The sequence below is a fragment of the Ornithodoros turicata genome, chromosome 3 (genome assembly GCF_037126465.1).
Source record: "Ornithodoros turicata isolate Travis chromosome 3, ASM3712646v1, whole genome shotgun sequence".
NCBI lineage: Eukaryota > Metazoa > Arthropoda > Arachnida > Ixodida > Argasidae > Ornithodoros > Ornithodoros turicata.
The window spans coordinates 21,455,276-21,527,364 of NC_088203.1; the positions used below are offsets into that span (position 1 = coordinate 21,455,276).

Sequence of the window (72,089 nt, forward strand, 5' to 3'; positions counted from 1 at the left end):
GCAAGCCGATAAGGTAGTATCGACCTGGAGGCATTGAAATAATAATGTTTTGCGACGAGTCTGTATCAATGTCCGAACATCACTCGGGAGCCCTGCGTGGCATTCGTGTGTCCTCGATATTTTCAAAAGTGAGCTCACAGGACCGTGTGTTACGTTGTGCTTATTGCCCACCTTTTTATAACCTTGCGGTGCAGGAAAGTTCGCATCGTCACCACTTCCAAGAGCGTACGTCATCACCAAATGCGGTGAATTTGTAAACACTTGACAACAGATCGGCCTCAGAAATGTCGCGATCAGACAGACCTAGCGAAAACGCATTGTTCGAACACCTAGCGGTTATTCTCATCGCTTGGTACTGGCCTCCAACTCATACGTCACGGATTGGAAATGTTATTGCTATATTTAGGGCCGGAGCGCACATGCCGCCTCCGTGGGAGAAAGTGGGAAATTTGCCTCCCACTTCTGCATTCTTGCTACCTGAAGTGTGTCTTTTTGGCTCCCTTTAAACAAACTCTAGCGAGGGGACGATTGCTCTCCCTCCCCTCCGCCCCGTACACTCGGGACCTGGCTTGTCTGATTGATTTCTTCTTAGTCAGATACGGGAGGCGCAGCCTTAGCCAAAGCAGCGTCTGTTCGTCCTAATGCTTGAATATACGACGCTTTTTTGCGTCTTGTTTTCGCTTTATCCATGACCTTAGTGTATTGCGAAATGTCTTTCAAAGTGTGCGTGCCGAACGAACGAACGAACGAACGAACGCACGCACGACCGACCGACCGACCGACCGACCTGTCGACCGCATCCACAGCGTGAAGATTGTGGCGGTGTACGTTTATCTATGCTGCTATTTGCTAACTATAGAAAATCCAGAAACCCTATACCACAGAGTGGCCTATACCTACTGACCTAACCTGTATGCAAGGGTATTTCAAATTGTTCAGCACTTTTTTCTCACTCCTTTCAAGTATACACTATAGTGAATATTGTATCATGCACCAACTTTTATTTCCCTTGTCGCTTTCACACTGCGTATTCGGGCAGCAATAATTGAACCTCTGTATGCAATAAGGGGATAAGTCGACTTATCCCATTTTTACTACTTACTTCTTTGCATTAAACATATTCCCCCCCCCCATTTTTACTATTTTTGCTGCAATGATATCTACATACCAGTATGTACCTGTCAAAGAAAATTTAGGACCGTATTGCAATTTATAGGCCCGCTACAGGTGGGTAAGAAACGGGAAATGCATATGTGTCAATGAGACGGACGATCAGATCAGGCCCCGTTTCTCGGTTTGGAATTTTTCCACATATACCCTTATTGCATACAGAGGTTCAACTGGTAATAGGGCTTTTCGAAATAAAGCAAAATGAAACAATTATCGTGTTCCTAATCTCTTTATCAAGGTTCGGAACCACATGTGGCCCATCGTTCATCGAACATATGCACAAGGAAGGGATGCATTCAGTCGAACACCGCCAAAAAAGTCGCGCCATACAAATAAAGCTCGCGCCACAAACAAGTTTTGATAACCAGTAACTCACTTGTACAATTCCGGGTGTGATTTTTTGCATTAACTCGTGAGTCCACTAACTGACCATAACTATCATCGCGTGATGATATCGTCATTGCGACAGTGCGATAAGCCATAATCATTCGTGCGAAGCCTGTCTGGTGGCGTGCTCATCTGAGATCGCCAACTTTTAAGTGGTAACCGCATATGACGAATTCTCGACGGAAAAGCGGCCACCGTCACCGTTTTTCCGGTGAGCCGACGCGATCAATGGGAACTTCACCGATTTCTCGACGACAGCGGTGGACAGAAAAATTCGGCGAAGAGCGGAAGCGGCCGCTCGACGGCAGCCAAAGGACCGCTCCACGCGCTGTCGTTCCACGGACGGGGATGCCAGACCAGTGTCGGGCATTTCGGATGCCCGTATAGCTAACCTGGGAAGTGGGAAGGATGCTGTCGTCCGCTCGTTGCTGTCTGAGGGCGCTTTTGTAGCGCTTGCTTCGCGAATATGCTTTGACCGCAAGAACATCTTCTGAGTGCCACTATAACTTTTCTATGTGTAGCAAAATATTTATCAGTTAATTGGAAGTCAAAATTTAACACGGAGTAACGAAACGCCCGCTATGACGCCACTGTCCTCCGCACTGGAAACGTGTGCATGCCACTGATCTCTATGTATAAAGGCTGGATCGCGCATGGGAGAGGGGCTCGTGGGGGAGAGACGTGCCTTCGGGCCGCCATGTTGGTGGGCCCTAAAGTGCTGTGTGCGCCCATAGAAAACAATGGGAGGCAACAGAGATTGTGAGTATTTATTGCGCTGCAAGCGTTTGTCGTTGTTTGTCATCACACAATTTTGTAAGGAGCCAGTATACTGATGTGTCCTAACAGTGTTTCACAGGCGTTCTGCCGTTCGATTCTTAATTACGTTATGTTTTGCATTCCGAAACTAGACCGTCACTGCAGTGCAGCGCTGGGGATTGTACTACAGCACGTTTCCCAGCCAATATTTCAATAAGAAACGACTTGAGGTTAACAACAGCCATGTATATAATATCCCGTACTGCGTTCTGGACAAAAATTGTTCCATAAAGAACGGTCAGGGAGGTCGCAAAAGACTATATTTATTGTTTTGTGACTTTGCTACAATGGCAATATATATTTTAGGAATGACAATGGTCAGGTACGCTCTCTCAATTTTATGTTGGAATGAGCAATGAATAGCAACTCCCCTCCTGATATTTTCTCATATATGCTAAATTTTAAATTTAATGTGATCGAATATGTGATAATATAATAATAATATATAAGAATATAATATGTGATAAATGAATGTGATCAACAGTAGATGTAAACAACATGAGTAGCCAGAGAAGTGCATTCTCAATAAATAATTTTCTTCTTATAGCACATATGTGCATGCCTATTAACTGAAACAATTATCACAGTTCCCTGACAAGTTTTAATTTTTGAGAGTGTACTGTAGCGGCTGCCTAGATCTACAACAGTTCATACAAGGTATTATATACTGTGAATGCCTTTAAAAATCATATGTGACACATATGCCTTTACTTTCTGGAGGTGCTGCGGTAGTCAAAGTTTGTGGGCATTACGCAGGGTCTGCACCCATTTCTTGAGTATCTCGAGGCAGCTGTGAAGTAACCTGCATTGATGATGATTATTCCAATTTTTATGGTGCATCGACAACAAAGGAAATAATACATCAGAACATTGGTTTGGGTGCAACCAGTTAAAAATGAATATGTTGTTTAATAAATGCACTGGACCAATGTTAAAACATCAGTTTAAAACGTGGTTTACAATCCCTGTATCTTCTAAAAATTAAAGATTAAAAACTATTCTAAAAAGAATATGGGGAACTCTTCTAAAAAGAATTATAATCTCTAATTATTATATTGCTGGGTGAAGGAGCCTAAAGTCTAAGGTGTGTTTTTGATGTGAACATGTAAGAAAATATACAAAACAGTGAGGCTAACCACAGTGCATGATCTGAGGTTGTTCCTGTAAAGTAGAAACCAGTGGATGAGGAACGTGATACTTACCTGTACACCCAGCCGTATCACACTGCACAGATTATTCACTGGGTAGCCCTCATGACGAAACCTGTATTGAGAGACCACTTTTGCCTTAAAAATTGCTACAAATAGCGCGACACGCTACAAATTACTATCGTACCAAGCTGACGATACAGCTCAGACACAAAGGCGTTATTCAAGTCGCGCCACACCACCGTTACGTAGGATTCTTTGTCACAAATCAAACCAAGGCACAAAACAATACCAATACATGAAAAAAGGTGACAATCGTGGTCTCGTTATGACGTAATACCAAACTTGTGCGCGAAGGTAATGCAAAGAAATGAATGTGGCACTCGCTTCCGCAGAGAACACCGTGTACCATGCTAGCAATGCATGCAAAAAAGCGCTCGAGTGCTCGCACATATATTGATGACAGCACTACCTGTGTAGTGTAACATGTTCTTTCAAGCATATTATGCAGTCAAACTGTATTTGCCGCCGGGTAAAATGCAAGTGTGCTCGATTGAACGTCGAAAGAGCGATCAAGCAACCTGTATCCAGTGCTCGTTTTGGGCAAAAAAAAAATTCATAATGGTCAACTAAATATACAGAATGGACGCCTATTTATTCCTCGATGAAGAGTGACTCACCTGTATAAATTTAGGCCCGGTATCCTTGCCAGTACGGTTGGTACGACCGTAATTGCAAGAAGTTGCCATGATCGCTGCGGCGACTGTTGTGGGTACAGTAAGATGGCGGCCGGTTTCTTCGCGCTCGCGCTCCCTATCCGCGATCCAGCCTTTTACAATCGAGATCAGTGGTGCATGCGGTTCATCTTGCCGTTTTTCCGTCGAGTCGTCATGCTGGTGGGGAAGTTGGCCGTTTTTCCGTCGAGAAATCGTCATATGTGGTTACCGCTTACCGCTCCACACACTATCGTTCCACGAGCGGACGTGGCAGGCATTTCGGATGCCCGTATGACAAATCTGGGAACTGGGAAGCATGCTGTCTGAGGGCGCTTTTGTAGCGCTTGCTTCGCGAATATGCTTTGACCGCAATAACTTCTTGTGTGTGCAACTATAACTTTTCTGTGTGTACCAAAATATTTATCAGTTAAGTTCAAATCAAAGTTTAACACAGACTAACGAAACGCCCGCTAGGGCGCTACCGTCCGCCGCAGTGGAAATCTATGCATGCGGTTTATCCCGCCGTTTCTTCGTCGAGTTGTCGTGTCGGTGGGAAAGTTGGCCGTTTCTCCGTCGAGAAATCGTCGTATGCGGTTACTGCTTTATCGCGTCGAGCCGTTTGAATGTGTTGCTGAAAATATTGCGATCACAATATTGCGATACAGGACGCGATATCGGCCTTCGCATGAATTCATAGTGAGTGTGAGGTTGATGCGCCGTTATCAGATGGTTGTGATCGTGAGTGATCGCGGGCCAAAATGCCGACCTCTGCAGCATGGACGCACCACACGAAGCAGCAACGGAACAGCAGCTTTTTCAATGAAGACTGCCGGCACTGGTTTCAGTCCATTGTGTGACTCACACGGATGTCCCCATACGACATCCTTTGTCCGTCCGGCGACCGTAGTTCATTCTATAAGTTAGGGACATTAGATATTTTTAAAGGGTAACGTGCCCGCATCTATAGGACATCGATTCAGACTGTTTTATTCTGGAGCAATAACCGGACATCCGTAGGACAGGTGTGGTTGACTGGGTCTAACGTATTGAAAGAGTATCTGAAAACTTTTACCGCTTCCGCTCTTCTTTTTTTTTTTTTTGTTCTTCTAGAGTATACAGGACATGATACAGCCGCTGGCTCTAAACCGAAATGCACCGCCTTCAAAATATTATCGCCACCGGCGCAGCTAATCTCAAGACCTCTAATTGGCTGCGTGATATATGAGTAAATATTTGGACGCGCATTGGTCTCCGAGAACTGACGTCAGTTTTACTTCGCGCTGTTTCGACGAGAGTCATTTCATTGAAGCGCGAGGATCTGAACGGTCGGTCAGACGGAGGAGAAAGAGAAACCACGGAGGAGACATCATGTCTGTCCGGCCACGCGTGTTCTCTCGGACTACAGCCGTTGTGCTTGCTAGTTTCGATGGAGTTTTGAATGCTTCAGATTTCGCTTGTGCCGAACAGCTAGTGTGAAAACGGAATGGCAAATCCAGCTGATCATCACAACAGCGGAAAAACGAACATGGCAGGGAATCCCTGCACCTCCAAAGGACGCAGAAATCGTTCGTGCGACGTGAGGAAGTCTGAAGTCCTTCCGATGTCCCGCAGGTCAACGGTAAGACAAGTTTGGTTACTTCTTGTTACCGAAGGAAGTAATGCAGGCTTGTCGTGTGAAGTGTATTACGTACAACATTTACGAGTCACTCTGTACATTACGTTAAAGGCGTTTCATAGTGCAGTGCGTTGCCGTAACTTGTGCGTTTCGGATATGATGCTAATTAAATTATATGAATGGGTATGGTATAGTTCCTCCTCATGCTTGTCGATCGCAGCCATTCAGTCTCTGTGATCTGCGACCGTGTGTGACAAGTGTGCTTTGGTGTTCAAATACGAAATCAACATCGATTGCCTATTCGTAACAGTGATCTTCGTTCAGAATTACGCGTCATCAATAAATTGTTGTTATTTCTTTTTCAGTTCTCGGCATCGGCAACAACGACACACATGGCCCAGCTGTTTTCGGAAGTTGTACACCAGTACAGATTGGGTGTGCGAACTGCGGTTGGCTTTTGAACTGCTCTTTGGTGTCCAAGCACCTAGAGCTCCAGTGAAGCCTGTTACAAGACGTGAAAAGATAAGTACTGTAACTTTTTCTAAACCGTTCGCGAGGACAAATAAACTTGCTTTATCAACCGCCATCGCTTTTTGTTTCTCTGCTTTGGAACAACACATGCGTTACTCTCAGCAAGAGCAAAAGAAAAACAGACGAAGCTGAGAATGGGGGAGAGGGGAGAAGAAGAATATGGCGGCCTATAAGAAGAAGCAGACGAAAAACCCGAGGAGACAAGGGAAACGAGGTTGAGAAAGGAGGTCGGTCTGCGCATGCGCACTTCACCCCTGCTTTTTTGCCGCGCAGCTGATCTAGACCGCTGTGAGTGGCTCCCGGAGATCACGTGCTTTGGGCGCGCGCCATTTTACCTCGACCATTGCATCTATGGGAGCTTCCGGCGGACGATGATACTGAGAGCGCCCATAAGGAGGAAGAGGATGAGGAACAAGAAGAAAGCAGCGCGAGCTTATACAACCTAAGGGCCATTTCCTTTGTGGGAGAAGAAGAAGAAGAAGAACCTGCCATGCGCGCATATGCAGCAATTGCGTTCAGTAATGAATGACCCTCATCGGATGTGTTCTCTCACTGGAGGCTGTACATTCTGGAAGGCGAGTTTTATGTTAAGAACTTTGTGTTCACTGTGTTATATCTGTGGGGCACACATATTTCATGCACGGTTTAAAATACAGTACAGACACAGTAGTACAGTATACACACACAGAGACACAGTTTCAGTTTCGCAAATGTGAACCACTCCCAAGCACAAGCAGAGGCGTGCTTTATGCCTTAATGTTATTTTCCTCGAACCATGAGTAAACTTGAGCAGCATGTTATGGCAGGCGTATCATTGAGGCAGGCGTAATAACTGACACTTCCGGTGTACTGCTTTAACTCCAGCACCCGCAAACACTTGTGGCACAACATTTGCGTAATACTTCGGCAGTGTGCGCCGTGAATGATGCATTTTATGGTATGCGATTATAATCTCAATATACTTTCAATTACAGTACTCCCAGTATTTCGTAGGCTACGTCTGCAGGGGTCTCATCAATATGGATAGCAATGCAGGACGCAGACCACTCGAAGCTGTACAGGTGGAGCTGTATACCAGATCATACCGAAAATAAAGTAGCTTGTCTGCGCGGTCTGGACATTGTTCACTGCCCCGTCAGCGTGCGTTTGCGAATGTCAGACACTCGCGTCACCTCGCGGGATTCTCGCACCACTGGGTTTTGAGATCACGTTATCAGTGCTGTTTTCATGCAGTGTCCGGAGACTTTATGCTCCGGAATTGAAGTGCTAACGGAATTCAAGTGAAGCGACTGTGTCGTGTCTACTAATTTTGCTATTCTCAGGACAAGGTACAGGAAATGACCCCGCAGAAGAGGAAACACCAGCCATTCAGAAATATATCTCTGATAATAGTGCGACGGCGACGAGTACGATCATGGTGCCAAGTAATGCAACCAACACCGCGACCACTACGACTGCTGCGACCACTACGACTACTAGCACCTTGAAACCGCGTAAGTGATCTATGTTGTGAATCCTCCATATTGATTGATGATTGATTGATGATGCGGCAGCGCTTGTTGTACGTTGTGAACTCTGTTCACTGCTTCACTTGCTAAACCAATGTCTTCTCTTGCGCAGCCTTGCCTGGAAAGTTTCTTGCATGCGTCAGTTCACTCGATCAGGCAATATTTCAGGAGATAGATGGGTTGTGCTACTTCATGTTCTACACCGTCCAGGACATCAACCAACTGAAGAACAAGAATCTCGGTCTTTCGAAAAGCAAAATCGGTGTCGACATACCGAGCTCGTAAGTGGAATAGGAATGGAATAAGAACATGCATCGAGTGAACCGTTAGTGTGGTGAGATGTAGGTACCCTGGTGCTTTCATTCTTGGACATGCATTCTGTTTCAGGAGGGTTCAGGCTAATCAGGCAAAACTTGCAAATTCCATCGCAACGTATTGGCCAACGATCCGAGAGTTCGCTGTCCTGGATCTGGAACTCCGCCCAGGTGTTTCAACTTATGTCGATGACGTCATAACATTTCTAAAAGTAAGCCTTGTGCTTCGTCTTGGGCGTTTCTCGCGGAAAATCATGTAAGGTACAGAAAAGCTGGCGTTGGGGCAGCGGAAGAGACTTAAGATCGCCGACATAGGTGTCGCCGTCAAGAGCGGCAGCTTGTAGTAGAGCTATGAACGGGCTGACTTCTCCTGGTTCTACCCGGTCCGGGCGCATCGAAAAATGACCCGATCCGGGTCTTCCTGTTTTTATGCGGCCCGACCCGACCGGAGACGCAACGAGAAAGGCCCGGCATTGCATCTGGAGCTGTGATTTACGACTTTCTAGCGCTAACCAAACGTTATCGTTGCACTACAAGCTTTTGTGGAGGTAGAGGATAATAATGGTGTGTTTTATTTTTGAAAGAACATGCAGCGCCACTGCCTTGTGTGCGTTAAGTAGCTGCTCCCTTCCTTTTTCTGGCAGTACCAGGCAGTAAATAGCTGGTGTAGCTATTAAACGGCGCCTTGGCTTTTTCACTTCTGAGGGCAAACTGACGTCTGAACAGGCTCGCTGTTCCTCCCTTTCTCTCGCCGCACTACGTCATGCGGGGCCTGCGTTCCCTTTCTTCGCTTTCTGAAAGAGGAGGGGTCACGTGACGAAGCACGGTACCCCAATTCCGTGCACCCTCCAACAGCGGAAGCGTGAAAAGCGCGCTCGCGTACGGAACCCAGAGTACGTGCGTAACAACTTAACGGTAGGAATGCCAAACACTTGCGCTCCGGTGGAACCACTTGACTCGCCCATTGCTTTTCCTGTCGTCTTCGATCGTTGTCGTCGTCGTATTTCGGGTGTATCGCCGTCGCTGTCGTTTTCAACCCAATTTCCCGGCACCCGCTGCGACGGCGCGTGCTGCTCCCTGTAACTTTTTCAAATGGCCTATTGCGAGTAGATTGGGAGTAATTGGAGGTAGAGGATGTTGTGCACAGACTCCTGTGTCCCATCTCTTACCAATCTTTGCAAGCGTGATTGTGAAACATGTGACGGGTGAGTCACGAGCAATGCGAAGTGGCCTTGAGAAGGTTCTAGAGGTTCACACCATACGTATAATGCAGCGTCATTATTTGTATTTGCAAATATATGGACACGGATGACGGAAGCACGTGTACCGTATAGTCATGCATTGTACGGAATGACCTCCGTGGCTCACAGAGACGGGAACACGTTTGTCGGGCCGAGCCCGGGCAGGACATTAACATAGCGCAAAGAAGATGCCGGACCTGGCCCGCAGGCCGGGTTTTGCCCGTACAGGGTCCTGAGCCCGTGCAGTGTTTTACCTAGCAGTACCAATGTCTGTTCCTTGCTTCTCCTCGCCAGGGTTGCGGAATGCGGTCACCTATTCCTTTCCGAGGAATGCAATGGAATGGAGATTTGTGATAATTTCATCCCCTTCGACTCCTCCGAATGGAAATATATTTCCCACTTCTGGAATGGCCTGGCAACCCCATTCCATTCTTTGTGTGATGACTGTGATGACAAAAAAATAAAAGAAAAGAAACAAAGAAAGCGGGGAAAACCAATCTACCAAGACTGACGCGCCTACACCAATCCATTCCAATTCCATTCCTGCGAAAACAATGCCTAATTCAATTCCCATTCCATTCCTAGGACAGCGTCCCACGTTCCCTTCAAATTTTATTCCGGGCTCTGATAAATCTGGTATGATTCCAGAATCTTTTCAGCTTCTGAGTGACGACTCCGCAGCCCTGATCATCACCGTGACAACGTTGTATCCATATAATATAAGACAGCAAAGAGTGCGTCATCGCGATAGTCGCCTCGCGAAGAAAAGCTGTTTCCGAAACGCATAAACGAAAGACATATCAAGTGAAGCATTTACTAAACATATTTTGTGAACGGTTGGCAGCGTACAGACCCTATAATATCATCATATTTGAGATATCAGGAGCCATCAAAGGAGAGAAGCTCCCACTAGTATCCGGTAACATTTTTATTATCTTGAGGAAAAAATAAATGTTATTCTTAATAAAACAAAAAAGCAAAACAAGCCTGGTCGCAGGTCTCTGTGATATTTTATTCTCGCTCTGCGAGGCTCCAAATAAACGAGCGCGAATGGAGAAGTTCCAGCTTTTCCAAATTTAGCATTCTGAACCCTCCGAACGGGTTCTGAAAGCATTGTTTTTTCACTGGCAGAAGGGTGGTGAAGATTTACTTATGACAATCAAATTCGGTGGCAAACCTCGAAAAAACGCAAAAAGAAATCGCGAAAACGCCTCCGAGGACGTTTGTAGCAGAACTTTGCCAATTTCTTACGTGGTCCCACGATTCCTGAATGTGACAAAAGTTACATGAGATAAAATAGCTTTTTTACTCCTTCGTATAGCGCGTATAGCGCGTGACCATATCTTCAGGAATCTGTCCACAGTGACGCCGTAATCTCGAAGCGGTGTCAGAAAATCGCTGTTTTCGGGGCCATTTTTCTGAAGGTCATCTTCAATTTTGTGGAGACATGCCATGGACACCGCCCTTTGATATTACAAAGTAAAATTTCTGCTTATTTTATTTTTTCGGTGCGCGCGAATTCTTTTCCCACGCCCTGTCGCTTTGAGATCCTATGGGTCAGAGAATCACGTTTTTACCCGTTTACCTTCTGCAGAAGGCTACGTCATTAGAGGCTATAAGAAGCTCTTTCATCTCATGTAACTTTAGTCATATTCGCAAATCGTGGGACCACGTAAGAAATTGGCAAAGTTGCGCTACGTACGTCCACGGAGGCGTTTTCGCGATTTCTTTTCGAACTTTTTTAGGGCTTTGCCACCGAATTTAATTGTCTTAAGCCAATTTTCAAAAAAAAAATGCTTTCAGAAGAGAGCAGCCGTTCGGATTATCCAGCGTGCCTAATTTGGAAAAGCTGGAACTGCCCAAATCGCGCTCATTTATTTGGGGCCTCGCACACGGAGAAAGTGCGACCAGGCTTGTTTTGGTTCTTCTTTTGTATTAGGAATAACGTTTATTTTTTTCCTGAAGAAAATAAAATTGTCACCGGCGCCCCTCGGTGGATTATAGATGAAACTGTCGCGGACCCCTAAAGCGCATATCACAGAAACCTCATTACACTAACCCCATTTTTACTCAAACCTCAATTGGTCAAACACCGACGCAGGTCTGCGGGTCCCGAGTGCGTATTTATATTTGCTAGCCAGTACAGAAACCAAAGGGAACTCGGAGGAGAAATGCCCTGCTTGGTCGAGGGGAAGGAGGTTTACTACACGGAGCGGCTGTATGCCACGCTCTCCGTCGCAAGGCAGCTGTGTACGCCGCCGTCGGGCCATTCGCGTCCCTGTAGGAGTACACACTGTGGCCTGCGTCATGCAGGGTGCAGGGCAGTGTCATGTCTGTATAATCGCAAGCGAAAATAAATGACGCTCATTTGAGACCGCCTGTTGGGACATCATCGATGTGGTTAAAAGCGCTAAAAGTGGTTCGTCTTTACCTCTTTTAGCGCTTAAAACACCATCGAAAACGAATGATCAGAAAGAAAGAGGTGATGTCGTCCCTCAATCATTGAGGGACTATGGAGGCGTGGGGGAGAGGGCCTGGATAAATCAACGCGCGTACGTCTCGTCCGTCGTCAGTGATTTATCGAGAACCCTCCCCCCCCCCCCCCCAAATGGATTTCTCCGCTCTCGCCACACAGCGTGTCTGTGCCTGGGGGGAAGGGGGCTCGTTCTTGAGTCACTTTCAGTATGTCTAGCTATTACCAACACGCCCAAAGATGTGTTTTAAGTAGTTAATGAAGCTCTCACGACTTTAAGGTAGCTGAGCATTCCTTGATTTCTGGCAACACCCTCGTGCTTGGGGCCAACAGTTAGCAACCTCGTTCTCGCGGATTCCCCTGTGTGAGTTGCACATTCCGCGCCATTAGCTTCATCTTTAAGGGAAAGAAAAAGACAAAAATCACCAGCGCCAGAACCTTTTCTTTTAACCACACTTGACGCTGCCCGAGCATCATTTTTATCCTATGCTATGACACTTCACGTTGATGTGTACATAGTTACGGGCGTGCAAGCGAGGACGGTGCGCGCGCCGCACTCTTCTGGAAATAATAAAATATCCGCTCTGCGGAAAAACCAACCAAGCTGCAGTGCTCTGTGCTGTCGAAACTGTGGATTTTCCTCGAGCAGATGAAAAAAAAAAAGGCACCTCGAGTCTGGACACACACACTGAGATGTACAGAAAAGGAAGGACGCAAGATGCACATATACAAAACGCTACCAGCTGCGTAGGCTGCCTAATGTCACATTCCCATACGCAGCGTCCGCACATGTGTCGTTTTACAGCCATTTCCCTAGCTCAACCCTCCTTTTCCCTCTTTTTTTATTGCACGAACTTCCCGTTTGTTACAATGATCCTTGGATCCGTCTGTTTCAAGTTCATGCGCTGTAACAATCTCTCGTGTTCCAGTCCGAGCTTGAGTCTCATTTTTTTTTTCCGGCAAACGAAAGTTGTAATTTTTGCGATCCCAAACGTGTATTATTCCCGATCACACCGCGTCAATCAGTGCTTCTAGCGGCCCTCTTCCCCAGATGGTTTCTCTGGGCAACACTTTCACTTGCGTTAAGGATATCCAGTCGTCAACAACGGAACTAGAAGTTTTCCGCGCCACCCTCGCGAGTGTCGATGACGCCACAGAATGGTTGTGGCAATACAAGGCCAAGGCAAGCACTTCGTGGATTATTGACAAGACTATGATGACATGTGAAAGGTAAAACATACACTGCTTGATTTATTTAAATTTTATTTATTTTCAAGAGTTTTAGAAGATTTATTTAACATTCAAGAGTAAGAAACGATCAATTATGTTTTGCCTGTTCTCGAGAGTCAGTTACTCTGAACGTGCTTTAAACAATTCTGGTCGAATTACAGTTTCCAGTGTTTCCTACAGAGCAAAACATTTTTTTCACTGAGAATACGTTTCGGTATTCTTTTGGTAGGCGTTGCCCACCAAATTGAGCTGTGTAGACTTGCCGTAGTGTATCCTTGTCTACTTGTGCAACTGGTCTTACACCTGTTCATTGTCCATTAAATAAATAGTGTACTTGAGCAAGGTTTTATCTTCTCCTTTTAACCAACATAATACGTGGCAACTTTGAACAGACGCCGCATGAAGTATCTGGCGGAGTAACTGATCTTGTAACTGCATCTGTGATTAAAATATATTTTGACTTCTGTAACTTTTCTTGCAACTTAGTTCCTTTCTGAGCCATGCAACTGTAAGTTAATTAGGTTCTGCGAGTAATTATTCCACACTGGACTTGCTACAAAATTGTGTTTTCTCGTTTGCTGTTGAATCTTGTCTAGCTTAATGATGTTTAAATGACGCTCTTGCTCGTGATAGAAACATTAGTCTGAAGCACAGTTGTCTTGGTGCTGATTCCTGTCCTGCGTAGTGTACACACCATGCCATCAGTGCCTGTCCCAGAAACCAAGTTCTCTACTTTGTCAACAAGATGGTGTTCCATACTGTCCGGAGGTGCCGTCACCACAGTCTGAACAACGCCAACGTCTTGCTACAAACTGCAACGCAAATATTGGTATTAAAATCAAGAAGGTTATCAAGAAGGTTAACAAGAACACGAAGAAGAATGATTCATTTCTTCGTGTAGAGCGTCCCCTGCCTGGGGTGATCAAAGTCATAGCACGGAATGCGCTGATGCCCTCAGGCTCCTTCGTTGTGAACCAGCCTGCCGTACCTGTAAGCTGGTAATGGAAGGTGGGGTCGTGAACCTGGCAAACTGTGCTCTGAACCCTGTGCCATTTACTGTGTACCACTGGCACAGTATATGGCGCCTGGACAACTTCGACTGCAGTGGAGCCCATATCGAAGCTACAGGAGAAGATCCCACTGTACAAAGAGCAAGGTATGCAGGGTATAGCTTTGTTCTAGTTAGACATTCTTGCAGCTAGTCACTTAAGTAAGTCAGCTCGTGAATAGTGCTTCCTCCTTCCTATTCTTACCGAACCTGAACAAATGACGATATACTCTTTTCGACATGCCCACCCGACACAATGTGCAGTGTTGGATTTAAGTTATTTATAAACAAATGCTTTATCTTTCGAAATACTTTTCCCACACCGTTGCAACGAAATCTGCTAGTGCCACGGCATTGAAGACCTTGGTCCGGCAGAGGATTATGTCCTTCAATACACGGATAGACGCTTCTACGAAATTATTTGTTGGGTGGCCCCGTGAGATTATGCCTTCCCGGAAGAGCCTCACCCATTCTTCCTTCTTTTTCAGAATTGTCTCCACTCTTGCACTGTACTGGCTATTGGAAAGTCTTTCAGGCGAGTAGTTGCTGCCACTAACTCTGCTTCAGAGTCAGCATACAGGACCTGCAGCGGTAATTTAATACTGTCAGTCAGAGCTCGGTATGCAATTGTTATTGTTATTATTGTACTTCGTATCTCTATAATCACTATCTACTTCCACACGTAACAAAATTTCATCAGGCTAAATCTACCATGTTTCACCATGTACCATGTGTACCACAAATGTACCATGTTACCAATTTCACCATGTACCAGCTGGCCTGCACCCTTACCCTTTTGCCATTCATCAGGCTATTATGAAAAAGCTTCTCACTTTTAAACAGAAAAAGTTTGCAGTAACACGTGATCGTGTGATACTGTGACATACTAACCTGCTTGAAAGCAGACATAAGCCATTGCTACTCCATCCTTAGCAGATGTAAGCGACCGCCACTCCGCGTGTAAGATGTGAAAGTGGCAAAGCAGCTGGGTAGCCTGGGGCCACGCCTTGGATAGAGCCTCCTCCTGCTTGTGGTACCAAATGGAACGTCACTTTCTTTAGCTGCTGAAGCCTCTCACTATTGCTGCTATCTAAGTTGTTACATGTCCAGTTACATCAAGAACATTATTCTGCCTGTCTGAAAATAGTAGTTGACAATAAAACCTGTTGGGTAACACATGTCCTCAAGAACACCTGTCCAGGTAACACCTGTCCACACGAAATATTTAGAGTTACATAAGCAGCATATCCCCGAGTTCGGAGACAAGAGAAGGAGACGAACAAAAGTGCATTTGTTTGCGTGTCTCCTTCTCAGATTCCAAAACTTGAGAACGTAGTGAGTAGTCAGAAAAACTAGCGTATCTCGCAGTGCCTATCTAGCAAAACAATTGCTAGATACGCTAGCTAGCGTATTTAGCATCAACAAACAAGACCGCCCCCGTCCCCGCCCCATCCCGCTCTTGCGAATGTTAATTAGGGCTAAACCACGTGAGCGCCAGCCCACAGATACCGACCTCACTGTATCATCTGAGGAATTAACCACGTGGGCACCAGCCCACTTTCACGACTCTATCTGGTAAGCCATCCCTGCAACATGCCTTTCTTAATATTATAATTAGGTGCACGCCCTACTGTGTTGGAGTAAACCACGTCAGAGTGATACCGACCTCACTGTGTCATCTGAGGAATTAACCACGTGGGCACCAGCCCCCATATCGTAAGCCAGCCTCCAGCAAGTCCCTCGCACGCGCAACACGCGCTTCTTATTATAATTAGGTTGCATGCACACCTACTATGTAAATAACAAAGTCTGGGCACGCGCCTCAGTCTTATAAAAACGGTACATGCAAACGGAGATTAGTCAGAACAATAAAAAATGGCAGACCAGTTCTACATCAATTTACTCTCAAACGCGGTTGAACCAGCCCACGAAGCTGTCGTTATACTTCTTAATAAGTTTACCTCCACCCTCTCGCAGATTTTAAACCTGACCAGTTGTGGCTGACCACGTGGGGGCACCAACCCCTTTGCTTGCCTGTAGGATGCACTCACTGAATGTCATCTTAATTGTGTAGTTCCATCAGAATGATATACCTCTTGTTTTAAACAAACTACGTTAACAATGAATAATTAGCTTAGTTATGAAATCAGAAATGTGCCATAACCGTTCATCCATCTAAGGATCTTAGTAATTATTTTTTAATTCTTTATGGATAGTTGCACAATTCTTACTCGATCCTGCAAAAGCGTATACGAAGAGGGGAGTCAAGTCCTGTAGATCTCATAAACAAAATACAGAGGAAGCGTGGACCTCCACGTGAAAGCTTGTACAAATTAAACTTAAACAAAAATCTTCAGTGTCGGCTTCTGTGTTTTGTTTATTGGATCCCTGCAAGGATAAAACGATAGCTCGATTCATACATGGCACAACATTGTTCAAATAATTTTTTTCTTATTACGTTTTAAAGTCGACAAGTAGGACACCTCGCTATCGTCTGCCTAATGGAAATGGTTGATCAGCCAATCGACTCCTTCCGAAGTGCGAAGAGACAGTATATACTTAAACTTCAGAGCGCTAAGAGCGTAACCGAAAAAAAAAAAAAGAAGGCCTACAGCTCTGATCTTCGACAACCGATCGAAAAAAGAAAAAAAATGCACCGGCCGCCGCCACAACATCGTTGCGAATTGCAAGGATATGGCGTAGCTAGTATTGAGATGTGATTATGGACAGGGTGCTAAGGGTGTGTAACCGACAAAAGGCTTACCGCTTCGAAATTCGACATCCGACGCATCATGGGGGAACATCATGATATTCATTGTAGAGATTTCATTAAACATGCTTGGACTTGTAGTCGACCAGGCTACCTCTCCCCATTAATCCGTTTTGTGTACGACACGGATTAACTCTCGAGAAATGATAAGATCACTTTTTCCGTATTCCATTAAGATGTTGTTGCGTTAGCGACGCTTTGCATATTAGACGACGGGATGGCTGAAGGTCACGCTGTTTCCACTCAGACTGTGATATCTCTTCTGCTGATTTGCATGAGCACGCGAGCAAGTAATCGAGCGAATAAACGCTCGAAGATACACGATGTTATTGCAATAGCAAGCATTTGCATATAAGACAACTCGTTGGATAAAGGTCGTACCTTTTTACTCTAGCCGGTGTCGCCTTTGCAACTCGAAGACAGGAAAAATAATTACTATGCGATACATGTTGCGCCGCAGGAAAAAGAAGAAGAAAAAAAGACGCAGTATACTAATGACAGCCACCTCCATGCTGACTGCTTTGATTTCTGAACAGAGCGAGCCAGCCCGGGTAAAGCCGTAATTACCTCTCAAGGATAAACGATAATATCACTTTCCTCATCACGTCTTTGGGGCGAGACGGTCGACGCTGCACTCTCATAGGCAAACGAAGCGACTTCTATATAAGACGGTTCGTCCGCAACGCTTTCCGGACTGAGCTGGAATGTCAAGTGAATGCCACTTGATTGTTTTCAGGTGGATTCACTTGACATTCCAGCTCAGGTTTTTCCGTGCGGGTGTTTGACTGGAAAAGCAGACTAAGGTGAGTACATGCTTTTTCTCTTCTCTTGTTATAAGTTCTTCCCCTGTGAGCGTGCAAGGTCACAGCCATTTATGGAATGCATGTAGGTGAAAGAAAAAAAGAAAAGAGGTTCATTCCTTCCCACTGCCGACATGCAATATTTGTGATTTTAAAGTGCACCTTCTTAGATCATCGCAGTAGATGAAGTGAAAAATAAACGATTGCAAACAGTACAACATTATTTTTTTATTTAGGACATTGCATTGCGTTGTATGTTTTGGAGGACATTGCTAATTTACAAGTCGGCTTCACCTAACTTCTACGTGCGTTGCGGGAAGTCAACGTTAGGAAATGCTCAGTCTTGCTGGATTGCTTGTTTCTTTGCATTTCAATTCAGCGGAACGGTGTTTTTTTTAATTGTTTGACTTTGGTTCTTCATAAAACATATTTTCCAGTTCATCGTCTTTGTTGTAACTACTCCGACGAGGTTGAAGGGTCATCTCACATTTTGGGCTTGTAAGATCGACTTCTTCTAAGCATTTTTTTAGCTTCTCTTTTTCATTTCATGTTCGGGTAACAACAGAACACTTCACCTGCACGTCAATGGCAAACAGGTCAGAAAGAAAGGAATGTGTCTACCTTCATTTGTGAGATGTAGCTAGTCTTCACCCAACTCCTACGTGCATTGGGGGAAAGCCTACTTTAGGAAATGTTCAGTCTTGCTACTGCATGTTTCTTTGCATTTAAAATTAGCGAAACGGTGTTTTTTTTTTAATCGTTTGATTTTGGTTTGACATAAAACATATTTTCCAGTTCATCTTCCTTCTTTTGCTGTAACTACTCCGAGGAGGTTGAAGGGAAGAGTTTGAGATCTTCCTTGACAACAAGGCAAAAATGTGTGCTATACAATGGAGAAGAGGTGGAAAACTTTTTTTTTTTCAAGTTAATCCACTCGGGATTCCAGATGAAGATTTTTTTCTCTGTGAGAGTGTTTGACTGGAAAGACAGACTGTGGTAAGTACATGGATTTGCCCTCCTCTTTTGCAATACATATATATATATATATATAACGCTTTTCTATGAACATGCAAGTCATTTATGGAAATGCAAATATGAGGAACGACAAGGTTTCATGCCTCCCGCTTTCAGTGGCGACATGCAGGTCTTTGTGATTTAAGGAATGCTTTCCTAGTCCATCACAGGAAGTGAAAACGTTTGCAAACAGTTACTTTTTTTTTTTATTTAGATACAAGGACAGTGAGATCACAGCCCTTTTAGATAGTGAGATTCCATAGCCAGAGTGATGTCGACCAATTGTTCTGCCAAGAGAGTAAATGTTGCCTGGGCAGCGGCGAAGTTTTAACTCACGTTCTAAGCACAAACAGCATACATCTGAGCATTCGTTATCGTAATAGGTCCTTGTAAGATTGGCTGTCTCTAAGCATTTTTGCAGCTGGCGTGTTTCGTTTCGTGTTAGGGTAACACCAGAACGCTTCGGTTTACCGTTTTCACTCCAAATGCGTACCACAAGCAAGTCAGAAGGGCACGAATGTACATAAACATATTTTTCCAGTTCAGCTTCTTTGCTGCAATTGCCCTGATGAAGCTGAAGGGAAGAGGATGGAAGCTTTGTTAGCTCGATGATCACCACAACAAGCAAAAACGTGTGCCACACAACGGAGAAGAGAACACACAAACATCTATCCATGTCTGTTCACTCACAATGAAATGAGAGGGCGTAGTACAAATGTACATTTTTATTTCCCTGATACACGAGCGGTGATTATTTTTTTATGCTCCATTGTGCACCAGTCGATGTTTGAAGAGGTCAAGTGTTAGCTTGCTGATGTAGCCTGTTAAGTAGTGCCAACCTTCAGACTCGGCTTGTTCCATGAAACATAGACTCTCGGCAGCAAGATGCATAGCGTCAACCTCGTCAGCATATGTCAAAATTTCGTCCACGTGACGTGACCATTCAGCAAGTAAGGCGAAAGGTGATTCCGAGGCAAACGTACAGGCGGTGTGAACTCTGGCATACATTGTTTTTGCAGTTTTCCAAGTAACCCTGTCAGGAGGTTGATCTGGCAGCGCTTGAAACAACACCATATCCGTCACAATTTTAAAAGCTTCCACGAGCGAAGTTTTGCCTACTTGTGTTAACCCACATTCCAATATCTCCTTGTAGGAGACGTGTTTGAGACGACACACAGGCTGCATCCGAAATTCGTGTGTGTAACCTCTTCTCCATCTGCCACACACATCTCTACCTAGCACAGGCTGCTCTTCATCTGCGTCTGATGATGACAACCATGCGCCATCAAGCCGAGGATCAACCTCAGGCCATGTTGTGTCATCGGCGGCTGACTTGTCTTGACTGGTCATTACAAACCAAGGTAATTTTCTGCGATCCACTTCTTGTCCAGACTGCCAGTGAACTGAACCAAGTACTGAAGCTTCCCATTTCTAACTCGTCGTTTTATGATCTTCTCTACTTTTGGAACCTCTCTCACTCGTACAATTTCACTCTCATAAAACCCACCAATGATGTCTTCATTTTTAAGATCACGTAATAGGTACGTGTTAGGATACCCTAACTTGATCGCTCTCACCACGAAGAGTTCTGACGTAAATGACCCTAAATAACGTTTTATTAGCTGATGTCTGTATTTTGCAATTCTCACTACGTCTCCAACGCTGTAGCGCGGCTTTTTTGGTGGTCCAACCGGGCTGGGGTACAGTCTCTCTCGGAAAATGTGCTCGTTTTCTTTCTTTACGTCCACTGGTCTGGCAGAAAGCGATCTGTGTACGCGATTGTTGTAAGCTTTCACTACTTGAGGTAAAATGTTCACATATCGCTTGTGACCCTGGAATGTGAAGATACGGTACAGTGTGCTCACAATTGTTCGCTGAGATCGCTCGCGATACTGGCCTTCATAGGTGAATTTGTATGGATGAGCCGGATCCCCCTTGCTTTCAGAAACTGTTGTACCACCTTGTTTGTAAATTCTGTTCCACGATCTGTGTGCAAAAGCTTGGGTGTCCCAATTCTTTTAAAGGCAAGTTTAAAAGCTCGAATAACCTCGGGAGATCGTTTATTACGAATAGGTACAATGGCAAGAAGCCGAGAGAAAGCATCTATACAAAAGAGCAAATAGCGAAAACCATCGTTCTGGTTCTTTAGACTTTGCAAATCCTTTAGGTCAGCCTGGAATAGTTCACGAAGTCCAAGTGCAATGGTTTTTCGAAACTTCGTGGGTCGCTTGTATTCCTTATGCAAACTGTACACATCACTTGTCTCCAGAAATTTAGTGACTTTGTCCTTCTTTTCGCCAATGGCTCGAGCAAGTCTCTGCACTCCACCAAAGCTGCCGACATGTTGCGGGTCATAGTAGGCTGCCATTAGTACTTCTTCCTACTGCAAACTCTAAGAGCATCGAGTGATAGATAAGCGTTGATTGTAGCTGAAACGTCTCCTCTCATCCAGGGAGGTTGCCTGTTGTGAAGTTCGTACTTCAAAAGCTCAACAATAGATGAGTGTGGCACCACCTTTCCGTGACAGATAACTCTTCCGTACTCGTCGTAAGCCAGAACCGTTGTCATCAGCTGAAGCATAGCTAATACCTTTTTATGATGTCTTGGAGGAAGTGTGACAGTATTTTTTCTTCTTCGAAGTAGCCTCTCTCCTCGGAGTTCAGTACGGTGTCCATGTGAGCTGTCGTGCGCGCTTCGCGGCTCGTGTGAGCGGTGGTGACGCACGTCGAGGTGTGGAAGCTTCACTTACGGAATGAGGTGAAGGAGTGGCCAGAGTTTTCTCTGCTGTATGTTTTTGAAGACGAGATGGGTGCACAATAAGTGCTGGTAAGTTTAGCTTGACCAATAGCGGCAAAATCCGATCAAAATAGGGTGGTCTTTGAACATTTCTTGCTTTCGTCACGAGATAGTATACGAGGTCAATTATATTAGTATTGTCTACTCGCTCACCGTCGACAATTATCTGAAATGTTTTCCTATCCCATGAGATCGTTGGTTCCAGAAGACGTAATAGGTTTTCTGATCTGATTTTATAGCCACTGCTCATGAAATCAACGACAGTATTACTTTTTTCCTCGGTCTGTGTTTCCTCTTCTCTCGCTGTTGTTGAACCCAGTGTAGGTGTGCTCTCACTCACAGTGGGATGTAGCAAGGAGTGAAGATATTGGATTATCTCTTTTGCTTTGATATCGTCTGGTTCATCTTTCTTCAATATCTGTGGGATGGGGGTTTCCCGGTAAGGCACAAGCTCGTATTTCTGCATCGACTACACTCCGATTGCTTTTGCTATCGCCCTTCCACCTAAAGTCGAGAGGAGACCCAGCAAAGGTGGCAAAAGGAACTGTAGAAAACCACCAGATTGTTGCAATACCTTTCGAACTTTCTTCACTCCTGTAGTGTCTCGTTTTGCCAAAAAGCGGATAGGTGTTGCATAAGGTTGCAACTGATTTCTCACTCTTGGAGCTACCTTAATGTTTCCTTTACAAAGATTCATACAAATCTCTCGAATAGCAGTTAGTTGCTCTCTCGTAGCATGTTCCAGGAGAAAATAACGTTGCTCCGGCAACTTTGCATCAGCAAGCAACTGAAGGAAATGAATATTCTTCTTGACACGTTTCATGTTTTATATACTATTTGTCGCTGGTCGTCTGGAAATATATTAGTCCACACCCTAAATTGGTCTGAACAGTTTTGGGATAGGTCAATTACAAGGTATGAATATGGTTTCTTGCAAGCATCTTTATATATACTTGGCAGTAGTTCACTTTTCTTTCGACCAAACAGTTGTCGTGAAAGTATTTGCATTTGGTCCGCAGTGCGGGCGGAACGACATAAAATTAAGGCACTGCTGTTAAACTGAATGCATCTATACAGAGGATCATTAATAAATAAATATTGTGTTATGAAAATAGCTGAACAGTTGAGGTGGTGACAGCCAGCTACATAAAAATTGCAGATTTCTTTGAGCCTTTGTTTGTCGGCTAAGCAATCATCAAATATAATTAAAGAATTTCTTACAGTATCAAGATTAGTAGGAATATCCTGACTGAAGGTTACCTCTGGAAAATTATCAAAGATTGGTTGTTTGTACAAGTATATGTACAATATATGATCAAATGGTTTGTCGAAGACAGCAGCTCTATGTTTAATTAGACGTGTAACAAGTGTCGTCTTTCCACTCTGGCTTTGACCTGATATGGTCATTGAGACCGGAGTGGTAAACCTATAAGGTCCAACCTCAGCCATCTTTTGCAAACGAATGAAGCATGCTATGAAATCACAACATTACATAAAGGAAGGTTACAGCAAAGACGAGCCTGTACATCACTCTCAGATTGGCTAAACTGAAATACAGACCTTCAAGGTTGTAGACATTCAAGGTTGCGCACAGCCGTGTTAGTTATCAGACCAGGAGCATTCCATAATGGAAGGTTACAACAAAAAGCAAAGACAAGTCTGTGCTCTAAGCTTGCCCAAAGTCGAAGTACACACGTTCAAGGTTGTAGACATTCAAGGTTGTGCACGCAGGTATGTTAGTTACCAGACCAATGAAGTTAGATAGGACACGCTGAAACATGTCTTCACGTATAACGTTGCAAGGATGTAGACGTTCAAGGCTGTGCACACATGTTAGAGAGCTGCATGCAATCGCTATATAAGAGCGGACATAGAGAGTGGTTCTTCATTCAGAACGTCAGACTGAGGAGGTGTGTTACATATTCCTGTGGAAGATGTAAGAGTTTACAAATCTATTCTTCTCTTTCAGTTCATTCTATACAGCAAGAGGAGAAAGCAAATTGTCATCATAACAGCGAAGCCTCCATAACACAAGTAAGCTATGTCATCCGTCATGGAAAAGTTGGATAAACTGAAAAAATGTGGTGACGGTGAAATTCAGAAAATGAGCAACATACCCAAAAACGAAAAGTTCGAAGTGCTGGACATTCAGAAAATTGACACTATGTATGGCGAGGCCGTATACGTGGAGCTCCGCATGGAAAACGACAAGCCAGTGAAAGTGTATCTACCTGGACGCTTCAAAAAATTGTCGGAGGAAGAGCTAGAGGAAATGCGACTGCTTCCAAATCTCAAAATGGAGAAGAAAGAACGGTTTACCAAAGATGGTAAAAAAGTCATTTCGCCAGATATTATCTTCACCAATTCGAAGAGAAAGTGATGAGATATGGTGACGTGTCACTTATGCTCCCAGCACGAACGGCAGTATTATGCAACAGCATTAGGTCTTCAGATTCACTTGGCAAATGTTCACAATCTTCAAGCCCCCTGCATTCCTTTTTGTGAGACTTTGTGCACACTGCGAAACTATACTAATCGGTTCGAGCTACATTTACACGACAGGGACGTTAGCGGACATGATGTTACAACCTTTTTTCACGAGTACAGACAGTACATTGCTGATGTCTTACGACACTTTGGTTTCCCACTGCGCTATTTTGTATTGCTTAAAGTGGAACTTGGTCGTCACACGCCAGACGATGAGTTACAGCTCGAAATTAGTTTCGTGCCTTCCAAAGTAGTGACAGTATGGTCAGAGGCAGATGTAGAACCTTCTATCACTCAAGTGACTGCTGAAATAGCACAAAATTTGGAAAACCTCGAAGTAGAAGGTTCAGGTTTTTTTCTCTTTCGCATTCATGCCTGTATCATGAACATTGGACGTTTGATGCCTCAACTGATTGGATGTGCCCAGTTTGAGTTACCGCAAGAATTGAAGCATAAGTTTCGTTCTCTGTTGTGTGTGGACTTTGGTTTGCATGAAGATGAGCAGAACATGTGTTTTGCCTTCTCTGTAATAGCTGCACTGCATCCTGCTACTGGTTATCGCAGGCGTAGGGCATCTTCGTACAGACCATATATTTCTGAGTATGTTTTTCCGAAAACATTCCCGGTAGCTTTCCCAAAAGAGGTTGAAGCATTCGAAAAAAATAATGGTATCAGTATCAATGTGTACGCCTACGAAAGGGAAGACAAATCTCTGTACCCCATCAAGGTTGTCGATGACGAGCGTGAGAAACATGTGGATCTGTTGCTAATCGACTCTCATTTTCTGCTTATCACAAATTTTAATGGATTATTTCAACCTAGCGGACGGTTTCATTGCAAGAGGTGTATGATGGGCTTCTCATCAGACAGAATCCTCAGTGATCATTTAAAGATGTGTTTGCATCAGAAGGTTGCTAAGACAATTTACCCTAAGAAGGGAGAGACGGTAGCATTTGCCGGGGAACATCTCATGTCGGAAGTCCCTTTCTACTGTGTATATGATTTTGAAAGTGTTTTGTCACCTTGTTTGGAGGAAACAAACGTGTATGAGGATCACTGTCCTTCCTCATTTTGCCTTTTGGTTATACGTGCATCCGACTCACACGTGTTGCAAAAGCATCTTTTCCGTGGTCCTAATTGTGTCACAGTATTTATGGAGCTGCTGCGGAAATTGCATGACGAAATTTTAGGATGGATACATGCTTTTGCACCTCTAGAAATGACTGAAGAGAATGAGCGTCAACATACAGCAGCCACTCATTGTAATATCTGCAAAGAATCCTTTGCTAAAAGACAAAAAGTTCGAGACCATGACCATGTAAGCGGAGAATTTCGACAAACACTATGTCAGACGTGTAACCTGAAACTGAGAGTGCCACCCAAGATTCCAATCATTGCACATAATGCTAACTATGACATGAGTTTTCTCCTGTCTCATTTACATCTGCTTAAGAAGTCAGACATCAACGTGATTGCCACCAGCTGTCAAAAATTTAAAGCAATTGACATCGGCTCTTATCGATTCTTGGACAGTTTGAGTTTTCTGAACGCAAGCCTTGAAACACTGGTGAAAAATCTACGTGATAAAGGTGAATCCAACTTTCAATGCCTTCGCCAGTTTTTTCCAAATGAGGAACACTTTCAGCTGGTTGTTCGTAAGGGGGTCTTCTGTTATAACTTTGTCACCAGTTTTGAAGCCTATGATGAGCCTTCGCTACCACCTCGAGATAAGTTCTTTAACATTTTGAATGGAACCGAAGTAAGTGAACAAGACTACAACCACGCGCAGAATGTGTATGAAAAATTTCGGCTCAAGAGTCTTGGAGAGTATTCGGACTTATACCTTCTGACAGACACACTGCTTTTAGCAGATGTGTTTCAGAACTTTCGAAAGTGGACACTCGATGTGCACAAGATTGAACCGTTTCATTTTGTATCCCTTCCAGGATTAAGCATGTCTTGTGCACTAAAAATGAGTCAGGTAGAACTAGAACTAATTAACGACCCCAACGCGTACCTGCTCATCGAGAATGGCTTACGAGGAGGTGTCACACAGTGCTCCCTGAGAAAAGCAACTGCGAATGTGCCAGGAACAGAACAGTTTGATCCCGAAAAAGAAAAAAAAATAATTAACTACATTGATGTAAATGGCCTGTATGGAGCAGTCATGAGAGAACCATTGCCTTACGGAGGATTTGAGTGGCTCACTGAGGAGGAAATTGTTAACTTGGATATAGCTCAGATACGAGATGATAGCCCTGTGGGTTACTTTCTTGAGGTAGACCTAGTGTATGACCGAGCAACTCATGAACGCCACAGAGATCTTCCCGTTGCCCCTGAAAAAATGTCCGTTCGTTATGAGCTATTGTCAGACTATCAGAAGGCGCTCATGAAGAAGTTCAATCTTCCACAGAAAGCTACCGAAGCAAAACTGTTGCTAACATTATTTGATAAAGAGAGGTACTTTCTCCACTATCGCAATTTGCAACTGTATCTGCAATTGGGGTTGCGTCTCACTAAAGTTCACAGGGTTCTCAAGTTCAATCAAAAGCCCTTTCTGCGATCCTATGTCGACTTCAATCACGAACTTCGGAAGCGAGCTACAAACGCATTTGAGAAACAGCAATCAAAGCTAATGATTAATAGTGTATATGGCAGGACATGTATGCAAGTCAGGAAATTCGTAAATTGTCGCCTCACAGTAACAGATGAGCAAGTGTTGAAGCTTCTACGTAAACCAAACTTGAAACAGTTCCGCCCTCTGAGCTCTCACGTCATCTTGTTCCAATTTAGTCAGTCTGTTCTTCGCATGAAGCAACCGCTGTACCTGGGCTTCACAATATTGGAATTGTCTAAGCTGAAGATGTTTGATTTTTATCATAACCATCTTCTCCGTGTAGCCCCTGATACACGACTGCTATACATGGACACTGATTCTTACATTGTGATGCTGAGTGACGATAAAGTACTCCACGAACTAGCTGACGAGCATCTAGACAACTCTGGATATGACCCTGATCACCCACTCTATTCGACAAAAAACAGGATGGTACTAGGAAAGTTTAAAAATGAGCTTCCTCGTGATCACATTCTTGGCTTCTGTTGTCTGAAGCCAAAGCTGTACGCCCTCGATCTGTGCAGCAAAAAGCAGTACAATCGCGCTAAGGGTGTTAAACAATGTGAAGCACAAAAACTCCACTTCTCTATGTACACGAATGCTCTCGAGCAGGGCACAATGCATAAAGTTAAACAGAACCTCATTGTGCACAAGGACAATGTCAACAAAAGTGTGTCAGTGACAAAAATAGCCCTCAATCCACTGGATACGAAACGCTTCATTTGTGATGATGGAATTGACACGCTACCTTTTGGCTATGGTTGAATTTTTTTAATGTGTACGGATTGGTCTCTCTAATGAAGCGATGGTGTTGGGGTGTGCACCGTCACGAGGTTTCATTACAGAGTTGGCATACGGGAGTAGGAGGGAACTCATCTGTTATCACCCCCGCAACAGATGTTGCCCTTCTATTCCTGGTCCCACAGAAAAAAATTGTAATAAAGATGTTACATCCATATAGCTATGGTTTGTCATATATTAGAACAATGTCATGTTAGAACCATGAACTAAAGCTATTGCATTATTCCACATCTATGGTTGTCAGTGTGGGATTACTTACAACTGTGAGTTAGGAGCTAGAGGATATTTGTTAGCCACGAGTGATGACTAAGCTGAGACCTGGTTTGATGAATTTCATGTCTTCCTGAAGTAATGTGTAGCTCTTGATGTGAGTGAAAGAGAGACAGTTTGCTTTCCCATATTGCTGCATGCATTTGCGATGGAAATAACAACTGACTTTGTCTGCAAGTCACTGTTTGTAAATGGACCGTCTCAGACGAATTTGATTATATGTGCGTGAAATAACCTGTTTTCTAAGAATTTGATTATAAGAGTATGTGATAACCAGTTTCTAATAGCATGTATGTAATCTATAACAACGTCTTTGTTTGCAAGTCAGTGTTTGCAAATAGCCTGTCTCAGATGAGAGTCACTGTTTGTAAATGATCCGTGTCAGAAAATTTTTGATTATACAGTCAAACTTCTTTACAACGAAACTCAGGGGACAGCAAAAAAAATTCGCAGTAAAGGTATTTTCGTTAAAAAGGATGTCCATTATTGGACCTATAGGGCTCCAGCAGGACCGCAAAAAAATTGCTGTAGTGGTATTTTCGTTAAAAAGGTGTTCGCTATAAAGGAGTTTGACTGTATGTGTATGAAATAACCAGTTTCTAATAGCATGTATGTAATCATCAACAATGTCTTTGTTTGCAAGTCACTGTTTGTAAATAGCCTATCTCAGATGAGATTTTTTTTATTACCAATGATTCATTATATAGTGTGCAAATTAAGTTGACAAATAAAGCTCTTTTCAGGCAAACTGAAATTTTATTGAATGCTCATAGTACACTACAGCATGACATATCCTCTGTTTTTCTTGGGAAATTTTTTCGAACAAGTGTTTCTATCAATCTGTCATTGTGTCTGAAGTTGGTTGGTGAAAACTTCTGAGTGCACTCTTGAAGAGAGAAACCACAGGCTAGAAGACTACCTACATACAAGCAGTACAGTCCACATGTAGCAGATCCATATCCCTGAAGTCGTTTTGCATTGTAGTGAAAGGAAGATGTTGGGTGAATAAACTGGTAAATTTCTTTGCAAACTGGTCGTATGCCGTAGCTGTCGAAATAAGAAATGCTGTTGTTCTTAGAGATGTAACATAAGGTCCAGTGTTCTCCAGGAGAGGATCTAGGAGCTGTGTTTACAACATACAGCCCTGGTTCAGCTTTTTGACTTGCAATTTCATTGCATGCAAATGTTCCACGAAACAGTGGCCTTGTGCAGTGATTTCGAGCAAAGGCTGCATAAAATTCCCATTCCTCCATTTTTTTTTCTATACGAATTTGACTCGTCTGTCTTTGTTGATTTCTAGCACACGAGGTGTTTCTGAAACAAAGAGAACTGTAACAGCCTCTGTAAGATTTCCACCAAATGTTAGGGTGAGACGAACATTGGCTTGTACCACTGGACTCAGCGACTGCACTTCCACATCTGGAGTGAGATGGTAGTAGAGCATAAACGTTTCTTTCTCATATGCAGCCGGAGCTAGAGGTATGTCTTTCCGCTTCAGCTTGTGAAGCAAATTCATATATCCTTTAGAGTAGATCGATCGTTGAAAGTCAAAGTCATCTGTGTACTGTTGTCCACCAACATCAAGCACAGCTCTCTTAAGCTTGAAATTTTCAAGTTTAAATGGATTCCTTTGTCTGTTACCCTGGTAGGCTTCACTTCTAACCATCAATACTGTCAGCTTTGAGGGAACTCGTTCACTGTAAAGGTCATCGAAAATCACTTGAGATTGATTTGGAGCAATTGTCCTGTACTTAATCTCTAATCCTCGAAGGAGGTATGATGCTGGAGTTGTCTGAAGTCTTCGTTCGATGCCGACGAGTACACTTGGAGAAACCTGCACACGTCGCAGGTACAACACAATTCGTGAAAACTCTATAGTGTGTTTTTCAGTCTCGCTGGCAGGTGCAAGAAGTCGAAAATCATCTGTGTTCTGACGAAGGACAACTCTTATGTCGACTCCATTGAGAAGAAACTTTTCCTGTTGACATATATCACTGAAGATAGGGGAATAAAGATCGCAGAGTGTCGAACCTTTGGTCCGTTTGTAGCGTGCAAAAATTCCTTTTGCCTCAACAGGAGCGGCAAAATTTTCAGATTCTCCCACTGGATCTGGTTCGTAGAGCATTGCAGAGAGGGTGTGAGTTTGAGTAACATTATTAGCATTTGTTATTATGTCCAAGTATGAACGATATGCATAATTTTCGAAGTTAGAAACCAGTGTCGAATTAAGGTAGACGTGGACATGATGAAAGAGCGAGGATGCAAATGCTTGCACAGGTATCACACTATCTGGTGTCACTGTACTGCCAACTGTACTTGATGCTGTATCTCCATTTTTCCGTACAATTTTGCATTGAATGTGTAGAAAACTAGACTGCAAGTCAAAGAATCCACCTCCGAGACCTGGAACATTATATTCGATTACACCACTTGCTGTAGGGGCAGAAACTGGAAAAAACTCCACATATTCTGACTTCTCCAAGGAAAAGTTTGTTGGAGGAAGAGAAAACAGTTCCAATTGGTTTGTGGTGCAGAGGCAGGAATTCTTATGTACTATTGCGATGCTAGACATTTTCTGTAGTAAAAAAATCGACCTTTCTTCGCTTCTTCAGGGATTTTACTGACCGACCCACCCTCTTACGTTTGCTTTTATTGTTGACAGATTGTTTTCTTTTCCTTCCTTTTCCTCTGAGCCTCTGAAGCAACTCGTCACGTGTTGAATGGATTGTACGACCAACTCCTTTCCTTAGAGCTTCTCTAAACGTTGATCCCTGCTTAACTTCTTCTGCTATGTGTCGTCCAGTGTCGAGGAGCTTTCGACCCACGTAGGGAGCTACCTTCTTCGTTAGTATAGGTATAAACTGCTGCACTAAATCAGAGAAATAACCAGATCCGACTTGATAAAGAGGAGCTGAATAATGTGGCAGTGGTTGATCACGTTTGCCCGTACCATAATGTGCTATGCAACAGGGTGCCTGTGTTATATACATTTTCGAAAATGCAGTGTCACTCCAACACGTCCTGAGCCGGCAATGAATGGAATGAAATCACCTATCTCGTTTGCCAGTTCGATTTGAATGGTGGTCAGTTCTTTTGCTATCACATATTTATAGTAAAGATTAGTGAAAGAATATGAAATCACTTCATTCCGACTCTGCACTCTGAAAGGGAGTAAACGGAGAAGAGGTGCCGTGATATCACCGACAGCTTCATTCTCGATGATGTCACTGTAAATAAAGATATAATTTTGTGCTGGAAAAAGACAGACATCCCGCTGGGCTACAGCAAAACTTGAGAAGGTTGTCCTTTTTCCGAATCCAAGCATCAGAGCCAAATATGGATGAAATGTGACATAACCCTCGCTACGACCTTCCAGCTGACAAACTCCATTGTATGGATTATAAAACAAAACACGTGCACTTTCTGGTAGCCCTAGCTTTGTTCGGTATGCATGATTTATTGCATCAACTAGGTCCTTTCCCGACTCGTAATACCCTTCTGGAATTTCATATTTTGTTGTACGTGAGCGGTACGTGATTAAAGTAATTTTTTCTTCTGTATCCTCTTGATACTTCAATACTTTTACTGGTTGACCTTCATCCACTTCCGAACATCCAATAATCTTTTCAGGAAAACCAAGCTTGGCAGAGAGAGCTAGGCTCAACTCAAGTCCGGTATTGAGTGGCAGTTGTAGCTCATAATGTCCAGTGACACGTAGAATCCTTGCTTGGCTTTTTAAATGTTTCGTTAGGAATTGTCGAATTGGTAAGATAATGTTTTCTCCTGCGCGAAACTTAATTTGCTCTGTTGTGAGTGTAGGAGCAAAGAGACTAGTTTCAGATATAGCGTTATCAGTGTCCGTGACGTTCTTAATTGCAAACGGGACATTCACCTCTGTCAGGGCAACTTCCCACTTCCCATCTAAGTGCACGGGATGAGCAAGTTTAACTCTGAACTTACTCATCGTGTTATTAGGAAATACATCGGTGGAAGCGTTTGAGAGTAAATTGATGTAGAACTGGTCTGCCATTTTTTATTGTTCTGACTAATCTCCGTTTGCATGCACCGTTTTTATAAGACTGAGGCGCGTGCCCAGTCTTTGTTATTTACATAGTAGGTGTGCATGCAACCTAATTATAATAAGAAGCGCGTGTTGCGCGTGCGAGGGACTTGCTGGAGGCTGGCTTACGATATGGGGGCTGGTGCCCACGTGGTTAATTCCTCAGATGACACAGTGAGGTCGGTATCACTCTGACGTGGTTTACTCCAACACAGTAGGGCGTGCACCTAATTATAATATTAAGAAAGGCATGCTGCAGGGATGGCTTACCAGATAGAGTCGTGAAAGTGGGCTGGTGCCCACGTGGTTAATTCCTCAGATGATACAGTGAGGTCGGTATCTGTGGGCTGGCGCTCACGTGGTTTAGCCCTAATTAACATTCGCAAGAGCGGGATGGGGCGGGGACGGGGGCGGTCTTGTTTGTTGATGCTAAATACGCTAGCTAGCGTATCTAGCAATTGTTTTGCTAGATAGGCACTGCGAGATACGCTAGTTTTTCTGACTACTGTAGTGCCAACGTCAAGTTTGTCTCCTAGTGTGCATACTCTTCTTTGAATGGCAGAAAGTATGACAAGATTTCAACAATGGCAGTTGAAGAAAAGGTACCATTATTCAACTGAACTGCAACTGGGCATTTTGCTTTATCATCTATTCATTTACTATTTCATTTATCGTGTTTTGTACCAATTGAGCTAAGCTAACACGCCTTCGCAGCTCTGCTAAGGCGTGTTAGCTTAGCTCAATTGGTAGAGCCCTGGGCCGGTAATCCAGAAGATGTGGGTTCGAGTCCTACAGCTGGCTAACCTTCAGTGACTTTCATCTTTCATCGTAATTTCTTAGGCAACTTGAGGCTTTGTATGTATTTGTCCCTTCTACGTTGTTCCAGCCTCAGTTCACTCATGAAATGTTTGATTTCTGAAGTACATATGTGTTTCCTTAACAATTCTTCGGGGTCTCACATGACGCATGGCCATGTTCTCATTAACCCTTATGCCTTTTAAGATCACAGCTTGCGTGGAATTGGCTAGACCCCTAGACAACTAAAGGCAGGCAATTTTCAGGTGACCCATGCTAACAAAGTTTTTGCTAAAGGCCTTTACGCCTGAAAATAAAATCATAAAATGAGGCTCTAGCGCATCCATAACAAAGTAAGTGCACTTTGCAGGAGGCAAAGAAACCCCAGGCTTTCTCTGGACTTGTCTATTATCCACGGTTGCATGGGTGATATAATAAAGTCGATTTAGTCTTTACAAGCACCTTCATTTTCAAATGAAGAAAGTTTCACCTCTTCAACAGAAATTACAGAAGAATACGCCAGCCAGTGGAAAATGTACTTTTTTGTTCTGTAATGTTATTCATCTAAATTTCTGTGTGCCCCAATTAGACTTGTGGATTAGGTTTACCTCCTGTCCACCAAAGCAATGTGGATGTGTCATTTTGAGCAGGCCGAATGCTGTCTCATATCCTTCTGTCGTTTGTGAATTGTGCAGCAGAACAGCGACAGGGACAGCCCCAGCAATTGTAGCAGACAGCAGCAGCGTAGCAGTGGTATGCATCCCGTCACATGAGGAAGTAGAGTCAACGAAGATTATCTCCTTTGCTGACACCAGTTTCTGGGTTCGCTTCATGATTGGTGTGGCAATTAACACTGCCCCACTTGTTGCCATCACCCGATTTTGAAAGCGTCACATGTGTGCCTGCCAGGAAATAGATACCAGATTGAGCATAATTGCATATGGAAACAACTGACCTGAACTAATATTTTCATTAGAGTAAATGCACAATGGACTGGTATTCCCAATTAACATCTCCAATTTGCATGGTCGGTTTAGTACACCTTTTGGAAATCGTAGATACACTCTTCATGATGTGTACGTTTTAAATTTATGCATGCTGTATTTAGCAGCACAAAAAAAAAGACATAGCAATTTTACAGAAAAAAGTACATTCTTTGTGCAACCAAAAATGTGTTATCTCAGTAACAATGCCATTGGTGGGTTTATTTGTTTATAAATTTTTACAAAAAATTTTTAAAAACAAATCTTTCGATGCTTGGAAGGTGTCGCAATGAACACCCATATTATGAAGACGCGTTTCGTGCTGGTTATCGCATCGTCTCCTGTATTAGACGTATTTCATTGTTAAGTTTATGCATGGGTGGATATTGGTCTCTCTCTCACTCTCTCTCAACCACAATTAACAACTAAGCAGCCGAACACCTCATGTGCAACGAACATACAGGCGGTTAGCTGACCGTTCCTCTAGATTTGTTGTAGAAGTGCATCCTGATGCTGCACTGCCCAAGATACTTTTCCAGCTCCTCATTCATTGTGTGACAGCAGCTCAAACTAAGGCATATAAAACCTCCCAGCCAGCAGCTCAATCCGCTCTTCTTCCTATAGGCCTAAAAGGATTTGCATGTACCCGCAGCTGCTATCGCGTCACCAATTTTGACATTCGTGCTGCACTGCATGTGCACACTGTCACTATCGTTGTAGTCACCTCTACTTCACGCACAGCAGCGAAACCATACCACACTACGGCACTACCATTAGACTCAAGCGCCTCCGACCAGATGTGAACAATACACAACACAGAAGAAGCACAAGTTCAAGTAGAAGTTATGGATTATACGAACAAGTTAGTGCACAACGGGCAACATTTCTTGGGGCCTGAAGAATACAACAAACAACACACGGAACAGTAGTCGAAACCACGAGACTCGCGATGTGCCGTCGACTGCGTTCCTTTCTGTGCAAAAGGTAAACAAACTATGGGCCGCGCGGCGGATGGAAGGCGCGGCATACAGCCGCTCCATGTAGTACACCTCCTCTCTCCCGACCAATCAGCAGCGCTTCTCTGCTCCGGGTTCCCACTGGGTTATGTGCTCGCTAGCAAATATAAATACGCGTCCCGGGCCCGTGTTGTCGTAAACAACGATTGCAATGTGTCGACTGCTTTTATCATTAGGCGTTGACTGAACTCTTCCAGGAAGCGGACACAAGCTTAAACACCCATATAAGAGCAGAGCCACCGCCACGTATGATGTTTGGCTACGTGCTACTAGGTGTGGCCGTAATCCTTCAAGGCCAACCACCAAGTACCCTCATGACGAACTTCAATAAACTCGTACAGTGAGTAATAGATCATGTGCTCGGGCCCGGGAGGGCCCGGAATGCTGCTTGTTCGTATATCTTAGCTATTGTATCGGAAAACTTCAAAAGCATACGCATGTTATTCTTGCACGCAATTCCAAATAAATGGTTCCACGAAGGCGCGTTAAATTCATTCGCGTACACACCACCTGGTTATGGTCCCGAAAAAGTTCCGGTTGAACTCGCCTCAGTTGATTCGTCCTTTCCGAAGAATAAGCTGATGTCATCTGCGCGTTATCACTCATCATGTGCCGTAACGTAGTCGGTAGCGTGTCAAAGACAATCGGAAATGGCGCAGCGACGGGGCCGTTTGATAGTCTCTGGTATAACGCTGGTATCGGCTGCAACTCCACACCATTAACAGCCCCTATTTTGAGCGACATATATTTTACTATGTATCAAATTCAACGCGTCCACTTTCGTATCCTCCCTTTGTGTGCCAACATTACTGTTGTGCGGTTGCTACTGAATGAAGTTGGATCACTAGAGCGTAGAAATGAATCTCTCGTAGGTTTCGTGATATTGGTGGTGTTTAGTGGCTAGTAGGCAGTCTCTGCGGTATGGGCTTCAGGCCGCTTCTCACGCGCTTTATCCAGATGTTTCCTTCACGCCAGCTTCTCTTTACAGAGAGGTTCAGCCCGACGCTCTGCTATACCGGACTTCTCTAAATCGTAATGTCACGGACCCGGGGATATGCAGGCGTACAGGACCGGCACCCTGGAAGGGACAAGGCATGCCGTCTGTGCAGTCTTCCTTCGTAAGGAACGTCTTTGCTAACGTCCGGAAAGAGGAATAGAGCGTGTAGATAAAACTGAAAGGATGGCGGCCAGCTGGTGTAGATGCATCTGGAGAAACCTTGAGCCTGAGGACGGAGAGGACAAACACACACACACACACACGCAGGCCTCAGGGCATGAGAACCATTGTGCAACCCAAGTAACGTCACTTGCAAAAAGGCAGAGTAGAATATACATCACTGCAGTCACAGAACCGCATGCTGGCAAGGTGACCGACCTCGTATGCGAGCTCATTACAGATGCATTTCTTCGAAATAGTTGAGATCAAGAAGGTAAAATAATGCACAGTCCAGCTTGTCGAAATGTCGTCGAGAAACATAACGAAAGAATGAAGCACGAAGTCAGAGTAGCTATTTAATACGTGAGTTTTCGGGCAGAGCCTGCCCTTCTTCAGACAAAGGGAGCAGTTAAAACATCGCTTATATGAGGAGTGGGATCGTTGAAAGAAGGAAACAAGGAATAAGAGACATCCAGCGAACGGATGAAATCACAAAGAACAAAACAGAAGGCTATACATTGGGTTGATATCTGACGCAAAGACCGTTGGAAACGCACGTCACTTGTGCCGTTCGAATTTCTGCCAACCGGGCTTGTTTGTTGAAAAAGAATAAAAAGTTTAAATACAAGTTGCTTCCAGCTAATGTGGATGGCGTGAAAAAATTATTTGTGCATTCAAGAATTGGGTAGTGACAAGTTATAAAAACAATGCAGACACACCAAAATAATGAGGGTAGGGGTTGCACAGTTTTCTCAGTTATGTAGTCAGCCGAAGAAAAGGAGTAAGTAGAATGGAATAACCGAGAAGGTTCTGAGAGAAGAACTGTTACATTGGCGCAGCCGACAGCTTAAGAACGATGTCACGATATGAATCAGTCACTTAATCAAATTAACGAAATGACAAGCATTTACCACAATATTATAGACTGTTGGAACAGGTCGCGAAATATCAATGTTCCTTTTCATCAGGTGGTGAAGCGGGCCGCTATGTACCTTTATACCTTGGGGAACCACGCTGTGAATCTTTGCAATTAAACAAGATTATATTTTATTACGCTTATAATCATTAGTGAGGCCGGATTCTAAAATGACAATCTTTAAATCTTCGTTATAATCGTGACCAGGGAGATTGAAATGCGCAGATATGAGAGTCTGTCGTCTATGAACGATGTCACCTTTGTGTCCATAATACCTTAGCATTGTATAATTGAAAAAAAGCTGTCCGACCCCTACCCACATTATTTTAGTGTGTCTGCACTGTTTTTATAACATGTGGCTGTCAAGTTTATGAATGCACAAGTATTTTTTTCACGCCATTCACATTAGCTGTAAGCAACTTGTATTTAAACCTTTTCTTTTTCAACAAACAAGGCGGTCGTCAGAAATTCAAACGGCACAAGTGGTGTACGTTTCTTCCAACGGTCTTGGAGACGGATATTTATCCAATGTATAGCCTTCTGTTTTGTTCTTTGTGATTTCATCCATGCGCTGCATCTCTCGTATTCTTTGGTTCCTTCTCTCACCGATCCCACTCCTTCTATAAGCAACGTTTTAACTGCTTCTTTTGTCTGAAGAAGGGCAGGCTCTGCCCGAAAGCTCACGTATTAAATAGTTGCTCTAACTTCGTGCTTCATTCTTTCGTTATTATTTTTCCCGAAGGTAGTTGCTTTAACTACGGAGTACATAAATGTTCGGGGAGATTTGCATAGTGGATTGCTACAACTCTCACGTCAAATCAACGAGGACGTCTTGATTGTTAGTGCCATGAAGCAATACTGCGTATGAGTGCCGACGCGCGCAGCTGGAGGAGAACCGCTGTAAGAAATGGGAGACAAGTCGGGTCAGCATGCGCCGTGGGTGGGCAGCGGTGCCAACACGCGCCTGAAAAAAAAAAAAAAGGTAGAAGGATTCGATTCCACGAGCTCCTAGTCATCCCATCCACTGGATACCTGTGTCCACTTTGCCATACCGCTGGTCTTTCGTGAAAAAAAAAAAAATAAAATAAAAAAAAACAGAAAAAAAAACAAGTACATGTGCGTTTCTAGCTCGATAGACGACGTCGATCAAAAGTTGTTTCGTCTTGCTCGCGCGTCCGATTATGTCCCACCTTTCTGAACATTGCCAGTAAGGCACAGCACGGTTGACGGAAAGGCAAACCTCGTCAAGACGTTCCGTGAGCAAGGTGTTCATATGCTGTTAGCTAAGCAAAATATATGCACACCCCATCCACATAACTCTGGCGGTTCAAAGTACATCCACTTTGGGATTATTACTATTCTTGCAGCTGGACTCGCTGAGATTCAGGCGGGCGCCTGGGTTCCAGCCACTGCCTTTGAAGACAGCGGAATTGCTCTCCGTTAGCGCTGCTGCCACTAAAACCGCATACAAAAGTCCGGATCGCACTCGACCTGGTGATGCACCGTGCGAGAATGTCACGCAGATAAATCCAAAGGACGTGGTAAGTCAAGACTGATGCTACATTAAGGACACTTAACATAAAGGACAGTGAGAAAGGAAATGAGGAGCTTTCCTTGATTGACAAAAAGTCCTTCTTCCTTGTCTCTCAGTCCCCTACCATGAATCGCTTCATAAATCGGACTTTTCTTGACAGGTTTCCTCCTTGAAAACTGGGAGTACAAAATGCAGCATTGCTCTATGGGGCAATCAGAAGCACCTAATAAGTGCCGCAAAAAACTAGTGCGAGGAATAGTCAGCCCTATATTTCAATAGAAATGGGGGGGGGGCAGGCCATGCCCCTCCCCCTGAGATCCACGCCAGATTCGTGCATGAACCAATACCTGAAATGTGAAGGTCAACGCGGTGCATCATTATTCCTTCTAGCTGTTTGTTCCGAACACGTGTCCACGAGCTGCCTGCTTCTCAACGGTGTACTTTTCATTAGGCTATTCAAATTAGAAAATACGTTTTTCTATAATACCTTATGGAACGCGATACATTCGAATAATCTGCCAGTCGCGCTTCTCTCTCTGCAGTGCATGACGGACTCCGACACTGATCACTATACAGGGTGTTTGCTGTAACGTGTCCAGAAATTATATTTAAAGCTAGCGATAAAAGAAAAGCAAGTGGGACTCTTGGGAAAAGACTCAGAAACAGGTACTGCTTCACTAGTAGCACCTGTTTCCTATAGTTCCCGTATAGGGTTTATTCACGGGACGTCATCCGTAGGGGACCGCCACAGTCGCTAGCAGGCAGATGTGCTCCTAGTGGCCGCCATATTGTAGGTCCGATCCAAGCCGTCAACCATATCGCAGTCGCCGCATATTTGGTGTTTCGGAATTGTTAGAGAGTAGATCGTAGATAGTAGATCGTAGATAGTAGATCGTTACGCAGCGAACGGAACGAACGCTATTCTCCGCGAGAGCGATGCGAGGGAACGTAGGCGCTGCTTCCGGGTTCATGTTCCAACGATCGGCCCCTCGTTTAGCGTTCCGTCCGCTACGTCGTTTTCGTCACAAAACAAGATGGCTGCCTTCAACGCCAGCACCTCGTCGACTGCGTCGAGTGAGAAAACAGCAAGGCTGCGCTTCAATACGAGGAACGATATTTTCTTGTTGAGAGAGGTTGTTGACCTCGTGCCTTTTGAAAACACCAGCTTGCGGTGTCTGGTTGCGGCAAACCTAGAGCGAGGGTGCAGAAAGAAGTTATCTGCAAGGGCCGTGAGGGAACGGACAGACCTGTTGCTTTTGTGAAAGAAGACGGGCGGAATTTCCGAAAGTAAGCACATTTCCGTGTAGCTGTTCTGCGCTGGTTTTTATTGTATCCGCACCAGAGCTTTAGAGTACGCTGTTTTCGCTTTTACTGCTCTTGAGAGCACAATCATATCAACTTTAGCATTCCCTTCCTATATTGTAAACCTCCCTGGTGCATATAGCTGTCTTACATCTGTTGTGATAAGGCAATCATTACGGAGACGGCATATTTAATGTATAATGTAAAAAGCCCGAGATTAATGTAATGTATAATGTAAAATTTTTTTTCATTGTCATGTTTAATGTGCTTCTGGACAGATATTTCAAGTTTATGAAGCAGGCTCCCAGGTTCGCGTCCGCTTCCAACGTGCGCACTAGTGGCGGGCTTTCGTTTTACACTGATGAGTGGCCAGAAAGTGAGGATTATCTATTGTAAAATGAAGGTGACTGACATTATGACGTGTGGGTTCCTCAGGATGATCTGGCTTCCAAAATGTAAAACCTAGTAACTTAGATTATTCACCTTCAAAGATGAATCATGGGCACTGATGCACGTCAATTATGTATGCAATCGGTTTAGTTTACAAATATGTCTCCACTAAACGTGTGTCCACTGCAGAGGTGGGCGTTTGTCCTCACTAGCCTCGCCCTCATCTAAATTTTCTGGGAGAAAAAATTTCCTGACCTCACCTCACCTCAAAAAAAATTTTCTTCACCTCACGTCACCTCAAAAAAGGTTTTTCGAAATTTTCCTCACCTCACTTCACCTAAAAAATGTTTTGAAAAATTTTCCTCACCTCATCTCACCTCAATTTTTTATTAAAAAATTTTCCTCGCCTTACCTCACCTCAACAGAATTTTTGAGACTTTTCCTCACCTCACCTCAAAAAAATATCGAAATTTCCCTCGCCTCACCTCACCTCAAATTGTTTTTCGAAATTTTCCTCATCACCTCACAATTTTTTATAGCTATTTGTGTATTCAATGCCAATGTAAATGCATATACCTAAAGCGTGAGTGCATGCAGGGTGCGGCACGAAACATGTCATTTGACCGTTATAAGAAAACGGCTTAACGGAAAAATATGGGGTAAACAACTTTCTTCTGGACATTTAGTTTGTCACCAAATACAAATAGTTTCATCAATTTGCCATTGAAATACATTTTCGAAATTGAGCTCATGAAATTGCTTAGTCAATGTAACGTTCTTTTTTTTTTCCTTGCTGGAGGATTGGGCCTTGTCAATCACAGAAAACGCTTCGTGGAACGATTGTTATACCCGTAAAATTTGCGCGGAAATTGAGGTTCAGTTGCGGGTATGCGAATGACGCGCAAAGTCGGACGTCAGATCAGCAGCGAGAGAGGAGGGCAGTCCCCGCCCAGATGAGAGACAGAAGCTGCGGAAAGAAGGAAAGATATCCCGTGTACGCGCGGGAAAAGTTTTCATAAAGTGCGCGTTCATAAATTTTCCTCGCCTCACCTCAAAAAAATTTTCCATAGTTTTCCTCACCTCAAAATGTTTTTAAATTTTTCCTCACCTCAACTAAAATTTTTTTAAAGATTCTCCTCACCTCACCTCAAATTTTTTAAAGATATTCCTCACCTCACCTCACCTCAAAAACTTTTTTGGAGATTTCCGTCTGAAAACTAAAACTAAACTAAACTAAAAACTAACTAAACGAACTAAAACTAAAAACGAAAAACTAAATGCTGCAAGGCGGGAGTTGTAATCAGCATCCACAGAACAGAACCTATATTCTGAGGGCAACAGGCAAAGTACGTAATTTCTTCCTTTGTGTTGAATTGAAATATATATTCCTGCGTGGTTCCTTTCATTGCAGATGGTAGATCTAACCCAAGCCCTGCTCAAGCCATAGTTGAAGAGATGTTTGAAGAAAGTAACACGGCCAGCACAAGATGATCCAGAAGAAATGTCCAGTACACAACAGGTGGAACCAGTAGCAAGCAACACAGAAATGCTATAGCAAGATGTCCACAGCGTGACAGGAAGTGGGTCTTCGACTTCCATGGATACAGAGAGTCCACAAAGGGCTGTGAGACGGTCACGTCACGGTAAGCATGATGTCTGTGTAAAATGCTCCACACAACAACAGATAAATTAATGACGATGAATGGTGAAATTCGCCACATGAGGTGCGGCCAACTACCCCAAGGCACAATGGGCAGGATGAGATGATGAACGACGCTGAATAGAGGTCAATAGTCAGTGGAGTCAGTTAGACATCAATAGAACGCTAGGCAAAACACACACACACACATAGGTACGCACGCACATCATAGGGTAGAAAGGAGGCCAGTGTCCCGGAGAAAACGCACAGTGTTAGGTCTATGCATGAAATTAACAGCGACACACAACTTTATTTTGCCGCTAAAGTATGCAGATGTAAATCTAGAACGTGTCAGTGCTGTAAATATGCATTAAGTTATCTATAAAATTCTGCAACACAGCATATGCAATCCATTGACATCATGGTTTTCTTTTGTTTTGAAGGAGACCGATTTTTCAACTCTCAAGCCGTGCACTACCTGGAGCGGAAACACAGTAGGGAGGCGGATCAAAAAGACAAACAGCTGGAGTTGGAAGAAAGAAGACTGCGTGTTGAAGAGGAAAAACAATCATTCGAGATGATAACATTTCAAGTCACAATGGATTGGAAGCGCGAGAAAATGACACTAATGAAAGAAGAACGGAACAGACAAATTGATTTTCAACACACACACCTGGATCTGATGAGGGTGATAATCCAAGAAATGTTGCACAAAGAGTGATGACCAACCTTGATTAACCTGAACAGGACTTTCATTTTCATTTATCCGTTGTGCAGCATTTAGTCAGACAAGTAATGTACAGTTTACAACAACCTTTATTGGACACAAAAGTGTGTGTGGAATACACAGTAGCAGCAAAGTGAAACCCCTCTGTGAATCACATGCACCCTTGTGTTCGGAACAAAATTGGTAATAGCATAACGAAACCAAATACGTGTCAAGTGATTGTGGGCTTACTACGAAAAACAGACTTTGGTTTCCACAGAGGAAGATTAGCACTTTGTCGAAATGTTGTACATCCTAGGATGTAAAATATTTTAGCAAAGTGCTAATTTGTTTGTGTTGAAACCAAAGTATGTTTTTCGTAGTAAGCCCACAATCACTTGACACGTATTTGAGGGGGTGGATATTAGACCAAAGGAAGAAAGAACAAATTTGGTTTCGTTTGTGATTCACAGAGCGGTTTCACATTGCTGCTGCTGTGTATTCCACATGAGCTCTAGTTGGAGGGTGAGTTTCTGGTGGAAAGGAAATTCCTGTTTCAATAAGGAAAGTTTGACGTGGGAATATGCTTAACTCAAATATGTTTCCAGTTCAGGTGGCTCAACGCCAAAGTAGAGGCTTGTCTGGCATCCGTACAAATAAGTATGGCAGTTTGTTAGTATAACTGACTACGGCTGTGTGCATGCCTCCCACATCCTGTAGGAGCAGTTTCTGATTTTTCCTAAAATCAATAAACGGAAAGTTAGATGCAACCTTGCCAAATCCTCACGCTACTGCTTGTCGCACTTTGCTCATCGCTGAATTAAATGACTGTTGCTCCTCTGTAAGGGAAGCACCGCCATATGGCCTCCTGAGAAGGGGTCGCAGAGCGTATGCAGGATCTCCATACAGGACATACTGGTGGCCTTTGACGATGTCTTCCAGTTGACTGTAAAAGCCACTGTCCCTCAGAATGTCTGCTCAGAAAAGCGAATCATGTTTCTCAACACCATTCGACGAAATTGTACCAAAGCATGCTTCAATTACCTCCATCATGTCTGTGACCTACATAAGGACCGTCAGCATGGCACAAGATACCATTTGGACACATCACCGCTTGATATTTTACGACGTGTTGCCTCTTTTGCCATGAAAGGTATTCTTTCTGATCCCGTGTGGGGCGACAGATACTTCTGGCTGTTCCGTCTATGAAGCCCCAGCACGTTTGGAGTGGTGCCCCCTTTCTATGAACAGCGTGCAATATACAACAATGTACAACAGCCTGTCTAAAACATTATTGTGAAGGAAACTCGATAACTGCTTAATGAACTAAGTGATTAATAATTGATCATATTGTTACTTGCTTGCCCGCAGCACAAGGGCACCTTATCTCACTGGGTCTATTATGTTACCTACCTGAGCAAATTCTTCCAAAGTTTCTGGAACCAGCCAAGAGCCAAGTTCTTTAACAGATGTCCAAAAGTTGTAGGAAATATGTCGTGAATAACGATGTTGGCTGTGCACGATAGCGTGGAGTAGTGGCGCCCAAAAATAACCTCCAAGTCACATAGACTGTTGGGGTATGCTAACCACCTAAGTGCTATGCACAAAGCCTATTTCGCGTCGATCTTCATGCCCTCCTGTACTGTCACTTGAGGCGGTAATCGTAGTCCACTGAAGAGACGCGATATGTCTTCTTTATGGAACCGAAACATTATTTTGGCTGTGGCGTCCTGAATAGCATCCAAATTGAAAATTCCTGCAGATGATGTACATCTCTTCTGCCTCTTTCTTTCACCCAGGAGAATCAAGTCCTCGATGTAACTGAAGCTCAATGAATCGAGAAATTCAGTGTACAAAACATCATGACAGTCGAACTCGAAGACATTGTCTCTCGAATGCCGGCTCGAGCGGTTCTCGTGAGCGTAAGCACTCGCCATCACGACGAGATGGACTGACCATGACCGGCAGGGGTTGTCCGTTGTTGTTTAGTTCGTTGAAGGAACAACATATTGGTTTTAACGCAGAGAAACAAAAAGCACAGCATGAAAACGTAGTTATATTAGCTAATTGGTTCAGAGAGAGATGCCTCGACAACTTTAGAACGGTCGTTCATGTTAGCGCCGTTGGGTGGCAACACAGTTCTCAGCGTTCCGTTCATGGCGTTGCCTGACGCTCTGCTAAAACTCTCTCGTTATCCGTTTGACGGTAGCAACGTACGGGCTCCGCGTTAACGTTCCGTACGTTGCGGAACGGTCTACTTAAACTCTCTATTGTGCTGTGTGATTTGTATCATATCCAAGTAATTTCCATGTCTTCGCCGTTGATAGTGGCCTAAAAAGCATATGCCAGCGAACGAATGCGGGAACATACTTTGAGGGACTATGGCGGCGAGGTTACGTCAGTGAATACATCCTGTATCATGTGCGGAGGGCCGCTTGACATATTGCTCGCGGCTAGGAGCGTATAGCAAAGCATAGCACCAAGCGTCTTTGCTACGTCAGGTCCTCATGAGGCAGCCACAGGCACTGGAATGCTACGTTATTCGCCTCGAGAAGGTTTTGGTGCCGCCAGCTTGCGGGGTGTAGCCCGTGACGTCACTTGCTGGATGCGAGGCAGGAGAGCAGACGACGCATAGTTCTACGAGTACTTGTTTTGTGGATGTGAGGTTTGTGTATAATTGTGTTGATTGACCCTTATCTGCAAACCATTACGCACAATTAAAAATTAACTCTGCATGTTCTCAGCATTTAAATTATTCTTATGGCAATGCTCCTTGTTGCATCATCAGGGGGACTGGTAAGTTTGTTCTCTCCATGGCCCATGGAGGCGGTTGTTGAGGAAATATGCGGTATAAGTGCGAAGAACTGACAACAGACATCCCGTAAGATTGGGGAACACTGCTTCGGATATCAGGGCTTACATTTTCTCTGAGATGAGCGAGATAGGAAAAACTAGTCGGCAGGTAGGTAGACGGGATGGTAAGAAATCTCTCCATATGGGATATAGAAACGGTGAATGCAAATGCGTGCCACTTGTTATGTCGCTAAAGCTTTGCAGTAATACAGCATTCTTAACCTTGAACCCTTATTTTCAGGTTTGCAAAGGTGGACCACTCTACAAGATAATAAAGAACCAGTTCAAAATCCTCTTTACCGACCCGATACACTACGACAAATGGGGCAGTACGTTTGAATATGACATCAATATAAATATGGACACGAATTGCACTATGGTGATAAAGGTGGGTATAGCGTAAATAGCCTGTGCTTCACCACCGGTCTATAACTATTACGGTAAATGTTTGTCGTTGCTGCGTGTGTCCAGAATCACAACGCGCACGTGCAATCCACTTCCCACCTTATAACCACACGTGCCGGTACAGTGAGTGTGTAATGCGCAGTTGTAGATTCTGTGAGACTGCCTGACATGACACTTTTTGACGCCTTTCTTGTACATAGGGTTTATTTCGAGCGTATCACACACGAGAAGATGAAAGATGCCGGCCAGCTGTTGGATAGACTCCATACGAAAAGCCTGAGTCTGGGCCTCTTTTGTCCTGTCCCTCTAGCTGTGCCCAGACTCACTCTTTTCACACTATTACACCTCTGTGGTTTAAGTTTGAAATCATATACTGATGATGTTTCGAAACCTTTCTGAATGGTGGACTGCGCAGAGACACAATTCTGAATGCTGTATTCTCCAAAAAGCAACATTTACCTTCGAAAAACATTTCGGGCCACGGTACGCAAGCAGCAAGGAACAGCATTTGTAGCTGCCTTTCGTCGACATACTATCGGTGTGCTTGTTCAATAATGTGTCCTCATACGTTCTTATGAGCTCAAGTAGGACATCCTGTTACAGGTTCTTGTGTTGCGATAGTGGGCCGCATACGCCCCAAATATAAATTGAATAGGTTAACGTGAGCAGAACTCCGGGACACCCCCTTTGAAACCCGGGTTGGCCTGATGGAAAACGACTACGCGACGAAGTTAACTTGACAGGGTGGTGGGAGAGTCACGTGACAGGAAAGATATCTGGGCAGGGAGAGGAGGACATATCCGCGAACAATATGTCACCGGTAATTTGGTGCGGAAATGACGTCAGTGTCCTCCCTTCCGTGACAAGCGCCTCGCAGATTCCGATAGGCAAGGTGGTTTGTGATCGCTGCGTGTTTCCCAGTCGCTTCTGGAGCAGTATGTGCGGCTGTTGCGCTGTTGTGAAGGGCTGACAATTCCCTTCAGGACTACAATTGGCACAGCGACGGTAATGCTGCGTACTGCTCCTACATAAGAATGTATGGAAGAACATGAAATGGAACAACATCAAAAGCAAATTTTTCACATTTTGTTTTAAACACTTTTTTTGCTTCAGCTGCAGCTGAAAACCGCTGCCTACGCACGTGACGCACGCTTGAAGCTTGCTTGTTGCAGCCGTTATACTCCATGTTACATTACATGCATGCTTGCCGTCGGTACATTAGTTTATGTACACACACAGAAAACGACAGTTTATTAGTCAGGTTCTGACAGACGCGCTTTACCGCTTTCTGAAGACGTTTCTAGAGCCCGGCACATCCACCTCCAGCACCCATGGCGTGCGTCGTCTGCTACGTAGATCGGGAAGTCTTCCCATGGTTCTTAGAATGTACCGGTCACCTCTCGCGGCGCGGCCTCACAGCAACGATAACACACGCGGGAAGCGGAGGTGAAATATTATGGAAGAGTGGAAACGAGTATGAGACCTTCGTGCTATTGGCAGATTTCCGGATGAAATTGGCAGTTTGGCGCCTGTGATTGCCTTCTGGGCGACAAACTGACCAAATGCGACTTCTAATGGCGCAGCAGGGGAAACAGCTATGGTCCAGAGACGATATACAGATGTAATTAAATTATTATGCATATTTATTACGATCTAAAGTAGAATAAATTGACAATTTGGCCCCAGTGACTGAGTGCCACTTCGGCGATGATCTAACCAAATGTCTGAAGTATAATTTGTGCTAGGTGGTGTAAATCCACGTTCATGCCATCAAAGAGCGAAACACGAGACAACGCAGCGACTTGTGTGCGGCCTTGTATCCTGTTTGTTCTGTGGTCAATTGAGAATGAACGATTTAACCAAACGCTACTTTTCAGGTTGCTGCAGGGGAAACAACTGTGGGCCGCGGACTCATAGTCATTAGTCGGTCTACGTCATTAAATGATGACGACATCACATTTACATCAAGGTAACACGAGATAAAATGCAAGAAATTTCTAATTTGGCGCCGGTGAGTGCAATCTCGGCGATGGTTTCATCAAACGCGACTTCGTTGGTAGAGAAACATTGGTGCAGAACTAAATACATTCAGAACCAAGGGCGTGTATAGACCCAAATCCGTGCAGCACCTATGAATGAAAGAATATTGCTAAACCACGAGGCGGTAAAGAAGCAGAGAACGCTGATGGAATTTTATCACAGGACAATTTACAACAACTGAACAACAGACAATTACTACAGATGTTTACAAGACAGCTTCTAACTTCGATCCAAATTGATTTGCTATAAATTTATTTTTTTTTGACTGTCTACTCTGTGCACTAATATGAGATGGTATGGGACTACCTGCATGATTTATGCCCTGGTTTGACTTGTAATCAGTCATAATTTACAGCTGCCTTGTTTGCAGCTATACATTGACTTGACTATCATTGCTCAATGCACTACTATGGGATGGTGTGGGACTACCTGTATCATTTGTGACCTGTTTTGACTATTTCCTCGTTTAGTCATAAATTGACATTCTGTGACTATGGCTACTCTATCTACTACTATGGGATAGTATGGGACTACCTATATGATTTGTGACATTTTGACTATTTCCTCGTTTACAGTCATACAGTCATAAATTGACTTTCTTGTGACTATCACTGCTCTATGCACTACAATGGGCTAGTATGGGGCTACCTGCATGATTTGTGACCTGTTTTGACCTCCTTGTTTATGGCTGTAAATTGACTTTTATGACTATGCCTCCCCCGTGCACTACTCTGGAATGGTATAGCACTACCTTCATGATTTATTACCTGTTTTGACCATTTCCTCGTTTGCAGCTATGATTTGACTTTTTGTTACTATCACTGTTTAGTGCACTACTATGCGACAGTATGGGACTACCCGCATAACCTATGATCAGTTTGACTATTTCCTTGTTTACAGCTATAAACTGATTTTTGATGGCTATGACTGCTCTATGCATACTATGGGATAGTAGGGACTACCTGCATGATTTATGACCTGTTATGACTATTTCTTTGTTTAGAACTACAAATTGACGTTTTATGACTATGAGTACTATTGGAGCTACCTTGGGATAATTTAAGATACCCGGATGGTTTGTGACCTGTTATGACTATTTCCAGGTTTTTAGCTACAAATTGATTTTTATGAATACGACTGTTTGCACAACAAGGGGTATTATAACACTGCCTACATAATTTATGACCTGTTGTGGCAATTCCCTGGTTTACAGCTACAAATGGTCTTTTTGTGACTACTAGTACTCTGTGCACTGCAATGGGATAGTATGAGATCTGTACGATTTATGACATGTTATGACTGTTTCATGTTTGCAGCTTTAAATGAACCTTTTATAAACACGATTACTACTTGTACTCCAATGAGATAATGTAAGACTACCTGATTTATGACCTGTTATGACAATTTCCTGGTTTACTCCTACAAATGAACTTAGAATCACGACTACTCTTTACACCACGATGGGATACTATAAGGCTACCTTCATGGTTTATGACCTGTTGAGAGCTACAACAACGTAACGTAAACATAACGATAAGGCTTGTTATGTTAGAATTCAAGATCGAGGCCCCCCTCATTTTAACATAGAAGGCCTGTGACGCGCAAAGACATCAATGAAGCGATAAATTGCAGTGAAACATGAAGATCATTATAAAGAACTGATGGCCAGGGTGTGATGTGCCTCTCATTGTCGACCAACTTACGTTTGGAAAGAGGCGTGAAAAAGAAGGGTTTTTTTTCGATGAATGTCATAGTTCAATTGTTCTTTTCCCCAGGCAACTTGAAGCTTGTGCTGTGTTTTTCTGTTTGTATGTTCCAGCTTCAGAGTAAATACTTTCCAGGTAGTTCGCTGTAGTTCCAGGTAGTCCGTACTATCCCATAGTAGTACATGTAGTAGTCTTAGTCATAAAAAGTTCATTTATAGGTGTAAACAAGGAAATAGTCGTAACAAGTCATATATGATGCAAGTAGTCCCATGCTACCCCACTGTAGTGCATAGATCAATGATAGTCACAAAAAGCCGGTTTATAGTTATAAACACGGAACTAGTCATAACAGGCCATACATCATGCAGGTAATCCATACCATCCTATTGTAGTGCTTAGAGCTGTGATAGTCACAAAAAGTAAATTCATAGTTATAAACAAGGAAATTGTCATAACAGGTCCCTCATCACGCAAGTAGTCTCAGACTATCCCATAGCAGAGCATACAGTAGCCGTAGTCATAAAAAGTCAAATCCTAGCTGTAAAGAAGGCCAAAGTCATGCAGGTATTCCCATACCGTCCCATTGTAATACATAGACCAGTAATATCCATAAAAATTCAATTTATAGTTATAAACAAGGAAATATTGATAACCGGTCGTACATTATGCAGGTAATCCTTAGTATCCCATACTAGTGCACATGTCAATTGATAACTGTAAACGAGGAAATAGTCAACGCAGGTCACAAATCATGCAGGTAGTCCCATACCATCCCATAGCAGTTGATAGAGCAGTAAAAGTCACAAAAAGTCTCGGGTTTTTAAGTTATGGATCTATACCACCAGCTCGCTTGCTACCTCTCTATCCTCTCGGTACATATCATAAATCATGCAGATAGACCTATACCATCCTATAGTAGTGCATAGAGTAGGTATAGTCATAAAAAGTCAGTTTATATCCATCCAACGAAATAATCAAAAACTCATGCAGGCAGTCTCATACCATCACATAGTAGTGCTAGAGTAGACATAGTCACAAAAAATCTATTTATAGCCATAAACAAGGAAACAGCCATATAAGGTCATAAATCATGCAGGTAGTCCCATGCCATCACTCAGTAGTGCATTGGGCAGTGATATTCACAAAAAGAATCAATTTATGCCCTTAAACGAGGAAACCGTCAACACAGTTCATAAATCATGCAGGCAGACCCACACTATCCCATAGTAGTGCATAGAGTATAGGCATAGTCACGAAAAGTCAATTTATAGCCGTAAACAATGAAATAGTCATATCAGGTCAGAAATCATGCAGGTAGTCTCATACCATCACATAGTAGTGTATTGTGCAGTGATAGTCACAAAAAAAGTCAATTTTTGGCTGTAAATGAAGCGTATACGAAGAGGGAAGACAAGTCCTGTAGATCACAAACAAAAGTGCAGAAACCGACACTGAATATTTTTGTTTAGGTTTAATTTATACAAGCGTGGAGGTCCACGCTTCCTCAGGTACAAAGTGAAGTGGTGACACGCATAAGTATACAGGGTGGTCCACCAACCGTGATAGAAATTCATAGTAAAAAAAACGTAGGCCCCGGAGAGACATGCGGTCAAGGGATTTTTTCCGCCTATAACTTTTGCCACATATTGGTAACATTTTTATTTCATTTGAATTGACGGAAAGTTAATATCTTGAATTGAACTCCGAAATTTCCCAAGGCAACCTAACGTTTTCTTTGCGAAAATGGGTTCCTCGTGGTCATTTTATTCAGTATAGCACATAATCCCACTCGTAATGCAATGGCAATCGCCGAAATAAATTCGCCGAAAATCCGTGGAAATGAGCGCTTGGCTCCGCCTCTTTTTTGACGGCTCGTAGTTTGAGCGCAAAGCTGCGAAGAAAGGAAGTTACATTGACACGCCACACGAGGGGGGAACCCGAGGGGGCAATTTATGATTGCCTCAAACCCTTCACCATCTCTCTCCAGGGCCTACATTTCTACTATGAATATCTATCATGGTTGGTGGACCACCCTGTCACCTGGTTTCGCGGAAAGAGGGGTCCACGAGTGTTGGAAACGAGTGGCCAAGAATGGACAAAAGGGAAGGTTACGGATTATGTAACTGAGCGCCAGACGATGACTAAAGCGAATATTCAAGATTGGTACACAATCGAGTCACTAAATAAGCTATTGAGTTCCACTGAGTTCCAAGCTATCGACACTGAGTTCCAAGAGCCAGAATGCGCCATCTTGTTTCCGCGCCACGCTACCCACGGGCAGTGCGCACGATGCCATCTATCGTGCTCGGATGAAATGTTCCTTTCGTTTACAAGCAGAAGTTGACGGCCTTGAGCTCACCTTGACATCTTCGGAACGCTCTGGTTGATAATACATGGATTATGGCTCAACAATCGCACACGCTTCTCTGTCCCACAGCGAGCATTACGTTAGCCGTCTTTGACCCTCAACTGGGGATGGTACCTCTACTACCTGTGTGGTGCGGAAACAAGATGGCGCTTCTTCTCTTCATTGGACCTCAGTGTCGAGACTCTGAAGCGAAGCTTATTTAGTTACTACACAAATAAATATAGATATAGAACTATTAAATTTCCATCAGCTGGTATAACGAACCAGGGTTAAGATTCAGACCATTTGCCGTTAGGCACTTGAATTGATAAATTAAGCAAGGCTCCCTATTCTTACGTTTAATGTCGGTGCGGAACCCCGTTTCTAGCAATATAATTTTCCAACCAGTTTGAAAATCGTGATTAGTTTGATTGAAATGAATGGCTACAGGAGTTTGACGGGCATTTAGGATATCAAATTTATGGCCGTAAAATCTTTTTCTTATAACGTTAGAAGTTTCACCGATGTATTGTGAATTGTACTTACAGGAGAATGTCAGGTAACAAATATGGGTGAATTACAATGAAGCGAATGACGAATTTTTAAATCGAGGTCACCCGATGTGCTACGGGCAATGATGGACGGCGTGATAAATTTACAGGTCTGTCACCGTGTACCACCACAGGGATAACAACCCTTCCGCGAAACGAAGTTGGCGCGCCTTTCATACTTCTTTCATCCTCTTCTCAAACTGTTAGAGGTCAGCACTTAGCTACCTGTCCAGTAATTCGTAGTACACAGACATGTGGCACCATATCTCCTCTCCCGCTCTTTGTGCAACATTGTGTTTAGTCGTGTGTATGTGTCTATACTATATATACATATGCGTCTCACCACTTCACTTTGTACCTGAAGAAGCGTGGTCCTCCATGCGAAAGCATGGATAAATTAAACCTATACAAAAATATTCAGTATTCGGCTTCAATTCAATATCATAATTCTTCATATCAATCATATCAATCTTCAATTCAATTCAATATTCGGCTTCTGCACTTTTGTTTATGGGTGTAAATGAGGAAATCATCAATGGCTGTCCCACACTATGACATTGTAGTGAAAAGAGTAATGAAAAGATAACCCGAAAATAATTTCCAAATAATTTTCCAGATAAAATTCCACGGCACAAGGATTAAAATTAGCAGCACGAGGGTTAAATTTAACAGGAGGATTAAATTCCACGGTATGAGGATTGAATTCCGTGGTATCAGGATTAAATACGACGGAACACCTGTAGTTGTACGGTACAGTCTTTCGGAATGGTTCGTTCCACTCGAAATCACGCAGATATTTTATCACATCCTGTCCCGTTTCTTTGCTTCTCCGCATTGATCCAAGAACCACAACAATCACAAGAAGAAACGTTGACGTTGCTCTTTGCTGCTGATAGGAGCTGCGACACGGGATAAAACATGTCTGCCATTTGAATTCAACATGACAGAGCCGAGGATATGACAAGGAAAAAAAAAGCGAAGATACCACGCACAAAACTGAACTAGCACGACAAATCTCCGGCAGTGCGAACACTCACAGCGGACGCCTACCGGTACTGTGAGGAAAATATTTGATAGATGAAAATTCGCATCCTTTCCGAAGCCTTTTGCATTTCAGTGTTCATGGTAATCAACTATTTTTTCTCCAAGCGAAGTGGGGTATGCAGGAAGAACTCCTTGCTTCGTTTTCACTTCTACATGCAAGAAGTGACCACGACGGCAAAGATCACACACAGTCTGCTTCTGAAACATTGCCTCACTTTCCAAGTTCTTTGCCAAAAGTAAAACAAAAACAAAAAACTTTCTGCAACCCCTATGACTGCAGGGACGTCCAAGGAATACGATCACAAGCCAGTACTCATCACTCAACACATAGGGTCACTGCTGTATTCTGCATAGCGAAGCTGTTATCAACTACTTATACTACGCCCATTTACTGGGATTGTAACAGAGGCGACCGCAAAATCTGCAACAGGTGCCAGGAGAGCACTGTAAAACAAGCGAAACCCCTTGTATTATGTTTCCAAAGACATATTATCAACAACTTATACAATGTCATTGTACTGGCATCATAACGGAGGCGACCGCCAAATTCGGAAAAGGAAGCAGAGGGGCCCTTCAAAACGAGTGAAACCACTTTAATCATGGTGCGAAAGACATATTCGCGACGGCTTATGTTATGCCCTTCTACTGGGGTTGTGAGTTGTGACAGAGGCGACCGTGAAGTTTCGAAAATGCGGCAGCAAAGCCCTTTGAAATCACTCAAACAGCTTTTATCATGATGCCGCTGAGATTCTGTCAAGGGCATGTGCTATGCCCTTATACTGGTATTGTAACAGAGCCGACCGCAAAATTTCGAAAAGGCTGCAGCAGATCGAACCCTTTAAAACGCGTGAAACCCCTTGTTGCTCACGGACAGGTCACGTTAAAAAAAAAAAATAATAATAATAAAACGCTTCCAAAACGGCACTCGCGAAGGCCAAAAAAATGTGTGAGAAGTCATCAAATTTGGGGCGTAATACCACGTGCTATAAAAACATCAAAAATGCCCTAAGCTGATTTTGTAATATGAATGCGTGAAATTACGATGACGGAGTTAGGCCTCTACAACTTTCCCCTGTTGCACCATGAGGGGTCGCTTTTGAAAAAATCGCTTCCAAAACGGCACTCTGGAAGGAATAGTGGCGAATTTGATGAAATTCTGGGTTTAATATCATGTGATATAAAAATGATATAGAAATGTCCTAAGCTGATTGTGTAAAATGCATATGTGACATTAAGATTGAGTCCGCGGAATTTGAGTCCCGTACCAATTTGCACAGGTGCACCCGGAGAGGTCGCGTTTAACAAAATCGTTTCCCAAACTGCACTCGCAAAGGCAAAATGACACATTAGATAAAATTTGGGGCTCAATATGTCCTAATCTGATTTTGTAATACGTATATGTAAAATCAAGGCGCACTAGATTTGTATCCTGTTAGCGCCTTTCATGTTTCCAGGGGTTCTTTACATGCTGTTTCGTATTGTTAGACGATGACATCTTAAAAGCTAACTTCTGTTTCGCAGTTCATTGGCATAAACCCAATTTCTCATTGCAAAACCACCGCCTCGCATAGCAGCTGAGCATAGTAGCGGAGCGCGCGAGTGACCTTGAATTCTACGAACGCGTGTGTGAAACGCTGACTTCCCATTCTTTTTCCCATGTCATAATGGCCATGGCGCGATGCGTGCTGAGGCAGTTTTGAGCTTCTTTGAATCATCCGTTCTGGAGTACATGTAGTACAGCCAAACTTCTTAACGAAAATACCACTGCAACGATTTTTTTTTGTGATCCCATCAGAGCCTCATAGGATATGGTGGACAACCTCTTTAACGAAGTGACCTTTACTACGAATTTATTTCGCGGTCTCCTGAGTTTCATTGTAAAGCTGTTTGACTGTATAACTTCAAAACATTTTTAGGCTCAAAATAAAGAGCAGTAACTTGTCTTTCAGGATATAGTTTTGTGGTTGAACTCCCGCTACCAGACGCGCTGCAGGAAGGTCGCGTTTAATGCTGTCACTAACGTAAAAAAAATACCTAATGATCATAAGCTCCTGAGCAAACGATCGAACGCGGTGAAAGGAAAGTCTCATATATGTATTTTTTTTTCTTGAGTTCAAGCGATCCCGTATTCTCCAAACGTACAAAGCTGTCACGAAAAAGGGTAAACTTGTAATCTACTTCAAGAATCCCTGCAACAGTGGAAAGAGCACATGTGCAGGTGGCACGAGAGCAGTGGCTGTGCCCTACAGAGAAGCGACAGGACAGGGGGTGGTGGTGGGACAAGTGAAAGATTGTTCTGATTGGATAAAATAGCGGTCACATCTCCATTCTTTCAAGGCTACTGGTACTAATATGAGCAATGAATGCCGGCTTGAGACAGGTAGTAAAATAAAAGGTAGGCACGAAATTATTGCGATTCTGAAAGGATGTGATTAGTTACTGTACAGTTACAGCAATCAGCATTTTATGAGGGCACAGGAAATCCCTTATGACTATGCAAGTCACACTGAGGCATTACAACTTGCTGATAACATTTTCCTATTCTTTGCAGATGTGTTTGGCGTACAACAACTTTAACTTCACAGGCGGCTACGTCATCTTCGACGTCCACATTCACTACTTGTGCAAAAAACCACCATTTTTCGTCGAACCCAAAGGCGACTTTGGACTTGTGAAGTGGGCAACGTCTACTATTTACGAAGACTACACGGGGGTAGAGTGCACGAATATTAATTGTTGAATTAGCACACAAGTGAATAATGTAGCTACCATTTGAATGTGGAGCATAAAGTGTGAAAGTGTGAAGTGGAGATAAAGTGCGTGAAGCAACTTATTACGTACTGATTGTACTTGGAATCGCACAGATGCTCGGTTATGGCTGCGTTGCGGGATGGCGGAGCTGTCGTTGTGATGTATGGATTACGGAATTATAGAGGGCGTTTTCTTGTTTATTAGTTGTTTTTATTATTGTTCCAGTTCAGTATACGTTCAGTCGGACATCCTGTTGGAGAGAGTACGTGACTGCAAGATGGCTAATTACCTAAACCTGATTCGGGCAAAAGCAAGATGGCACAGTCGTTCACAGTTGTTGTATCTTTGGAAAATCGTGAAAGGAGCACGTTGATTGAAACATCCACAGCTGAATTTTGCTGTGCAAATGAACCGAAACCAAAACGGCGCGCCTCTGGCGCGCATCACCTTCGCCAACGGAGGCTTACCTGGACCACGAAGCGTTTGATCTTGCCAGGAGATCAGTACCATGCCCGCCGCTCTAAAGCACGTGACCCTCTTATGTGGAATGAGCGCTGTGCTGTCTTCCCTCCCGATCGGCGCGGTTTCCGTTTCGGCTCGGTTGCATAGCGAAATTCGACTGTTGACATCTGATCGCACGTGTACGTTACAGGATTATTTTTAAAATTAACGAATGTCGACGAGGATTGTCATCCATTCTGTTATCTCTCTTTTGCCCGAAATTCCCTTATTGAAGCAACCCAAGCAGCACAGAAGCTTGGCCCCATATTGGCTGCACATTGGGAATACAGGTCCAATATTGGACCAGTATTCCCAAGATTCTGCCAATATTGGTTCACCATTGGGCATACTGGCCCTATATTCCCAAGGTTCTACCAATATTGGCTCGTCGTTGGGCATATTGGCCCAATATTGCCAAGATCCCGCCAATATTGGTTCATCAGTGGCCATATTGGCATTTCCCAATATTGGTCATATACAGGGAATATTGGCATTTTTTAGAAGTCTGGAAAATCAGATATAATACTTTCCTCGGATTAAACCAGAATCAGACAGGTATGTGCAATTTTAGCAAAGCTAAAAACTTCACACTGCGCAACCGTGGTCCCGAAACTGAGGGCCTGGAACCGCCCCAGGTTCTGATGGACTTCCAAATCCGAACCTGTCTGACAAACCGTCGCGCTTGGCGCTTCCCTATGACAGGCCTGGCAACAATGTGCTCTTTGTCTCTCTCTGCTGTGGCGGTTGTGGTGTTACTTGCGGCATGTTTCAACCACGACCTATCTATACTAGAGACCTGGGCAACTGGCGATCGCCTATGGGAAAGCCGGGTCATGGGATAGTTACGGTAGTGGCCACTGCAAGCGCCACATAGCATTATTGGGGAGAGGGAATGACACTGTCACTCTTGCCACCGTCTTTCGTGCTACACAGGCTGTTGCTAAGCACGCGCTACGCTTATTACTTCGTCGTCGTCAACACAGCCTACCATGTATTGCCGCGGTATCGGCAAGTCACGTGGTAACGAATAGTGCGAGCTAGCGCCAAATCCCATAGCCAAGCGGCGATTGTGAGAACTACTACCCCGGTGCTGGGAGCTTTGCGGATGGCCAGGTCTCTGTAAGAAAATATTCCGTTTCAAAACGGGACCGAATGCTGCTATCCGTTGATGCCAGCCAAGTCCCCATAGTCTTCCGTTACGGCTCTGATGGTAGACGGCGAATATACAGGAACGCACCCGTAACTGAGAAAAACGGTGTTGAGCCTGCTGTGAACTGCCAACGGCTACCACTCAGTAAATTGTACATCATCACGGCTAAAGTGCCGTTTGGGCAAGGTACGTAAGTATAGGAAACTGTACTCGTGATGTGCCTCTTCATTACGGCAGCAATTCACTAATTATAATCACGGGGCCCTGTGCAGTAATGAAACGATGATTCCGCTTTAAAACAGGGATAAATGCTGTCGACCATGATGCTAGCTGGTTTCCTGCTGTTTTCCTTTACAGTCCTTATGATCAATGCGAGATGTCCAGAGATTTTGTTTCATTGTTAATTGTTCAATTCTCATGTTTTGTGTGTCCAGAGAGGATAGCTTTTCAATAATAACCCTTTATTTTGGAAATTACTGAAAAGACTACAGATAACTTGTGCATGACTTTGGTGGCGGAACATTTGACCGCTATGTATCACATGAGCTGAAAAGAAAAGAAAGTATTACTGAGCCTCCTTAGTCATAATACTTCCACAACAAATTAAATTATTTGAAGAATAAAGAAATGTAATATGCTCGTAGGAAGCATTTACAACTTACATGTTCCCACTTCTTGCTATATTCATCTGCGGCCCTCATTGCCTCACGCATTTATCCCACTTGATTTCCTTATGCGTGCTGGCTCCCTTCGTTCTCAATGATACCAACCAGGTGCCTAAAATCACAACCAATTAATACAATTTCCTTATGAGTATTCAAAATAATTGGGTGAAATATTCTTAGTTTCACATGGTGTAATGATCAGGACAATCACTCCATTTCTCTACCAACTATTCCAAATAAGTCTATGAAGAACACTACACGTCCACCACTACAAGTGGCACAACAAATTTCTGAGCACATAGATAGGATTTTTTTTGTTTCATCCGTGAAACATGCTTATGAGCATAGTTCAGCATGGCAGAGACACCACCATATGTGCAGCATATGAATGTCTCTGAAAGGTTAGCAGTTGATATGGCCTCTGCTATACGTATGTGTTACATCGCCTGCTGTATTTACTGCAGTATGTATCGTACCAGCCGAGTAAATATGTAGTATAATACAAGGAGGGTTCTTGCAAGACAGGCCCGCAGATAATCTAAGCTAGAGCACCATCTAAACTTCCAAACCAGTTTTTTTGTTACATCATGTGAGTTTCAAAATGCTATATTTTACCAGAATGTGATATGATCTCCTATAACATTTCAATGCATGTCACAATTTTTTTTTATATCTGCCGTACTCTATTCAGGTAAGCCATGCAAACAGAAAATATACCTGTGAATAAATATCAGGAGTGCCTCCGACCTTCAATGGATATGCAGGGCCATGACGCTGTCATGTGTGCCACTTCCTGTCGTTGAGAGGGAAGCAGAACATTGTCTGCTTCCAATGCATCAAGTACTGTTTTGCTGAGGCTCTCCCAAGGGTAATAAATTAGTGAGAGCAGAGGCATTTGTGGGTGAAGGTGCACTCACACATGTTGACTGATCTAAACAGGAAAGCAAAACAAAAAATAGCGCTTAAAGCCCCAAGCAAGAGGGCAAAGTGGCATCTGGAGATGTATGCACTATACCTTGTTTCCATAGTCCATTTTTAACAATGAAAATGTCATCGAGGCATTTCTCAGCACCAGCAACCATAGAGCGAAGTGATAACTCATCCATTAAATACACCTAGAAAGAAATAACTGGTGTTACAAAGATTTTTAGAACAACAATGCAATTGAAGCTCATACGAGCGTTATAAACGTTATAACAAAAGTGGCATACCTGTATGTTGCCCTCCTGACAAATTCCATGACCCACAGCAACTCTGATTAGCTCCTCAAGACATGTTACTGACACAAAGTTTTTCGTTTTGTGATCTCCACTCCTGATCCTCAGAAACGTCTAGTAAACAATAAAGAAAGAGAAAAAGAAGCAGCATTGAGCAAGCTCTGAAAACCACACACATATAGCAACAACTGTAGCATGCACAGGGAAAGATATGTACCTCTCATATGGAACTTTCTGTGTCAGAAAACAAAGTTATTAAGCAAAACCGGAAGTAGCGTATATATTTTGCAAAAATTTGGTTAAACAGACTATACATACCTCCATAATCATGGCTGAGCAGCGATATTCTGAGGGAGACAACAACAGAGTTTATTACTTCACAAGCTGAATATGGATGACTGTCCATTAACTCTGAGGGTCGCACACAACAATATACACTTGTCTCTGAGATTCAAGATGGTATAGTCTGAGGTCTGGTAGAAAGCTTGATGGTGTTATGCAAAAAAATGGCATCACCTCAGGGCCAGTTTCCACAAAGATGTGTACCGGTTTCCCATAGCGCAGGTTGTACTCATCTCCGGAGACCACAAGATAATGTCCTGTTGTATGTTGAGTCCCAAGAATAGTGATTGTCGAAGCACACAAGAAGGGACTGTCAACTCACAGTGCACGATGCATTTGTGATGAGGTGATGTTTTCAGCGTGCAATATCTGCTTCTTCACTGTCCACACGGCTGGCTGCAAGAAGCCACAGAACAAAAGTCTCAAGACAATACTTTTTGTGTCGAACGTGTTGGCGTTTCGTCAGGATGACTCATGGAGGAATTGGTTCTATAGTTCTTGGAAGCAGCATTACGTCCCTCTATGGTACAAGGAACACCACTTGAAAAATCTTCATGTGATAGCAGATGGCCGAAAAGAGCTCGACGAGAAGAGAATTTCTGCAGCAACAAAGTGCACCCGTATATCACCTACCAAGAGAGTGCAAAAAAGGGATCCATTTATAAACAGTCTTCAGCTGTGCGAGCATGAAACCGTTACTGTGAAAATTTTGACGCCGCTAAGACTAGTGAAAGATACATTTGTTTGGAAAGACTGTGAAATGTGACCTCTTTGATGAATTGCAAACTGTAGAGGATCGGAATTTTGCAAACAGGAGGCCTTCCTGTAGTGCAAATGCAACAGATTTCAATGGAAAGTATAACAGGCCATATCGGAATGATATCCACTTTGGAGATTGGGACACTGTCAGGTGAACATTCCACAACAGAGGAATTCCGTTTATTCCAGCTCCAAGGGGGGGGGGAATAGAGTCACAACATTTATCAATTTTTTGTGCGAGATCACAGCAAAACACAAATTATTTGAGTAGCCTCCCCCTGCACAACTGAACGTTAGGCAACTCTTTACGTTTCTACTCATGTTCTACGTACAGTGACACACACAGACACTGCTTTTCTCCTGTCGCACACCGTTGCTGAGACGCGTATGCAACGAAACAATTTTTGCAACCATACTTACAAGTGGTGCTCGTATTTGACTTGGTACAGTGGTGGAACAACGAAACCGGTTTTGAACTCACCTTTGCTTTGCGGGGGTACAGTCGGCCAAAGACCAAACACTAGATGCACTTCCAAACACTTAAAACTTCACGGAGCGTCTCATGCGTCTACGAGGAAAGAATTTCGCGGGCTTCCAGTTAGCGGCTCAGGTGACAATGCTGTATTGCTCCGCGCTGCGCACTCGCTGACGGCGAGACGCCGGCGTCCTTGAGCCTGCCACATTCATCCGAGCAAAAAGTTAGGCCCGAATATTGCGATATCACTGTTGGATCGTTTAAAAACGGTAAATATGTGCTTCGCTGAAGACATGTATCGTCTTCCATATTTCTGCTAGTATAATCGTGACGTGGTCTGAACAAAATATTTCATTTTCAGCGATATTGCTCTACTCATTCCGGGAAAAGACGACGGGATAGCAACGGTTAATGTGCCGCTACGGAATTGGAGCAGCAATGAAAAAGAGAAGCTCTGGTTCCGTGGGCGGCGTTCCGTAAATTTACGGTATTTTTTAACAGTGTAGTAGGTCGTAGTTTCAACAGTTATCTAGGTATTGGAACAGGTCGTTTGTAGCTCTACAAGTCACTGTAGTGTGATACTTGCAAGGATAACCGTTCTCGGTTCCAAATGCAAGTAACGTGGAGTATTGAACTGCTCGGAGCGGAGCGTCTCAAACTAAAAGTTGATACACAACATTCTGCTAGAGGTAAGTGTTGTCTCTACATTTTGTTCCCTATTGCTTATTTGAAGTACCATTGTAACGGGTTGTTCAGACTATACTTTAACACATTAAGTGGAATGCACAGATTATAGGGCAGCGAACATTACGTTTTCGATTACCAGTTATATCCCGGACAGTTTCTTCCCAAAACATGCTAATAGTGGAGCTACATATAGTGTGCTTTGTGTCTTTTTGAAAGTCTCGACGTCCTCTTTCCGGCTACTTTGGTCCCGTAAGCGCGCGACGTTTCGTTCTCCAGAAATTCGCTTGAGAGCGTCGGGTATCCGCGCCGGTGCGTCTGGTAGCGGCTCCTCACTGTCTGGGGACGGAACTCGCTTCCCCCTCGTCCGATCGCGTTGAATTTTTAGGTTCGTTTATTGCGGTTTTTCCCTAACAACTTTCTATCCCACATCTATGTTGTAGTCTATGTTGTATGTTCAGAGCGGTGCCTACCCACGGTTCCGGCACCTTTATCGTGTTTTTCGGTTCGAAGTTCGAACCCAATGGCGTATCTGCACTATTCTTCTGTACGGCTTTTGAATTGTCTTTGAGCCTCACTATCTATTATAGTGCAATGTTTGGCAGAGCCTTCCATACTTGTAGCCTTTCATGGTACAAGTTTCTGCATTGTGTTAATGCTTTGGGTCTGTCGCATAGCAGCTTTTCGCAGTATCTCATGCCCGTGGTTTTTCATTGTACTGGCATTTGTTTTGAGTGAAATGCTCATTCTTACATAGTACAAGTTCTTTTTCTCTGTTACATGCTTATGGTCTTTCTACATAGGGAGCGACACAGAATGTACGCAATGGCACACAGCTGTGCAATTTTCTTGCACGCAGTGTTTAAAAAATAGTGTGGGTTGACTATGATTCACCCTGAGGTTGTTCAGGTGTAGGACCAATTCGCGCATTTCGTCATTTTGAATTTTAGTTAGGGTGCTGTCAACCTTCCTACTGACGACTTCCCTTCCACTAGCACCGGAGATGAATCATGAAGAACATCATTGCAAGCCAATGCCACAGAAGGAGAAGAACAATGAAATGTCACAGAAGAACAATGTAATATGTAATAAGCTGACAGTAACTCTGTTTTTTTATGCTCTGCTGCTCTTCATGCTCATGTTTCTGATTCGACATTTTTGTATAAGTTCCCAGATCTGCTTGGCTACAGTCCCAAAGTTTGGAACATTTGGCATGGAATGACCCTCAGGAACCTGTGGTGTAGTATATCATTTTGTAATTAGCCATTTTAATGTTCGTATAAGCAAGTAAACATCACTACTGTATGAAGAAGTAAGAGCGCAGTGCGGCAGTGCGAAAACAACAGGTTTAATGACAGGCTACGACAGGCTAGAATGAGTGCGCGAGACACAGTGCTCATGCGCCACAAGGCTGTTGTCGCCCTCTTCTAACACCCCCCCTCGACAACTAATGCTCAAAGAGACCCATGTGCTCCCTCAGAAGCAGTAGTCGCGGTCGCGGGATGGGTTTGGTTAATGCGTCGGCGACCATCCTGGCTGTTTCGCAGTATTGCAGGTGTATGACTCCGCGTTGGACCAAATCTCTGAGATGATGATGTCGCACGTCAATGTGTTTTGTTCGCGCGCTGTGTCCCTCGCGAAGTGCAAGCTTGATGCAGCCTTGGTTGTCCTCGTAAAGGCAGGTCGGCTGAAGTTGGTCATAACCAAAAACTTGTAAGAGCTGTCGAAGCCACAAAACTTCTTGTGACGCGTGTGCCGCTGCGACATATTCGGCCTCTGTAGATGACAACGCTACAGACATCTGTTTCCTCGTGGACCAGGAGACGGGACTGCCTCCCAGCTGGACGAAGTACCCGCTAGTCGATTTGCGGTCCGACACATCTCCTGCCCAATCCGCATCCACGTAGCACTCCAGCTTCATACCTGGCTGCCCGGAGAGCTTCAGCTTTAAGCTTCTGGTGTACTTCAAGTAACGTAAAAGCTTTTTCACGGCATTCCAGTCTTGCTGGCGTGGCTTACTCACGCGACGACAAAGAATTCCGATGGCACAAGCAATGTCCGGTCGCGTAGTTGTGCTCAAGTACAGCAGCTCCCCGACAGCTTGACGGTACTGATCGTTGGTCGGCAGTAAGCTGTGATCCCCACTAAATTTCAGGTAGTCGGGGTCCATAGGTGTGTGACTAGGCTTGACGTCCATGAGCTGGTATTTTTCCAGAAGGGTGTCGATCTTTTTAGCTTGATGGATGTAGAAGCAACCATCTTCTGATCTCTCTATTTCGATTCCTAGGTACCGGCTGACATGCCCAAGGTCCTTGAGCTCGAAATGCTTGTTCAAACTTTTCCAGACTCCAGTAATGACTGAATCATCCTTGTGGCAAATCAGCATATCGTCAACATAGAGAAGGATATATATGCGACTGCCTTTTTCTGTCTTGAAGTAGAGGCAGGGGTCTGCCTCGCTCCGGCTGAAGCCCTCTTCAAGAAAGACTTCGTTTGCCTTGATGTTCCATGCCCTTGCGGCCTGCTTGAGCCCATAGAGGGATCTCTGCAGCTTGCAGACTAGATGCTCTTTACCCACCGAAACGAAACCTTCGGGCTGTCTCATGTATATGTCTTCTTCAATCACTCCATTGAGGAAAGCAGTCTTCACATCGTAGTGACGAACCTGCAACTTTCGTGATGCTGATACCGTGAGAAGAACCCGCAAGGTCGTAAGCTTTGCAACGGGGGCGAAAGTAGCGTCGTAGTCCTCTCCGTATTTTTGAGAGTACCCCTGGGCAACGAGCCTTGCCTTGTATCTCTCAACATTGCCGTCTTTGTCTCTCTTTGTTTTGAAAACCCATTTGCAACCGAATGGTCGTTTTCCAGGGGGAAGCTCCACAAGAGCCCACGTGTTAAGTTGGTGAAGTGAAGCAATCTCTTCGTTTGCAGCCTCAATCCACTTCACTCTCTCACAAGCTGGCAATGCTTGAACTTCTTTCCAGCTCCCAGGATCAGCAGTTGGCGCGGCCTGAGCGATGTAGGAAAATCGGTCTGGCGGGACGCCCTTATTGCTCCTAGCCGAACGCCGAAGCTCAGCTACGGCTGTCCCTCGATCCTCTCCCGGTGTACCACTGACCTCTTCTTCCCCGGGTGAAGATATGCTCGGCCACATCTCTACTTCTATCTCGCTGGGACTATCTGCACCCGCTTCATGACGTAGCCGGTGATCTCCTGATTCTTCGTGACATGGTGGAGACGATTCTGAGCAGAACTTCTGTATGATTGGAGCTTCATCGATTACCGCGTCCCGAGTCACCTTTATCTTATGACTCCCCTTGAGAAGTACTCGGTATCCCTTCTGAGTTTCTCCGTAGCCAACCAGTCTCCCTTCGACAGCACGAGCATCCCATTTAGACCGTTTTTCCTTTGGAACATGCACGAAGACGTGACTCCCAAACATCCTGAGATGTTCCAAGCTCGGCTTTTTGCTGTGCCACAGCTCGTAAGGTGTTCTGTGAACTGCTCTGCCTGGTAGACGGTTTTGGAGGTAGCACGCCGTCACGATGGCTTCGCCCCAAAAAGTCGTTGGCATATCCGCTCCAAAAAGCATGCTCCTGGCACTCTCACACAGTGTGCGGTTTTTCCTTTCTGCTACACCGTTTTGCTGAGGGCTATACGGAACGGTGGTCTGAAGCTCAACCCCACAGTCTCGCAGAATCAGTCGAGATGTACTGCCAGTGTACTCGGTTCCGTTGTCCCCACGCAGGACCTTCGGGTACGTGCCAAACTTAGTCTTTACTAATGCAAGGTACTCTTTAAGTTTCGAAGGTACCTCGTCCTTGGACTTTAGCAAGTATAGCACAGTGTACCGAGAGTAGTCATCGATAAACGTTACAAAGTACTTGTTCTTGCTCGGCGTAAGAACCCTCATGGGCCCGCAAACGTCCGTATGTACCAGGTCCAGTACGCCTTCCGCTCTTGAACCGCTCACTTTTGGGAAGGATGCCCGCTTCATTTTTCCTTTTATACAGCTTGTGCATTTGAGCAGCCGGTCGCAGTCTTCAATAAGGATTCCGTCTGCCAAACCATCCCTGTACAACTGCTTTACGGCTTGTGCATCTCGGTGCCCTAACCGATGGTGCCAAATGTGGATGCAATTCCTATGATGCGAAGCTTGTGTAATGTTAGCCACTTCGGTCTTAGCTGTCACAAGCCGGTAAAGGTCCCGCTCGAGCTTTCCTGTAGCCAAGACCTGCTTATTCTTAGCAACCGTGCACCGGTCTCCCCGGAAGGTCACCACGTTGCCGAGACCAGTTAATCTCTTCACGGAAAGGAGGTTACCCTCCAGAGAAGGCACGTAAAGGACTTCTGTGACAGGAACAGTCTTGACTACCGACGGCGATATCTGACACTGCAGGGTGCCATCTCCCACGCCTTGAGAAGAAACGTGCTGACCGTTCGCAACTGTAACCACTTCTGTCTTCTCCCTGAAGTTCCGCGTGAAAAAGTTCAGGTCGTTGCACATATGACTTGTGGCACCTGAGTCGATGTACCAATCCTTGGCAGAAGAATTTCTCGATAAAAGAAAAGCAATCTCCGACGAAGACGAGTGCTGAGATACTGCCGTCTTAGCACGCTGTCTGCTTCTTTGTTTCTGCGATTTTCTCTGCGCCTTCCAAGCAGCGCAGTTCCTTCTGATGTGTCCATTCTTCTTACAATAGAAGCACTCTCTTGTATCGCTGGACGTATTCGTGTCACGGGAACCTTGCACACGAAGTGCCGCTTGCGAGTCGGTCATTGCTGACACAACTGTCATCTCTCGCTTCCTTTTAAATTCGTCTACAAGCTTGCCTTTTACGTATTCGAGCGTGAGGTCATCGTCGGGCCGTGTATCAAGTGCGGTGACCAGTGCTTCGTAGGAATCCGGAAGCCCGCTAAGAAGAAGAGCAGCGACTTGGAAGTCAGTTATCTCTTGCCCAATTCCTCGTAGTCGCTCCACCAACTCCAAGGTGCGCCTTATGTAGACTGGCATCTCTTCATCCTTGTCCAATCGTGACTGATATAATTTCCTCAGTAAATACAGCTTATTACTGAGGTTTGCTCTCTCATGAACCTTCTTCAGTTCATCCCACATCTGCTTCGACGATGAGCAGTTACAGACGTGCACTATTTGGCTGTCATCGACGCTAAGGCAAATCGTACTTTGCGCTTTCCGATCTCCAGCAACCCACGCAGCCGACGGATCCACTGGGGCTTCGTCTGCAACGTATGTCCAAGTGTCCTCCCGGATCAGAAGCATTCTCATCTTAAATTTCCAAGCCTGGTAGTTGCCGTCTGTCAACTTCGCAACCATGAACTTGCCCGAGTCTGCCATAACTCCGACGGCTGACGCAGCGGTAGTTCAATTAGCAAAAATCTGGGCCCATAACCTGAAGAAGTAAGAGCGCAGTGCGGCAGTGCGAAAACAACAGGTTTAATGACAGGCTACGACAGGCTAGAATGAGTGCGCGAGACACAGTGCTCATGCGCCACAAGGCTGTTGTCGCCCTCTTCTAACACTGTATGCTACAAGAGGGAAGTCAAGCTGGTTTAGAAAAACCTATATGGTCTGTGATGCATTTGTTTCAGAAAGAATACCTTGCTGGTTTTGGGAGGAGTCGCTTTCCATGCTGTAGTCAGGGCTCTTATATCCAGGGTATTGTGCCCATCGCTACAGGCCGAATTCAGTGTGAATGGGAAGCAAGGTAGCAAGTCTGCATTCAGGGGGTCCAATCCCTGCACGGTTGTGATTGGTAGGTAATCCTAATGCTGTTTACAGTTGTCTTTCTTAGGACTCTAGATATAGCAGTGGCATGTGGAAATACAAGAAAGTGCATGCTTTTGTACCTGACTAGAAACTCTCTCACTTAACATTTCTGTCCAGGTGCAATCATGCAGCGAGCCAACGTGGGGCAGCTAGATGCTGAGAAAGCGCTGGGGAAGTTCTTGACCGGGGCAGCGGAGAGAGACGGTGGCCGTCGGAAGCGGGGTACAGAGCATCCACAAACAGGCACAGTCTCCCCCCAAAATGAGAATCAAGACCCATAGTTGAGAGTTTCATAAGAGATGTAAGAGTAAGTGAAATAAACTTGTGTGCGTGTTTAACAAAAGTGTGAGTCTGTTGTTCATTGAACAAGTAAAAAGTACTCCATGAGACTGTGACCGCACAGTGGGGCAAATTCTGGGCACAACAACGAGGTTAAAAATGGGACTACCAATATTGGACCAAGGACTGGTATACCGGCACAAGACTGGTAAAACTTGATAACCAATATTGGACCAACATCGGGTATAGTGGCACAATATCGGCAAAAATGATTCGCCAATGTTCGACCAAGATTGGGAATACCGGCATGACACTGGCAAAACTGGCGTGCCAATATTGGCCGCCAATATTGGGCCATGTTGCTGTTGCCATATTGGGCCAATGTTGGCAATCTATATTGCCAATATTGGTCCAATCTTGGGGTGCTGCCTGGGAAGGAATGAATTGTAAGTCATCTTGTAGTTACGTACGCTCTTCGAGAGGATGTCCGCATGACTATATAACCATATACCACACCAGGTAGGCGGGCCTGCCGAGGATCAACAAAAATACATTTAACTTCGTAAATTCACAATGCTGTTTGTTTAATTGACGTTTAATTTGTATGTTTTTTGTTTCTGTCTGGGCTGGGCATGTATATATTATATTTTAATATGCCAATATATGTATTACCCATATTACTGTATAACATAGACAAACAGATATCACCAACCAAAAATCCACGGAACGGGTTTCCCGATGTTTCGGAACCGACTTGGCTCCTTCAGGGGTGAATAAGTTGGGCAGGAGCAGCTTCCTTTATAGTGTAGGAGGCGAAATTGAGATCGGGATCACATCAACCGATCCGTTGGGCTACCTACGGCTTACGTCAACGGCCTACGACACGTCATCCACAATCAACGGCACCAAGTGATCCCGATTTTGCCTCCTACAGTATAAAAAAAGCTGCTCCTGCCCAATTTATTCACCCCTGAAGAAGGAGGCAAGTCGGCTCCGAAATGTCGGAAAACCCGTTTCGTGGATTTTTGGTTGGTGATAGCTGTTTGTCTATCTATCTTTCCAGCCAGGCACACCTGTGTCAAACATGTTGACCATTCAAGTCTATACTACTCTATTACAGGTTCAGATATTAATACTTTTCGGTCTTCCCAGTGGGGCTCTGACCATTGGCCCTGTATGACTAGGTCATAGTACGCGCTGGTAACACAGGCCCGTGTTCTGCGAAAATGGGTCGTTGCACCTGCGCACTGTTCCATTGCCCCCTTTGTCTTACTCGTAAATCTGAACACTATGTGACAGCGTGATAATAAAATATATCTTCAGGAGCCTTGCAAGTAGTAATTATACAACCCAAGATTTACACAGAAAATCCACGGCAAGTATTGCACTTTTTACTTTAAAATTACTTTAAATTATTTTAATGAAAAATAAATTTTATAAAATTTAAAATTTAAAAATTGTGCAAAATCCAACGCAATGCAATACTTGTCGTGGATTTTCTATGTAAAACTCGGAAACTGAATAGAAAGGGAGCAGACAGTGGGAAATAATTTATTTGAAAAACAACGACGCCATCTGGGCGACCGGTGCGGGCTACTGGACATCGTTGGGCACGACGGTTGCAGAGGCAGGTGGCAAGCTAGTTGCAAGGCATCAAACCAGTTGGCGTCACCGTCATGTCGATATGCATGTAAGAGAGAGAGAGAGAACAACAAAGTACTAGTGCCACGTAAAAATGCCAGCACTGCTAAACAAGCAACATGAGAGCACGGAGAAAACACTACATATTGAGGAAAAGACTTAAGGCAATCGACTAGGCCTAACCAGAGCGTCATCTCACAAGGCTACGCGGTAAGACAAGACGACAACCACAAAAATGCTAGGCGCAAAACGCAAAACATGCGACAGCACGGAGAAAAGACTTGGTCACTGCTAAACGAGTCTAAACATGCGCGTACAGGGAATATCCGTTACGGCAAACGTGAGAAAAGGAGCGCGGTAAAACAACACGCAAACATCGGCAAATCACTCACCTTTTCCCCTGCGGCAACAGTGCGACCGATCCCGTCGACAGCCAGGCACAAACTGAGCCGGTGCGGGGACGGCCGAGCGATCGAGCGCACGTCTGCAGTCCACGAGAGCCAGCGAGCATGTGACTGGGGCGCCTCGTCATCCGCCGGAAGCTCCCGTTTACGCAATGGTCCAGGGAAAATGGAGGGCGCCCAAACCACGTGATCTCCAGGAGCCACTCACAGCGGCCCCGAGCTGCAGCGCGGGAAAAAAGCTGGGGCTCCGTGCACATGTGCAGACCGACCTCCTTTCCCAACCTCCTTCCCCTTCTCTCCTCGGGTTTTTCGTCTCTCCTGTCGTCCCCCCTACCCCCCCCAGCCTCGTCCGTTTGTCTTCAGCGCTTGCTGTCTTGCTGTAGAGCAACGATCATGCTGTCCCAAAGCAGACAATCAAAAAGCGATGGTGTATGACAAATCAAGTTTATTTGTCCTCGGGAACTGCCTCGAAAAAGCTACAGTACATATCTTTTTTCGTCTTGTAACAGGCTTCACTGGAGCTTTAGGTGCTTCGGCATCGAAGGGCAGTTCGGAAGCCAATGCTGAGCTATGTGCGTCGTCGTTGCCGATGGCTGCGGGAGAACTAAAACAAAACAAAAAAAATCTATTGATGATCCGTAACTCTGGACGAAAATCACTGCTATCATAGATAATCGATGTTGATTTCGTATTTGAACACCAAAGCGCATTTGTCACGAACGTTCGTAGATCACAGTGAATAAACGGCTGCAACGTGCATGAGGAGCAACTAGCATAACCACACATAATTTGATTAGCGGCATATCAGAAACGTACAAGTTACGGTAGTGCACTGCACAATGAAACGCCGCTAACGTACCGAGTGACTCGTAAATGTTGTACGTAATACACTTAACGTGATAAACCTGCATTACTTCCTTCGGTCCTCAGTTGTCTCGCGACGTAAACCCCCAATTATTATTACTTCCTTCGGTCACAAAAAAGTAATCAAACTTGTATTACCGTTCACCTGCAGTACATTGGAAAGAGTGCAGACTTCCTCTCTGACGGTTCCTGCGTCCTTTGGAGGCGCAGGGATTCCATGTCATGTTCGTTTTCCCGCTGTTGCGATGATCAGGTGGATGTGCCATTCCGTTCTCACATTAGCAGTTTGCCACAATCTAAATCTAAAGCATTCAAAAGCCTCAAACTACCCCTAGCGTCTGCGTGCACAACAGTTGCAGTCCGAAGTCCGAGAGAACACACGTGACCTGACAGACGCGATGTCTCCTCTGTCGTTTTTCTTTCTCCTCCCTTCGACCGACCGCTTGGATACGCGCGCCTCAATCAAATGACTCGCCCAATCAGCGCGAATGAAACTGACGCCACTTCTTGGAGACCAATGAGCATCCAAATATTTATACATATAATGCGCAGCCAATCAGAGATCTTCCGAGCTCGCACGCCGGTGACGACAATATTTTCGAGGCGGTACGTTTCGCTTTAGAGCCGGCGGCTGGCCTCGTAGCGGCCGCTACGCGTAGCGCCCTCTGCGCCGCTCCTCGCGGGCGCTCCTCTCGTTTCGGTTTCGCTCTCTGCTCCTTCCTCTACGCGCGCGCTCCTAGCGGCAGCGTTTCTTTGCACGTGTTTATTTGTATAAAGGCAGCGCGCACTGCGATCGCGTCACCATTCTGACAAACGTCATGTGTGGTTTATTCTCCTGAGTTTCACGAGGAAAGACAGAAAAGAAGAACTTCGCGAATTTATTCGCGGCATCGTGGAGGAAGCCTTTCAAGTCCACCGCCTGGAATGGTTGCAAGCATTTCAAGAAATGTGTCAGGACAAGATGAAGACGCTCGACCGCATCTTAGCGCGAACAGACTGACGAAAAAGAAGTCCAACTTTAGCATGGATAATCTGTATTGGGAAGGCAGTTCCTGTCTTGAGGACGACAACGACGTGTAAATAAAAGCGATGCATTCCTCTACTAGTCTGTCTCTTCTTTTTCTTCGGGCAAGGTGTACACACGCAACATGTCTTCCCCCGAACCTTTTCCTTTCCGCCATCCTTTTCGCTGTATTTAAAGCGGCCCCTCCATGTGCGGCAAGTCTAATTTCATTGCGAACATGCTGAGGAACCTGAACGACGTGGTGGACAAGCCTCCATCACAAATATTCTACGTACAGAAATATGCTTCGCCGAACATGCAGGGCGAATTTGGGGACTCGGTAAAATTTACCAAGGAGCTTTCGCGAGAGT

At 44.3% G+C, this 72,089-nt stretch overlaps 2 protein-coding genes and 1 long non-coding RNA gene across 8 annotated transcripts; 2 read left to right on the top strand and 1 right to left on the bottom strand.

Annotated features, from left to right (window-relative positions):
• Positions 1-6,810: 6,810 nt before the first annotated feature.
• LOC135388275 (uncharacterized) lies at positions 6,811-56,029 on the top strand. Of its 2 annotated transcripts, none has more exons than XR_010421323.1 (9): positions 6,811-6,958; positions 7,358-7,876; positions 8,004-8,172; positions 8,279-8,417; positions 34,804-34,946; positions 35,595-35,724; positions 38,046-38,219; positions 41,316-41,547; positions 41,987-42,505. XR_010421323.1 is itself a non-coding variant. In XM_064617709.1 (9 exons), the coding sequence occupies exons 2-9, from the start codon at positions 7,798-7,800 to the stop codon at positions 55,933-55,935; spliced, it is 1,170 nt and encodes a 389-aa protein (XP_064473779.1). In that variant the 5' UTR covers positions 6,811-6,958; positions 7,358-7,797; the 3' UTR covers positions 55,936-56,029. The 2 variants fall into 2 exon arrangements, 1 of the variants encoding a protein (XP_064473779.1); XM_064617709.1 differs by lacking the exons at positions 41,316-41,547; positions 41,987-42,505 and adding exons at positions 45,344-45,490; positions 55,747-56,029.
• On the top strand, positions 18,732-31,584 carry LOC135388274 (uncharacterized). 5 transcript variants are annotated; one of them, XM_064617706.1, is made up of 3 exons: positions 18,732-18,763; positions 19,935-20,142; positions 23,547-31,584. In XM_064617706.1, the coding sequence occupies exon 3, from the start codon at positions 23,964-23,966 to the stop codon at positions 27,444-27,446; it is 3,483 nt and encodes a 1,160-aa protein (XP_064473776.1). In that variant the 5' UTR covers positions 18,732-18,763; positions 19,935-20,142; positions 23,547-23,963; the 3' UTR covers positions 27,447-31,584. The 5 variants fall into 5 exon arrangements, with proteins under 5 accessions (XP_064473776.1, XP_064473778.1, XP_064473777.1 ...); XM_064617708.1 differs by lacking the exon at positions 18,732-18,763 and having other exon boundaries at positions 18,869-20,142; positions 23,547-23,971; positions 24,340-31,584; XM_064617707.1 differs by lacking the exon at positions 18,732-18,763 and having other exon boundaries at positions 18,869-20,142; positions 23,547-23,611; positions 23,679-31,584.
• A 3,133-nt stretch (positions 56,030-59,162) lies between the features above and the next one.
• Positions 59,163-59,552, bottom strand: LOC135390020 (uncharacterized). The gene is made up of 3 exons (XR_010421664.1): positions 59,474-59,552; positions 59,278-59,377; positions 59,163-59,193 (listed from the first exon to the last, which is right to left on the bottom strand). It is a non-coding gene; the product is annotated as an uncharacterized LOC135390020 (long non-coding RNA).
• Between the last annotated feature and the right edge of the window lie 12,537 nt (positions 59,553-72,089).

What these genes read in the sequence shown, in the direction of transcription:
- LOC135388275 (XM_064617709.1), top strand. Translation starts at nt 7,798, where the DNA reads ATGGTGCCAAGTAATGCAACCAACACCGCGACCACTACGACTGCTGCG. An exon ending in TACTAGCACCTTGAAACCGC is followed by an intron (nt 7,877 to 8,003) that starts GTAAGTGATCTA and finishes TCTCTTGCGCAG; the next exon opens with CCTTGCCTGGAAAGTTTCTT. An exon ending in GGTGTCGACATACCGAGCTC is followed by an intron (nt 8,173 to 8,278) that starts GTAAGTGGAATA and finishes ATTCTGTTTCAG; the next exon opens with GAGGGTTCAGGCTAATCAGG.
- LOC135388274 (XM_064617706.1), top strand. Translation starts at nt 23,964, where the DNA reads ATGGTGACGTGTCACTTATGCTCCCAGCACGAACGGCAGTATTATGCA.